Below are 72,089 nucleotides of genomic sequence, written 5' to 3'. Positions count from 1 at the left end.
TTCTGTGACACATTAATCAGCCCCAAATTAATTCAGGTCACTTGAGGCAGGGAAGGTGTGCTTTGCTTTGCCAAAAATAATGTACACTGGACAACCAGAGGGTGTGGTGATGAAACAGAGGGTGGCATGGGTGGGCCAGAGGGTGGCATGAGTAGTCAGAGAGTGGCAGTGGTGACAGAGAGTGGCAGTGATGAAGAAGAGTGTCCCAAACAGGTTGGACACGTAGAAACAACAAGTTCGCAAAACTTGCGACCCGACAGGTAAGTTCGCAAATTGCGAAATTGTAAAAACCCTCGCGAACTGGCAGAAACACGGGCGAACACAAAAAAAAAAAAAAATCCGCAAATTCGCGGGAATTCGCGGATTTTGCGGATTGCGAGTTTGCAAATCCGCAAATTCGCGGATTGCCAATCCGCAAAATCCGCTCATGCTTAGTCCGGAGGACCAGGGGAAGGCTACCCCTGTGCCTCTGGGCCGGGGGCCCCCGACTGGGATCCAGGGGCCCCGCCGGGCCCCGGGTGGGGTACTCCGGCCCAGGGCCCTGTCCCCCAGCCTGCCGCACTGTCATAGGCCCGGGACTGGGTTCCGTGGTGCCCGGGGAGCCTCCCCGTGCTTGGCTGGGTTCAGGAGCTCCGTCCTGGGCCCCTCAGTTGCCCCGGGGACGGTGGCCTCCCCACCCGGGGCTCCGTCCTGGGTCCTGCTGCGGGGCAGGGTGCCTGGGACGGGGTCCGGAGGGCCCCGCGTAGGCTTCCCCTGCGCCACCGTGCCTGGGAGCCCTGGCAGGGTCCAGGGGCCCCAGGTCAGGTGCTCGGGCCCAGGGCCCTGTCCCCCCGGCCTGTCGCACTGCCAAAGGTTTGGGACAGGGTTCCGTGGTGCCCAGGGAGCCTCCCCTTGCTCGGCTGGGTTTCAGGAGCCCCGTCCGGGGCCCCTGAGGGCTTCGGGGAGGGTGGCCTCCCCACGAGGGCTCCGTCCTGGGTCCTGCCGCGCAGCAGGGTGCCCGAGACGGGGTCCGGAGGGTCCAGGCGGCTTCCCTTTCGTGCCGGGCCATCTGGTCGCCCGGATCCCCTCGGCCATCTGGTCGCCCGCAATGCTTTCCTATGGGGCGACCAGATGGCCGGACTTCCCTGGAAGTCCCGATGAGGTACCATTTGCCTCCTGGATCCCAGCCAGGGCTCCAGGAGGTCGGGTACTTTCGTGCGTTGGGCCCCCTGAGCCTCGCGGTGCGCACTTGTTCCCAGAAAGAGGGGTAGCCTTCCTCCGGATTACTAGGGACAAGGTATTCTGGGACCCCTCTCGGATTAGCGGTCCTCAGCCGGCAGCTGGACGGGCCAGGATGTTGTCCCAGCCCCGGGTCTGTTCCTGGGCCTGCCGCGTGGCAGGAAGACCTGGATGGGGTCCGGGAGGGCCCGGGGAGGCTTCCCCTTTGCCTCCGGGCTCCCGGATGGGGTGCCCCCGTCCCCCGGCCTGCCGCACTGCCAAAGCCCGGGACGGGGTTCTGTTGTGCTCGGGGAGTCTCCCCTTGCTTGGCTGGGTCCAGGAGCTCCATCATGAGCACCGCAGCTCCACGCTTAAACTCATTTGAACCCCCGCCGCAGCAAAGGAGTTATAGGGAAGACACATGTTTTACTCCAGTTCACACGAAGTCCTGATAGCCTCCCAAAGTCCGATAGCATGCTCACCGCACCTTTAAGGGCAACCACCCACCTCTGCTGTTATGTGGCATTATGGGATTTGTAGTGTGAATTGACAATAAAACTTTATACATATATATAAAAGGACATTTTGGTGTGCAAGGGATGTTTTTTGGTGATTAACGTTAGTGTCATGTATCACGAATTACAATATTTGCATACATTTTAGTAACACTGATTAATATGTGTAATTTTTTTAAACACATTCATTTTGGTACATCATTGTTTTAAGTGCATTTCTATTTCTGGGTATAGTACCCAATTATTTCATATTTGTACCAGTTCCTTATGTGTTATATATATTAGTTATAGTTCGGACTAGTTTCCATAGGAAATCCGCCACATTCTATTTGGAATAACTTTGACGCCGGTCAAAGAAATTCTCCAAGAAGATGGTTTGCTCCACTCCGCTCCTTCCCTGAAAGTTTGGGGGTGATTCGTGACTTGGGGGCCGAGAAAAAAGGGGGGTCCCAAAACGTGTTTTCCCCATGCAATTTTCCATAGGGACCTTTAGACACGGCTACAGCCCGAACTGCTGAATGGAATTACACCAAATTTGGCAAAAAGGTAAAGTTTGGTTCGAAGATTGTGCTTTTTGTTAAATGGTGTAAATCCGTTCAGTAGTTCCTGAGAAAATCAAAAGTAAAATCAAAGATATATTTGCGAAGTTGTACCGTACGCGTTCTGTCCAAGGACTATACTGGTACGGGTACCATTACGAGCACGAGCTGCATGCTAATTGGCTGTAAACTGTCTGTCAACACTCCAAACCAGGAAGTGTTGGCAGAACCGAGGCACAAGTAAATTGAAAAACAAGTGCGCAAAAGGGGCAAAGGGGGCAGGGTAGAAGCAACCTGCCCCCCTAGGCCTGCTCAAATGTATGATTATTTTTTTAAATCGCGTGGTACGCGTAGGGTACGCGTACCCTGCCGATAAAAAAAAAATGTGCATATATATATATATTTTTTGCCCCCGGGGGGCCAAATCCTGGGGGCAATTGACTCTTTGTAAAGGGGGGCCCTGAGATGCCCACCAGCCCCGGGTACCGCCACCCCCCGGGGCTTATTTTAATAGGGTGGGGGGCTCTAAGGTCCCCCCCAGCCCCGGGTACCGCCACGCCCCGGGGCTTCCATGAAATGTATGCGGGGACTGCCACCACCCCGGGCTCCTTTTTAAAAAAAAAAATGTAAAACCTGTCTCAAGCCCCCCAACACGCCCCCGGGACCGCCACCTCCACGGGGCACTAATATTCAAAATACCCCGGGGACCACCACCCCCCGGGGCTTTTAACTGTTGGGAGGGGGGCCCCCCTCCTGGAGCCCTTGATGGCAAGGAAACCTGCTCTCTCTTTCAAAAATCAAAGCGGATTGCTTTTCTGCATGGGGAGCAGCATGTTAGCTGCTCCCCAAGCAGAAAATCAATGCCGGCTCCCGCAGAATGTGGGGAGCTGGCAGGGACCGTGGGGGGCTTAGGAACCCCCCACGGCCCACAACAAGGAGGGCCAGGCCCTGGGGGATGGGGTCCCCAGGGCCAGAAGTGGCCCCCCTCCTAAATTCTTTTTAAAAAATGGCGGGTAACAGGGGAAGGGGTCCCCGGGGCCAAAAGTGGCCCATGCCCTGGGGATGTGGTCCCCGGGCAGAGTATGGCCTTGGAGGGGCCACGCGGCCCCCTTCTGGATTATTTTTTTTTTTATTAAAAATAGGGGGCAGGCCCTGGGGGATGTGTTCCCAGGGCCAAAAAAAAGCCCCCCTTCTTAAAAGTAATTTTTTTTTAAAAATGGAATCAGGAGGAGGCCACGCCCTCTCCCTGCACCTCCCTGGAAACGCGCCCCCTCGCACGTTTGCAGAGGGGGAAATAATTTACCCTTGCATACTGGGGGTACCTGGGGGCAAACTAGCCCACCAGGAACCTCCAGTATGCCCCAGGGGGCTGTGTTGTAGAGAGGTGTAAAAAGGGGCTTGGCCTCAGAACACCTCTCTGCAACGCATCCCCATGGCGCATACTGGAGGTTCCTGGTGGGCTAGTTGGCCCCCAGGGACCCCCAGTATGCAGGGGGAATTAGTTCCCCCTCTGCAAACCAGCCAGGGTGCTGTGTTGCTGAGAGGTGTAAAAAGGGGCGTGGCCTCATTACACCTCTCTGCAACACAGCCCCCTGGTGCATACTGGAGGTTCCTGGTGGGCTAGTTGGCCCCCAGGGACCCCCAGTATGCAAGGGGAATTAGTTCCCCACTCTGCAAAACGCGCCAGGGGGTTGCGTTGCAGAGAGGTGTAATGAGGGCATGCCCCTTTTTACACCTCTCTGCAACGCAGCCCCCTGGTGCATACTGGAGGTTCCTGGTGGGCTAGTTGGCATCCAGGGACCTACAGTATGCAAGGGGACTTAATCCCCAACTTAGTATGCGCTATGGGTGCGTTTGCACAGTGGTGAAGTTAGGGGGCGGGGCTTGAGTTGATATGTGTGCAAACATGCCCTGTGGCGCGTTTTAAGTTGGGGAATTAATTCCTTTTCAATCCAGAGGTCCCCTAGGGGCCAACTAGTCCAATAGGTACCTCCAGTAAGCGCCACGGAGCTACGTTGCAGAGTGTTGTGAAAAGGGGGCGTGCCCTCTGAACACCTTTTGCAACGCAGCTCCCTGGCGTATACTGCAGGTACCTGCTAGTTGGCTCACAGGGGACCTCAGGATAGAATAGGAATTAATTGCCCAACCTAAAACGCGCCACAGGGCCTGTTTGCACACATGTTACCTCAGGCCCCGCCCCCTTCCTTCACTATTGAGCAAAATATTCCTCTAAAATCAGCCAAACTACGAATTCCGATTTACTCACCTGTTATCAGGAGAGACCTCAGTGCTGCATCTTTCAACTCACTACTGATCCTGAAAAGTAATTCTAACCATACTTACCGTAACTTGAATTTCCTTCCATAGGCTAACATTGACTGGTTTCACTTGGAAATTCTTCTAAGTGTGGAGTTTTGGAACTTTAAAAAATTCCTCTAAAATCAGCCGAACTACGAATTCCGATTTACTCACCTGTTATCAGGAGAGACCTCAGTGCTGCATCTTTCAGCTCACTATTGATCCTGAAAAGTAATTCTAATCGTAGTTACAGTAACTTGAATTTCCTTCCATAGGCTAACATTGACTGGTTTCACTTGGAAATTCTTCTGTGTGTGGAGTTTTGGAACTTTTAAAAATTCCTCTAAAATCAGCTGAACTACGAATTCCGATTTACTCACCTGTTATCAGGCGAGACCTCAGTGCTGCATCTTTCAGCTCACTACTGTTCCTGAAAACTAATTTTAACCGTACTTACCAGTAACTTGAATTTCCTTCCATAGGATATCATTGCCTGCTGTATAAAATATATATATCAATTAAAAAAATATAAAATAAAAATAAAAATATGACAATTCAATATTTTTAAAAACATTTTTTTCAATTTATATTAAAAATATGTAATGTAATTTAAAAAATAAAATATCTGAAAATAAATACTTTAAAACAATGTAGTAAATCAGTATAAAAAATGTAACTATTAATACATTAAAAAAATTATCATTTACAAAACCTTTGCAATTCACTGAAAAAACCATAGGTTTCAGCCATGTTCTAGTTAGGAATTAGCATTTAAAAAACCTTAGAAATTCACTACAAAACCATAGGTTTCAGCCACGTTATAGTTAGGAATTAGCATTTAAAAAACCTTCCAAATTCACTGAAAAAACCATATGTTTCAAACATGTTATAGTTAGCTGGCCCTTTCACTCATACAAAACCATTGAAATTCCCCCGTTATAGTTAGTTTAGTTAACTATAACTCGCGCGCCAGAAATGCACTGCTGATGACGTCACATATTACATCACTCATGACATGGTCAGTGACATCACTCATGACATCACTGATGACATCTCAAATGACATCACTGATGACATCACTGATGACATCATCCTTGTGAAAGAGTGGCAGACCTCCTCTCACCCTAATATAACCTTTAATACACACATTCAAAAATAGAAACTAACATTTAAAAAAAATGGAGATACAAATACCAGTTACAACAACCTATTCAGTAATTCCAACATTTACATACACATCCACTCATTCACCAACAGTTCTATATAGTCACTCATACATGTACTCACTCATCATATGTACTCATACACCTATACATCCTGTTACACACTGATACTCATCCATAGAGTTACTCACACACATACTTACACATGCAAATAAACGATCAAACATCCATTTAATTGCATATACAGGTATACACACACCACTACACTTAACTTCTACAGAAACGTAAACAAACTTACTCTCTTAAACAATGTTAATGTTATTGTTAACTGGATTTGTAGAGTGCATCTGCTACCCTGAGGTGTCCTGGCGCTATGGTGAGGTCCTACCCGTGGAATGTCAGGGTGAGAGTAGCAGGTTAGTTGTTAAAGAGCCACGTTTTAAGGACTTCCTGAAGGCCAACAAGTTGGTCATGCTTCTAAGATATAGGGGAAGCATGTTCCAGGCCTTTGCTGCATTGGTGATAAAGCTTCTGCCCCCCCCCCCCCCCCATTTTGCTTTACTTATGTGTGGCGTTGTTACTAGCTTGGCCTCAGATGAACGGAGTGTTCTTCTAGATATATACCAGTGGAATTGTTGCTTTAAAAGGTCAGAGCCAGCTCCTCGCAGGGCCATGAACACCAGGCAGAGTGCCTTAAATTGGGTGCGTTTTTTGACTGAAAGCCAGTGGATTTTTCTTATAGCTGGAGAAATAGATACATACTTGGGGATACCTGTAAGGAGTCTCGCCGCAGCATTCTGCACCATTTGCAATTTGTGCATGGAGCCTTCTTGCAACTTAAGGTATAGACTGTTGCAATAGTCCAGCCTGGACAAAACCAGGGCTGAAACTACTATTTGTTGTACAGTTTTCAGAAGTAGGTGGAATATTTTCCTACAGGTTCTGAGAATGAGTGAGGTGGTTGAGGTCACTGCATTGATCTGATCTTTAAAGCTTAAAGTGTCATCAATCCAGATTCCCAAATTCTTCACCTTTTTGGTGGGGGTGATAAAGGGCCTAGAGCAGAAGGCCAGCAGTTTGGGGTCCAGAAGGAGGGGTTGTTGCCAAACAGTACCACCTCCGTTTTACCGGAATTGAGTTTTAAGCAGTTCTGTGTCATCCACTCACTCACTGTATGCATACTGTTCTGCAGCCTCGAAGCAGTGTCACAATGTTTGTTGGGTTGAATATTTACCACTATTTGGGTATCGTCTGCGTATGACGTGAGATTAAACCCAAAAGTTTCAATGAGCGGGGCAAGTGAGGACACATTAATATAAAAAAGTGTGGGGCTAAGGGAGGATCCTTGGGGAACTCCGCAAGGTACGGTGAAAGCTTCCGCCTAAAATTTATCTAGTTTAACCATTTGAGTTCTGTTAGAAAGAAAGGATTTGAGGAGCGCTTGTGCCATATGTTTGACACCTATTTCTTCCAGGCGGTCCACCAACAAGGTGTGGTGGACCGGGTCAAACCCCGCCAAGAGATCCAGCATGATCAGGGCGGCACTTCCTCCCTGATCGATAATGGCCCTAATCTCTTCCGTGGATTTGATGAGTGCAGTTTCCGTACTGTGCCCTTCTCTAAACCCATATTGGGTGGGGTCTAGTGTCTCGGATTGAATGAGGAATTGGTTAAGCTGGGCATTCATGTTTTTTTCAATAATATTCGCTGGAAGGGGCAGTCTAGATATGGGACTGAAATTGTTTGGATCCCTGGCGTCTAAGTTAGGTTTTTTAAAAGGGGGATGATGGAAGCCTGTTTCCAGTCCTTTGGGAATTTTCCTTCCTTGTACATAGTATTGAAAATCGATGTGAGTTTACTTGCCACTGTCATAGCCACGAGTTTCACAGTTTCAATGAGGCAGGGATTGAAAGGAGAGCCTGACTTTGCCTGGATAAGGATTTTAAATGTTTCTTCATTTGTAAGGGGGTTAAAATAGTATAAAAGGTGTTGTTTTTAGGGTCTTTTGTATAATTAGTACCTGTGAGAGATGACTTACTATCCTGGCAAGTTTGAGAAAGCTGAGAAAATTGCATTAACTTTATCAAAAAAGAACTTAGCTATGTTGTTGCACAGGTCTTGACTAGTGGGGGTGGGTGCAGTAACAGGATGAGCTAATGATTTAACAATTTTGAACCGGGTTTTAGGCTGGTTTTTCGCCTCCTGGATTTTTGTTGTGAACTATTTTAGTTTAGAACTGTGAAGTAGCTGTTTGTATTGGGCCAGTCCCTGTTTATAGACCTTTTTCATTTCTTCACTGTAGTCCTTCCTCCAGCACCTTTCCTGTTGCTTGCATGCCAGCTTTTGGTCCTTAAGTTTGCGGGTGTACCAGGGAGCTGAGGAGCGCTGTCTGTGGATGCGTACCTTTTTCACGGGGGCTAATTTGTTTCCTGCTTTAGTTAACCAATTCGTATAGCAGTTGGCTGCCTGGTCAAGGTTTAAAGGAAGCGGAAAGTCGTTATCAGCAAGAAATTTGTTTAGATCTTCGGCCTCAATGTTTTTCCACGCCCTTGTTTTGAGGTATCTTTTGTGGGGTTTGTGGGTTGCAAGGCTTTAAGAAGTGAGTTCGAAAAGCACAGCTGAGTGATCGGACCAAGAGAAGGAGCGAAGGCCAGTAAAAGATATATGGGGATAGTTAGAGAAGATGCCGTCCAGGGCATGTCCTGCTTGGTGCGTGGGTCCAGTGACTACCTGTTTTAAATTCCCATATGACATAAGGTCTATTAAGCTGGCCGTATCTATGTCCAAGGTTGATTCTAGGTGGAAATTGAAGTCACCTAGAATGGTATAAGCAGAGGAAATTAATCCTATCTCTAGTATGGTACCGGCTTGTTCAATGAAGCGAGTCCTTTGCCCAGGGGGTCTGTAGACCAGACCACCTCTAAAAGAATTGTGGTGAGAGAGGTAAATAAAATAAAAAAGTCTAACACTTCGCATTCTTCATTTTTTATTGGCTGAAAAGATGTAGCGATGAAGTAATGGTGTATCACTGCAAGCCCTCCCCCTCGTTTGAGTGGTCTGTTAAGCAAAAAGCAGTGGTAGTTTGAAGATGTCGCTTTCACTACGTCTGGGCCTGAAGCATCGTCTGTCCTGGTCTCTGTAATGAAGGCAATCATAATCCCCTCATCTTCAAGAAAGGAGGCACATTCTATGCTGTGCTTAACCTGGGATCTTGCATTAATGAGGGCGCATTTCCACGCAGAGTTAGGGGAGATTTTGCCGCTCCTATTCCAGTTGTCCCTATACGCCGCCACGGGTTGATTGTAAATGTTAGGTAGAGAAACATTACAACCAGGGCAAAGCATGCAGGTTTGATGGGGTATTCCATTGAGCAGAAGTATATGGCAGTTTTGGGCCATCTTAGGCCCCTGTAGAGCTATGAGTTCATTGCTTGAGTAGGTCAGGGGGATTGGTCCTGACTGAAGAAAATTGGGCAGGGGGGCTGGCGCTGAGCGCGGAGCTAGTGTGGACGGGCACAGACGGACTTGCCTTTGGCGCGCCTGCTGCCCGCGTCCGCGACTGCATCTGAAATAAATACAGGTAGGGTCTCAAACGCTAGACCGCTGACCGGAAATTCCCCCAAGATGGCGGCGGTCCCGCGTTTTGCCTGCGGGCCAAATTAAAACTGTGGACTATCAGCTGATAGATCCACGAGGTGCAAATGTGCTCATATCTCCCCCAGAAGCTCTCCTGCCCCAGTAAAAACACCTAATTCGTATATTTTACCAAGTCAGAAAGATGCCCCAAATTGGATTGTCAAGCAGCAAATGCAGATATTAAAAACATACAATAGCAGCAGAGTTATCGTTCCCGGCTGTGCCTCAGGAGGTACTCCACCATGACAATCACTTATAGAAACACATACTTATTTATACAGGAACTCTTCCAATCTCTCACTCTCACATATACTCACTTATATACATCAATATTCACATATACCAGTTTAAAACATATGTAGTTACTCATAAAGATACTATTGATACAGTCATTCACTCACTAACACACCCATACACACACTCATCCACCCATACAGTCCTGCACACATGCTGTCTTCAAAACACGTACAAACAGTGAGTCAGTCATTCATGCATCTGTGCGCTAAGTAATACCCCCACCAAACCATACAGACATTCATTCTGATACTCAAAAATCCAACTAATAACCCATTTAGACACTCATGTAGCTACTCACCAACCCATGCAGCCACTTATACACAAAGTGAGACACTGATACAAATATTTACATATTTAAACATTACTCGCTAATACATGTATTCACTAAGATACACTTAATAAGTCAGTTATACAATCATTTTTACAAAAAAAACATCCATTTAGACACTTATTTACCCATTTATTCTTCCATCGACCCTTAGATTTACATATATAAAAAAAAATTATTTTTCAGAAAGACACACATTCACTGGAAGATGTCATCAGTGATGTCATTAGTGATGTCATTTGAGATGTCATCAGTGATGTCATGAATGATGTCACTGACCATGTAATGAGTGATGTAATATGTGACGTGATCAGCAGCGCAATGCGGGCGCGCGAGTTATAGTTAGCTGAACTAACTATAACGGGGGAATTTCAATGGTTTTGTATGAGTGAAATGTCCAGCTAACTATATCATGTGTGAAACATATGGTTTTTTCAGTGAAGATATATATATATATATATATATATATATATATATATATATATATGAACAGAAACAATCTTCAAAAACACCACACTTCTGTGGAACGAAGACACGGACCCAAGGGTTGCAATCAAGGAGATTTTATTTCAAACCTCTCCGGTCTATATATATATTGCTAAAGGGGGTTATGATAATCGCCTCACTATTCTGGAAGAGTATTACTATATATATTACTATATTCTCTTTGGTATCCACAGGTCTCCCTTCCCGCTGTCCGCATCCTTCCCTTCCCCCAGTTGACCATCCTAAAGTCTGCGTATTTCTTAAACCAGACTTGGGGCTGTCGAGAGGTGGACCCTTTTGTGCATTGGTTCCATCCTGAGGATACGGTTGGTCTGGGACACATCCTGTGCAGTAGCAATGGTCACTCACCTGGACAAGACTCTTGAGAACAGTAATCAAGATGGAAAAACACCAATATAAGTACAGAAAAGGCACCACATAGTTATCAGCAGAGAAGCTCCCCTTGTAGGCATTGATTAGCCAGAATGCAGGCAGAAACAGTGCAAGCTTCCGTCGCACGCGCAGGCACATAGAATAAATACCACATGGGCATCAGCAGTGCATGATTCAGTCAAACACACAGAACAGGTGAGCACACTCAGCCCTTCAGCAAAAAAAGTGGAGCCGGACAAATGGACTGGTGTTGGCCTCCCAGCACTACATTGAATCACTACAGTATCTAGAACTTTTCATCATGGTTTGTCAGACCAGCTACTCCCTGAAACCTATTTTTGGCCCTACTAGAAGTTAATTACTAAAAACTTCCTCAACCGTTATTGATGGCAGTGTTGAGACAGAGATCAATGTTTAACATCTCAGCCCCACAGATGTCACATCCAGGTCCTTTCTATATTAGAAGTGGTGGCACAGTGAAGTTACTATAGCACCTACTTCTTATGTGTCTTTTTTTGGTGGTGGCCTGAACTGACTAATCAATGACCTACAACCTAATTCAACCCATTCTTCACTAATTCCTGGGCTCGTAATAGTGTCTGAGGAGATTCGGAATTCTAAAATTGAACACAGAATTTGGAAAACATTCTGTATCACTGCCTTCCCTCCAGAAGCGTAAAATGCTGCAGGCTTCACCTGTCCGCTCATGACAATAACGACAGGGTTAAGACCAGGCTGAGAGGTGCACTGCACTACGTGATTCGACAGCCTCGGGCATTGCTCCAAGTCGCAGTTCTCCAATTAATCAGCTATAAAGAGCATAAAAGCGCATCCAATCAAAACCAATATGTTGGTTACGCGTTTCCAAGTGGTATAAATTAGCAAAGTAGGACCATTATGCTTGTGTGCCTTTAAAGATCTCACACTTCTTCAAAACATGTCCTCACAAACTTAACTGTGTTTACATCATTCGCGAGCACTCCGTCCCTCACTCCTTGAGGACCCTGGTCTCTGCCTTCTTTGATTTTTACGCCGTAAAGTCATAAAACTAGTAGTCACCACTGCTGAGGCCTTCTCCGGGATCACGTGTTAGATCAATCAAGAAAGAGAATGCATGTACAGCCCATCCTTGTTAAGCAACTACTCTGTGTTCGCAGTGTGATAAATAGCCGTGTAGCGAATGCCAATTCTTTGAAGTTATATTGGGTTCATCCCCTCGAACAACAAAGTAGGTTTATTTTCGTGATCCTGTGTGGATTGCAGTCTGTAAATATCCGGCCTGTCTCCCGATCCTAAAAGCTTCGATCAAATGCAAGTGTGTCCTTCACTGTACCCCTTCAAAAATGATGTTGGTGCAATACTTACTTGAATACCCGCATGGAGTACTTCCTGTTGGTTAGTCTTATGGAACAAGAATGCACAGGATTTTTAAACCATGCTTAAAGAGCAGGATCTTTTTGGATGAGCTTAATCGTTCAGGGCTTCCAGTGTTTGAAATCTGTACAATCAACCTACCCCAAGACTGACATCTTAGATATAACTGCAAGAACTCAATATCAAAGCCCCCGATCTCAGACATGGTGATTCCTTTGAGGAAAGACACTGTTAGACAATGCAAACCTCTTGTGCCATAGACTAACCCTGCAAAGTTCAGCATAACCGGACCACGTTTTATATCTTTAATTTCCCAGCAGATTTAAGACTCTTTTAAGGGATTGCAGACTTTGAACTTAATTCAATATTTGGCCATTCTTTTGAATTTACTAGCAGTGTTTTCATTTAAATTCCTCATATTGTTGTCGACTGCAGTGTGAACTAGATTTTACGATTAACCTTTCTAAAGGAGTACCGTCAAAGCTAACCATTTGTACAATAAAGGTGAGCTCAATGGAATGTCTTGAGGAAATGAACTCCAATTAGTTAACTAGTAGGAACAAAAAAGACCAAACTCCTCGACTGACTTTGCCAGCAATTCCATTCCCACCCTCTTGCCTTTGTCCTTATGTTTTCCCTGCATTTCCTTTGAGAGTAGCCCCAAGTGAAAAGGGAACCCCACATGCAAATCTAGCGCTCTCAAGGGACAATGATGGTGTAGCCTAAGGCAGGAAGATATTAAACTTCTAGTCCCACTCCTTATTGTAAGTGGAGTATGTCCTTTAACTCATTTACCAAAGTTCGGGGGTGGCATAGTTTGTATACTTTTGGGGTTGTTGCAATCAGGGGCTTCCCATGCCAATGAAGTCTGGTCATCTATTAATACTCGAGGGGCAGAGTGGTTTATTCGGTCTACCACACGTCCCCCCTTTATCAACTAAACCAAACAAAAAGGCATGGGACTCCAACCCAAATTATGGATCTGTACCTACCTGGTCATTAAAGACTGTTCCGCAGATCAGGAGCATTTCATCAGGACCTGCTTCCAACCTAATCTGCCCAGTAGGTCTGTGAGTGAAATTGTCTTACCTACTGTGTGATTCCCTAGCATGTGTAAACTTGCACCCAAAATATGAATGTCTTTCTTATTTCATCACATTGACAACCTGCAAATTAAAAACAGACAAACGCCAACATTTAAAAGACACGTTATAAATATACATAGTGAGCTGACTGGTTGGTGAGGCATGCATATCGCAATATTTTGGAATCACTCATTCTGGTTACCCCACTCTCAAGTCATTTGCACATGCCAGGTGAGTTAGTTCATTATGTTTGCGTGATCATCATACATCATGCATTTTCAAAATCATGCAAAAAAGCTCGAGTGCAGCCAATTCATATTCATACTAGAATAATCCCCATGTGACTAGAAAGTTCATTTCAATGTCTGGTAATCTCACCTAATCATGAAGTCAAAGGCCCCCTATGAATGGCGGGATCTACGACTATCCACTGTACATAAGGTGACAGCTAAACACAAACATCCTGGGGGAGTGGTATGCTTGCAGGTTTCAGTATATGAACTTGGGAAAGGTACCTTAATCAAGGTAAAATCTCTTTAATATACTCGATGCGTTGCAAACCAAGCAAAAGGATCCCAGATGTAATGTGAATTGAATCAAATAAAGATAATTATATAATTCTGTTTGTAACAATCTCATTATTTAGAAGAGCACCACATCCATAAATGCATGTAATAGCTATGGGCGGAGCGCCAACAAATACATCTGTTCCGCTCTGATGGTTATTCACTAGTTTACATAGAAGTTGAGGTTTACACTTTCTCCTTCAGGGACCATTGTGTTCTTTATCATTACACTACCCGGGTCCCAGGGTTACTGATTGCCCCTGGTTTCCCAATTGTTTAAGGTATTCATTTGTGTAGACAGGTGTTGACTGTATAACTGTAGCTCCACCTTTATCTGTGGGTTTTATAGTGATGGTGATATCTTTGGATAAAGTCTTAATTGCTCATTTCTCTGCATTGGACACATTTGGATTTGGGGTTTTTGCAGGTAGTTTGTTGAGGTCATTCAATACAGTCCGCTTAAATGTCATAACTTCATGTGGTATGGATGTGGCTGGATGTAAAATGTAGAGGTTTTTTTTAATCCCATATCAGTGTTATATTCTTCCTGTGTTTTACCCTTAAAGAAAACTTGTAATCTAATTTTTCAGATACAAAATCCATAATTTACAGTAAAGACTGGAGAAGTCTTATGGAGACATAGGTACAAACCCTAAACTTTTAATGATGACCTTCTTCCCATCTTCAGATAACTCTCTATCAGAAAGGTTTACAATCAAGTTGGTTTGTTTAAGTCCTTGGCCTTGCTCTAAAGGATCATCTTTGTTTCTTCCAGCAGCCACTCTTTGTGGGCTACTCATTCTCACTGCTCTCCTCTTTCTCTGTCCTGCACTCTGCCTAGAAAAAGTTGGGCGTAAGGTTCCAGAGGTCAGCGAGGGAAGTAGGTGGGAAGTGGCAACATTTGTTGATATTGATGGAACAGGTTATGTCCCATATGAAATCTGTAGAATTTTGAAGTACCTCCCTGCTCCACTCTTGTGAGCTTGAAGTACTGCCATATAATTGCCCTTTCTTCCTCTGAGTTACATTTCCATCTTGACTGGAACCTGGGGAATTATCTTTATAATCCTCCTTAAAATACGGATATACCTCTTCCAGAAATAATTTATTCATGACTTTTGTAATTTGTGATCTGTTGTGCTACAAATTCTTTACTTTGATTGATTTCCACATTAATCTCCACCAAACAGGTTTTAACGTGTCATCTGAATCATGCTCTTTAAGGCATTCTCCTATATTTGTATTGGAGTTGTGAGAGCATCTGATAATCTCTTGGCTGTATTGATGAACAAGCCTGTTCTGCATGCATTGCCACATTATCTGTGACCACTCTCTGCGGAACCCCAAATCTTCCAGAAAAGGTGCATTAGTAAGGAGAAGACAATTAGGGGCAATATTAGCACATAAGTATTTTGTCATGATGGCTCAGTGAAGAGACATCTTTACTTGGTTCTTTTTCATAGTAGGGAGTGATTCTCAATTTTCTTCAGGACTAAATGGCAGTAGACTCTAAACATTCCCTAAACGAGATAGGATTTTCAAGCTGTCAGCTACAATGTCATCAAAACTCAAACCCTGGAGTTCACTCATTGTTATCCCATATTCCAAGTCTGTGGCCAAGACTAAATTGAATGGGATTTTCACAAGTTCCTAGATGAATTCTCTTTACTTCACCAATATTCAAAACTTGATTCTAAACTGCTGCACTACAACATCTATACATTTTTGAGGGGCAGAGAGGGTAATTCGGTCCAGAAAGCATCCTCCCTTTATCAAGTCTCTTGACCAATGATTTAGGTAATCAATAACGATATTTGTCAACGTAATCTAGGTTGCATATGCAGTATTGTTTGCAAACATTGAAACAAACAGGACAGAAGACTAAGCATGAGCCCCTTCCTTACACATATTATTAGGGCAGCACTTAGATCATCACAAACATATTTTTGTATGAAAGCAGAAGATAACATGGAAATAGCTACGGTCCACAGATATACAACAAGGACATTTTAGACACACTTCTTTTGCTTCCCTCTCGCTTCTGTGTCATGAAGGAAATTTAAAAAACAATACACTTTCCCCACAAACAGTGATCACTACTCAATGTATCTGCATGGTTTCACGCACCCACCAGCCTTCTCAGCACTTTCTGGAAGAAGGGTGAGACCTGCTTTATTCAGCATAGACTCTGGGGAGGCGAAATCCATCCCATTCTGGTTGCTTGGATTTTTGAACATTTGAAATGCACTTGAATTAATTGTCAGTGTTCTGCTGCCATATTGGAAAGGACAAAACGCATAACATTTCAACAAACACAGACCTGCAAGAACCCGGCTCTGGTACTTCATGGATGTGTAGCAGAATATTTCCCATTTTCACAAGGCCAAGCGTTAAGGTTGAGAATCTATTTTAGCTCTGATGCTGACTTTTCCTTATTGGAAAGCTTGGGCTGGCCAGAAAATCCAGATATGCAGACAGAGAAGTTCTCTCTACCTCAACCAATGGCCTGGTCAGTAATTTTTTTGGATCCTACTACAAAATATACATGTGGGCTCTAGTTAAATCTTTCCAGAGGCCTTCCTGTGGAATTGTTGTCAACCAAAGTCCTATAATAACTTATTCTTCAGAGTTACGCAGTTCAGTGTTGTGAACCATTAATAGTTATAAGTCTGTTCATAGAAGAGGGCACACTTGATGAGGTGTACATTTCACAGATGAGCCATGCTTTCCTTGACAAGCACCATCACAAGGTCTCACTGAGATATATATTTTGGCATCATGAGAAATCAAACACAGCCATACCTGTCTCAGTATAGCTCAGCAAGAAAATCAAGCTGAAATGAGACTGCACACAGCAACACTGTAACTAACATTTGTCTCCAATTCATTTTGGTTGGTAGTAGTGAATGAACAAAAAAATCCTTTTTGTTAGTCCTCACTAACTGGAAAATGTCATGTTTGAGACCCTCCGATTTTTACACCCCAGCATTACAGATCAACACTAATCTTGTCATGAAGAAACTATAGTGGATGTGCTTTGAGCATACTGTTTTAAACTAACAAAAGCACCGAAATTCACTAGGTATAGTTATCTCAATGTCAGGGGGTTCCTACCTGCCAGGACTCTGCTACTGATGTTTGTCCCTCTTCGTTTCCGCCTCGGCGGACACAGGATGTTCGTGCACCTTCCACAGCCGCCTGGGCTTACCCCGAGGCGGGGCCTTCGGCAGTGACGTCGTACCCTGATGTCCAATCATCTTCCACGACGGCGCTGATAACGCGAGGTTTCGAACAGGAGGGCGCGAACGCTGGAGCCGCCCAGGAAGCATCGGACGTCTTCGCCGCTGGACGGAAGGAACCCGGAACCGAATTGCCCGAAGAGACGGAAGCAGGAGACGGGGAAAGACCGACCGCAGGAAAGCCAGGAGGCCAACGATACTACGCTTCGCCCAGCCACACTTCACCTGGAGAAGTGTGGCACCGCAAGGTACGAGCTCGTATACGGGGATTGTTTCACACAGAGGGAGGAGCAGCTTAAGGGGCGGCTGAGAGTGACTAAGGGACGGGGTTGGATACGGTGTCGCCTTGGTTTAGAAACACGACAGACGGTGGTGGTCCCTGGTGTTCCCTCACGCCCTTGCCCTACCCTTTCCACGTATCGGATAAACAAAACAGTCCAGTAATGTGGCGTTTTCTCTCTTTCTTTTCCCTTCTGCGCCACGCCACCTGGGAGTAAGAAGACGCCTTTCAGACGTACCATCCGGGACCCCGGGCCTAACGGAGGAATCTACTTTATGTTTGACCTACAGCTTTGTAAACGTGTGGACTTTGAATAAACCCTTCAGTGCCACTATACTTTCTTCTCTGGTTTCTTGCTATCCCAGCATTAGCAAACCTCACAAGTGGTGCCGTGACTCGGATCTTCCTTTGAACCGTCCTCTGATACAAGATGGAAGCTTTAATTCAACAAATGAAGGAAGCTCAGACAAAACTCGAATGGGCCATAGGTCAGACCGCTACTCAGGCTGACACAGACCGTACCACCTTTTCCAACGCCATGCAGGCTCAAGTTGATAATCTCGTGAAGTTGGCTGAGGGACAGAATCAACTTTTGGCAGTGTTAGGACAAGGCAGAACACACGCCCCCGGTCCCGTTCTTCCGTTACAAAAGTTCACTCCAGGTGACGATCCTTTGGCTTTCTTCCTGAATTTTGAAAGAGCTGCCAGAGCCAGTGCCTGGCCGGGGGATAGGTGGCCATTCTATCTTGCACCGTTACTGACCGGTGACGCCCAGTCCGCTTATCAAACAGTTAACAGAGACGGCACTGCAGGGTATGCTGTCGTAAAGAAATATATCTTGGATCGACTGGGTGTTGATGAAGAAACGCACAGACTCAAATTTCGACAGGAACGAGGTACCCCCGGGGATCGTCCTAAAACTCTGTTTTACAAACTAAAAGCAGCTGCCGACCTTTGGTTGAAACCACATGAAGGTAACATAGACGATGTGATGAATAAAATCTACCTCGAACAATTTTTAGAGGCCCTTCCTTATGGTACACAACGCTGGTTGAAACAACACGCAGGATTGACTCTCAAGCATGCCATTGAAATGGCCACCTCTTATGCCCGTGCTCAGGGTCGACCCCCGGTAAAAGAACCGGAAAAACCTTTGAAACCAGTACCAGTGAGAGTTGAGAAAAAGTTTGTAAAACCCCTGTTTGAACCTCAACGGCCACGCTTTCCTAAGCCGGAAGTACAACCTAATCAGGGACCTCAATGCTACGATTGTGGAGAGTGGGGACACATAGCGAGGTTTTGTAGAAAGAAGCCGAAAGAAAGGGAGGAAGAGCCCATGGACGTCAGTTATGCACCATATTCTCTTCTCTTTGCAGAAGAGACCGGACCGGTGTTTTACGTAAGTGTCACCATACATGGGAAAGTAGTAAGGGCCCTACTAGATTCTGGGTGTAAACACTCGGTGGTACGCCAAGAATTAGTTCCTCGTTCATGTTTAATGGCAGGGAAAACTGTACATATACGTTGTGTTCACGGGGACGTTAAGGAATATCCCCTAGCCACTGTTAGTTTGTGTACTGCGGCAGGAACTGTAACCGAGGTAGTGGTGGGAGTGATGCCTTCTTTGCCGGAACCTGTGATTATAGGCACTGACAATCTGGGGTTTTCTGTCTTGTTGAAGGATGCCTTGCAAACCGATCCCCGGAAAGCGCTCCTAGTTCCCGAACCCTGGGCTAGAGACACACATTTTAGAACGGCGCAGTTGAATGACGCTACGCTTTCTAATGCCTGGCAAATCGCCCGTTCCGCTCAAGACCCTTCACAGAGAACCTTTCCCACCTTTATTGAGGAAAACGGGTTGTTGTATAGGTTAGCCAAATCCGGTGACACGCCCCAACTCCTAGTGCCTGTTGACTTCAGAGACCAAATACTGTTTTTTGCACATGCACATTTATTGGCGGGCCACTCAGGGGCAGAAAAGACAGGACAGGCTATTTTAAAACACTTCTTTTGGCCAGGAGTATATGCACAGATACAACGTTACTGCCAGGAGTGTCAAATATGTCAGCGCAGGAATCCTTATGTTCCCCCACCGGTTCCATTGAACCCCCTACCCATCATCGGAAAACCATTCGATAGGGTAGGGATGGACCTTATTGGGCCATTACCGAAATCAACCAGGGGACATTTGTATGCCTTAGTCTTGGTTGACTATGCCACTCTGTATCCTGAGGCCTTCCCTCTCAGAGCAGCCACTTCTACAGCCATCGCTCAGAAGTTGGTAGAAGTCTTTTCCAGAATGGGTTTTCCTCGAGAAATCATTACTGACCAGGGAACCCCCTTTGTATCACGACTCATGGTCCAAGTTTGTAAGCAACTAGGAGTCAAGCATATCAAAACCTCCGTATATCATCCCCAGACTGATGGCCTAGTCGAGCGATATAACGGTAGTCTAAAACTTACCCTAAAGAAACTTCTGTCCGGGGATGGTAAGAACTGGGACCAGTTGTTGCCTTTAGCCCTTTTTGTCCTTCGAAGCCAAAAACAAGCTAGTCTGGGTACATCCCCGTTCGAGTTACTGTTTGGTCGTGCTCCCAGAACATTACTGGAGATTACGAAGGATAGTTGGGAAAAAGAGGGAGTTCAAGAAGCCGAGGCTCTCTTGGACTATACACGACAACTACAGTCGAGACTCCACAAACTGAGAACGCTGGCCCATGACCATCTAGCGGTAGCCCAAAAGAAACAAAAGACCTTTTACGATAGGGAAAAGAAGTGGAGGGAATTGGATGTAGGTGACTGGGCTTTAGTATTGTTGCCATCTTCCACTCACAAACTCAAGAAAGAGTGGCAAGGTCCTTTTGAGATTCTCAGGAAAATAGGGAAGACCACCTATGTGTTGCGTCTCAAAGGGAACAAGACCCAGATGTACCACATCAACCTCCTAAAAAAATGGTTGGGAAAACCTCCCCAGTCAGTACAAACTGTTGAAGCCATCCCTCACACAGTGCACAACACCCCTGTCAACCCCGAAATAACGGAGACTCAAAGAGAAGAGATTCTGGCCCTACTTCTCTGTTATAAGGATGTCTTTTCTGACCAACCCGGAAAGACCCACATAGCAGTGCACACGATTCTTACTCCCCAAGGGGCTGTAGTGAAACAAAAACCCTACAGAATTCCGGAAGCCCGTAGACAGGCCTTTCAGGATTAAATCAACCAGATGTTACGTTCTGGAATCATTGTACCCTCGAAAAGCAACTGGTGCTCTCCAGTGGTCCTAGTCCCAAAACCGGATGGAAGTATCCGTTTTTGCATTGACTTTCGAGCTGTAAATAGGGTTTCCAAGCAGGATGCTTATCCACTCCCCCGCGTGGATGAACTGTTGGAGCGTCTTGGTGAGGCCCAATATATTACGACTATTAACCTCACCAAGGGCTACTGGCAGATTCCCCTACACCCTGCAGATCAGGAGAAAACGGCCTTCTCCACCCCCTCAGGTCATTTTCACTTCACTGTTCTTCCTTTTGGCCTCCATGGAGCTCCGGCCACATTCCAAAGAGCAATGGACACTGTACTATCCTCACATCAGCAGTATTCTTCCGCTTATTTGGATGACATTGTGGTCTTTAGTAAAACGTGGGAAGAACATAAAGAACATCTTGAGAAAATACTCTCTAGTTTACACGATACTGGGTTCCACATCAATGCTAAAAAAACCCGAGTCGCCTTCAAAAAGGTTAAGTACTTGGGGTACGTGCTCGGAAACGGACTAATTGAACCTCAGACTGAGAAAGTTAAGGCTATTCAGGACCTTTCCTATCCCAAAACCAAGAGGGAGTTGAGGGCTTTCTTGGGTTTAGTGGGATACTACAGGCGCTTCATTCCGCAGTTCGCTGAATTGGCCGGACCTCTCACGGACTTATTGAGGAAGACGCAGTCGTCCCCAAGGCTACCAGCCCCTGGTCCTAAAGAGTCGACCGCCTTTCAGGCCTTACAGACTGTCCTTACGACTTCACCTGTACTGATTTCGCCTGACTATCGGAAGCCTTTCGTTCTTCAAACGGGTGCCTCTGGGGTGGGTATAGGGGCTGTCCTTTCACAGGAGGATTCTGATGGACTCGAGAGGCCGGTTCTTTTCATCAGCCGTAAACTCTTCCCCAGGGAGCAGGCTTACTCCACCATTGAAAAAGAGTGTTTGGCTGTCCGCTGGAGTGTGGAAAAGCTTCGGTACTATCTGGAGGGTCGTCCTTTTGTCTTGTATACGGACCATGCTCCTTTGACTTGGCTACAGCGTAACCGTGGCCACAATGACCGCATCCTTCGGTGGTTTCTTGCTCTCCAACCCTTTCAGATTGAGGTCCGTCATCGCAAGGGTCGTGATCAGGGCAACGCTGACTTCTTGTCCCGGTTTCCTCTTTCCCCCGATCGGGGAAATCCTGGGGGGAGGATGTGTCAGGGGGTTCCTACCTGCCACGACTCTGCTACTGATGTTTGTCCCTCTTCGTTTCCGCCTCGGCGGACACAGGATGTTCGTGCACCTTCCACAGCCGCCTGGGCTTACCCCGAGGCGGGGCCTTCGGCGGTGACGTCGTACCCTGATGTCCAATCATCTTCCACGACGGCGCTGATAACGCGAGGTTTCGAACAGGAGGGCGCGAACGCTGGAGCCGCCCAGGAAGCATCGGACGTCTTCGCCGCTGGACGGAAGGAACCCGGAACCGAATTGCCCGAAGAGACGGAAGCAGGAGACGGGGAAAGACCGACCGCAGGAAAGCCAGGAGGCCAACGATACTACGCTTCGCCCAGCCATACTTCACCTGGAGAAGTGTGGCACCGCAAGGTACGAGCTCGTATACGGGGATTGTTTCACACAGAGGGAGGAGCAGCTAAAGGGGCGGCTGAGAGTGACTAAGGGACGGGGTTGGATACGGTGTCGCCTTGGTTTAGAAACACGACAGACGGTGGTGGTCCCTGGTGTTCCCTCACGCCCTTACCCTACCCTTTCCACGTATCGGATAAACAAAACAGTCCAGTAATGTGGCGTTTTCTCTCTTTCTTTTCCCTTCTGCGCCACGCCACCTGGGAGTAAGAAGACGCCTTTCAGATGTACCATCCGGGACCCCGGGCCTAACGGAGGAATCTACTTTATGTTTGACCTACAGCTTTGTAAACGTGTGGACTTTGAATAAACCCTTCAGTGCCACTATACTTTCTTCTCTGGTTTCTTGCTATCCCAGCATTAGCAAACCTCACACTCAAGTAACTATAACTCGTGACCTAAAATAGCTATATCTTGTGCTCTCGCCATACGTAGTGTTGTTATCAATGATGTCATTTCAGACGTTATTAGGTATCTTAGGTATGTTATCAATGCATCAATTAAATATGTCATGAGTGGTGTACTAAGTAAGTGTACAAGCAGTGCCCGGCAAGGGAGTGAGTTACATTGACTTTAGGGAACGAGGTATAGTTACTGCAGATAACTATAACTGGTTAATTTCAGTGCTTTTGTTAGTTTGAAAAATTATGTTTGAACTGATAATAACATTGTTTTAACCTTTGATTTTTTTCAGTGAATTTCTTTAGGCCTCTGAGCACTTTACCACTACTAACCAGTGCTAATGTTCATGTACTATCTTCTCTAAATATGATATAATTGATATAACCAATTGACATATTCAGTTTACTTGTAAGCCCATTTTTAAATCCCTTTTAAAGTGCTATACCATATACCCAGGGTCTGTAACCAAAATATTACTAGTGGACGTGCAGCACTGATTGTGCCACCCATCTAAGTAACCTTTCAAACCTGTCTCAGGCTTTCCATTGCAGGGCCTGTGTGTGCAGTTTACCGCAACTTCAATTTGGCATTTAAAACTACTTGCTAAACCCAAAACTCCCCTTTTGTTACACATAAGTCACCCTTAAGGTAGGCCATAGGTAGCCCATGGGGGAGGGTGCTGTGTAAATAAAAAGTCGGACATGTACTGGTAAAATTTGCATGTCCCCGTACTGACAAACGCCCAATTCGTTTTTCATTACTGTGAGGCCTACTCCTCTCAGAGTCTAGCACTGGGAATTAGATACTACACTTTAAGCTGTAATTCCTGATTAAAAATGAGTAGTTGCATCAAGTTTCATATCTTTGGAATGGTAATGATAAATCCTCTTTACTGGTAAAGTTGGATTTAACATTACTATTTTAGAAATGCCACTTTTAGAAAGTGGACATTTCTCTGCTCTTACTGCTCTGTGTGCCTTGCAGCTTGTCTCCAATAAATGTATGGGTTGGGGGACAGCTACACTTTGTGCATTCCCTCTAGACAGCCATAAACACAGGAGAAGGGTGGGTGTAACAGAGAACTAATTTTCATTCATCTGCATTCTGATAGCTCTTCCTGGGCAGGAAAAGAGGGAGGAATTGACACTCCTGAATAGGCAGTGTTCTATTTCCCACACAAAGATCTGATTAGCCTCTACTGATAGTCTTGAGCCAGGGCTAGGAAGAAAGTCATCCCCACTTGAAAGGCACAACGGAGTATAAGTATTGGGGCTCTGACCCTACCAAGACGGTACACTACTGGCCCTGTGAGAACTCTGCCAGGAATAAATCCTTCTGTGCTACAAGGATTGCCATTGTGCTTGACTGCTAATCTGGAAGAATTGCTTTTCTGTTTTGCTGTGCTGCCCTGCTGCCTGCTGATCTCGGCTTTGCTGAGTACAAGGTCTGGATCCATCTCACTTGAACCCAGAGTGACTCCAAGGGCTTGCTGCCTTGCCCTCTGTTCTGAAGTGTCAGGGCCATCCTCTCTTTGACATTGAAATGACCAAGTGTGGGTGCACGTAAAATTCCTTTTTTTACACATAAAAATGCATTGTTACAAGATTCATCCCATTGAAAAGTAACACAATTTTTCATCAATAATCTAAGGGGTTCCACAACTTCCCATCCTCATCGCCAATGTAAAGATTATTCCAACGCTGAAATATTGGTTGAAGATCTTTAATGTAGCATAAGAAGTAACAGGACCTTCAGCAGCTTCCACTCATGTAGTTTCTTCACTGACCACAATGAATAACATTCCACATCACTTAGCAACCTACAACATTCTAACAAGAACAAATCCCCACACTATGGATTCAAGACCCTACCATTTGAGCTTTTATCAGCACTATGAGGCCATACGAAGGGCTTACACCTGATAATGAAGTTCCTTCAGGCCAAGGGCTCAGACTAATAGTCTACTTGGAAGACTTCCTGATCATGGGCAAGAGGTGCCTTCGGGTCCATTTGCGGACAACGGTCATGATGTTGCAAAGTCTTGAATTCATCATCAACCAGACAAGTCAGAACTCAACCTGATTCAAAGGATAACTTTCTTAGGGTTTGTCGCAGACTCAGCCCAAGCAACTCTGAAACCTCCAAACAACAAGATTATGGAGATCAGGAACAAACTCAAATGGCCTTAGTGACAATAAATATTTCTTTGAGACAATAGGTTTCTTTAGTAATCCTTTTGGCATCTTCAGAACAGGACATCTACCTGTGATCCCTCCATTTAAGGACTCTACAACTTCTAATTTTCACAGCTATAGGCTGTACCCATAAGCAATGGCCACCAATACTTTTCTTTTCAAAAACTACTGAACTGATTTACACCAAATCAAAAAAAATTAAAACATCACTCTTTCTGTATGTAGCATTCTACCAAATTTGGTGTAATTCCCTTCATCCGTTTGAGCAGGATCATCGCCATGGCCACCGATGCTCTTTTTCAGGATTGGAAGACTGAAAAAGGCAATAGATTTCCACCATTCACCACGAATAAGAGGGTCATGGCTCAGGTGAGAAGGAAGGAAGTATACATGACATTAATAACACTGATCTGGAGATCTCAAGTTTGGTTTCCAGTTCTGATTAAACTTTCCTGTGATTTACCAGTCCATCTTCTCCAGCATCAGAATACTCTTTTGGATTCAATGGATACTGCCATCATTTGTTGACAGAGGGGACCCTCTGGCTCATGGTTTGAAGGATTACCGGGAATGCTGAGAATTCCCAGAACTTTCTAGACAGGCTACAGACTTCATCAAATGGGCCTTGTCAGAGGGTACATTCAAGAGGTCTAAGTCAGCTTGATGACAATGGGCTCATTGGTGTTTACAACATAATATGGACCCTGTACAGTCCAACATTCTTCATATCCTGAATTTTCTATATGTGATGGCTGAAGAGGGATAAGCTTACAGGTTTTTGGATACTATTAGATTGGCAATTCAAGCAGGTCATCTGTTTTTTGACAGGTTGTCTGTAGGGCAGCACCATTTGATGCAGAAATGTTTGAGAGGGAAGAGGCTTTCCGTTTTTCCTGTATCTAGATTTTGAATGGGGATAGGAACAGAGTGCAAAATATATTTCTTTCTTAGCAACGAAATGTGTTTTATCAAGGACTGTACTGTCGGGTAAACCGGCCATTCTGCTTTGTCTAGTGTTGTGTAGAAGGGTGTCAGATTTTTGTGCCATAGACATTACATGCAGAATGTCTATAAGAGGGACCAAAACAAATACTGATGTGATTTCAGACCCTAAATTTAAAGATTGCCCAAAATTGTGTGTGGTGCAATGCATTCAGGCTTCAGAAGCCATGGTGGAGGAGGTTAGACCTCTGTGAGTCAATCTGTTATTGATTTTGTTCAGAAAGCCCTTTCTAGTGTTTTTTTTCTCCCTCTATTGCTAAGTGGGTGTGATGAGTTATGGAAGAAGGCCAGTATTGATGTGTCCAGATCTTATGCCCACTCCATGAAGGGGGCAATGGAACCTTAGGCTTTTACCTTGGTGACTTAGCTGGAAGACTTAACCAACTGATCCTTGGAATTCACTTTCAAACATTTTTAAACCAGTGCTGGATGTGACCTTGTTGACTGTGAGCAGGCTTTAAACTAGAATAAACCTTGTCTCTGGTCCTGACAAGGAATATAAATATTTATAGCTTAAACTCCTCAAATTCCTAACTTCTTATTTGTATGGTGAAGCCACTGTTCTCACGTTAGTTAACCTTAAACCCATTTTAGCTTAAGAAATATAATAGAAAAAATGTCATTTAGTATAGTTTGGCATCAAAATACTAAGGTCAAGATTATCGACCTACATTTATATTGTCTGCACAATATCAATATCTAACATATTGACAAGTTAATCATCAATTGGAGAGCATAGATTTACAGTTCTAGCTCCACTTCAATGTAACTTGACAGACGTTTTTAGTCAATAGAACCACAGGTGAACATAAAAATCACAATAGTTTGGGAGAACAAAATTCATATTTTTTTAACATCTCTATATTTTTCAAAATGAGTTGAGTTAGCCTAAGGCATTTTAGCGGGTGTCTGTGTTGTGCTACTCCCTGTTTTAACATCCAATAAGAAGTGAAGTATTATTGGCCCCTTGTTTTTCTGTGATTGTATTTTAGCAGTATATGTGTCAGGAGTCTATGCCTCTGAAGAGTTTGCAGAGTCCAGCATGTGATCTCTCCCCTTCGAACCACATCCCCAAGATAGACCTCTGGCTGAGTCACCTCACTACTTTCAACTGCACTCCTCTCATCGTAGACTCAGCCAAATCTCTAGGAGTCACCATGGACAGGCACCTGAATATGAAAAATCATATCCGCAATATATGTAAGGGTGCAAACTAATTGATGAGGACTCTCAGAAATATCAAACCTTTCCTTCCACATAATGATTTCAAGCAAGTGGTCCAAGCGCTTGTCCTACCAAGGCTAGACTACGGCAGCGCTACCCTCTGTGGCCTTCCCAAATACACGCTGGCTCTACTAAGGGCTCCACTGAATGCTGCTGCTAGACTGGTTACAGGCACCAAACGCAGTGAGCACATGTCGCCAGTCTTAAAATCTCTAAATTGGCTCACCTACAAAGCACGAATACTGTTAAAGATTGTTGTTATGACGCACAAAGCTATCCACTTCAATACTCCTAGGTACCTGGCACAAAAACTTGAACTATCTTGTGGTGTAAGAGTTTCAAGATGCACCACTACTTTCCTCTCGAAACCACTTATCCTTAACAAAAAGAGAACTTGTCACTGAGCCTTCTCTGGCTCAGCCCCAAAGGTATGGAACTCGCTACCTCCGGAATTACCCAGAATCTCCTCAACAACGGTGTTCAAACTGGAAGTCAAAAGATTCCTCATGAATAACTTCCTTCCATAAGTGGGATAGGCTCTCCTGCCCAATGACATTGTGCCTACTTTCTTGGTACCATCATTTACGACTACCCTTCCTTACGACATACTATGCACCTTTTACTATTGTTTAATATAACCACCTTGTTGCTTTTTTACGTGTAACCTTGATCATTCTTGTTTTTATCCCTACCTGTTGTTGTTTTTGCATTATTGTCCTTCCTTTCCTTCCTAATGTAAAGCGCTCTGATATCCTCTGGGATCTTGTTCGCGCTATATAAAACTTTATGAATAAAAATATATAAATAAACAAATAAAGTCAGAAGGAATATGAAGCCTGGAGTGTGTGCCTGAATTGGACAGCCTGAAAGTGTGTTTCGAGCAAGCATGCGTATCGCTGGATTCTATGCGTGTGTTGGAAGTATGTATCTCATTTAGTGTGTGTTTCAGGCATTGAAGATTGTTTGTATCAGTTATGTCTGTCAATCAAGTATATTAGTGTGAATGTACATCCCTCTGAGAATCAACAGAGTCAGGAATTCAGCATGTGTATGTGCCAAGCCTGTATATGGTAATAGGAGTGTGTGTTCGAAATGCGTTAGTTGTATGTGTGTGATTTAGGAGTGGAATCAGGAGTGTATGTTTGAGTGTACAGAGAGTTATGAGCGTGTGTGTATTTTGGGTATTGACTATTGTGAACTGTGTGCATATTTGTAGGAGTGCATACAGAGTCCAGAGGTTGTGTGTCCTATGAGTGTGTGTGAGTAATGTGTCTCTTACAAGAGTGTGTAGACTCACTTGTATGTAGGCAGGAGTTAGACATCTGTATTATGTGTACTGAGTGCTTTGGCTATGTGTCGGCAGTCTATAGCAGCCTTAGCACATATAGAGTCAGGAAAATGTGTGTTTTATGAGGGCGTGTTTCATAAATCAGGACTATGGGTATTTCAAGTATGTACAAATGATTGGATCACATGGATTATGTGTGCTTTGGGTATTTGTATCTCTGGCAGTGCAAGTATCAGTTCTGTGGGAGTCTGTGTACTGTGCGTGTGGTCATATGTTTCGCATATAGTGTGTCTGGATTGCATCTCCTGAAATGTGTGCATTAGGCAAGCGAGAGGCATAATGAGAAGCGCATAGTCAACCCCACTTTTTTAAAATGTTAAAGTATGTACAAGTGGTGTGTTTTTTTAAGGAATTTCAGGGAAAGTGTAAGGAATAAGTGCTCTAAGAGTACTTGAGACTGGGTTAAAAGACAGATGATCGGAAGAACAGAGCTTTTTGATCCTTTGCAAACTGAACAATTCAAACATGCATTCAACTGAACTCCGAAGACGTCGGAGAGAGTTAACTACCTAGGCTGTCATTCTATGTGACAGTTCACCCACCTATTAGGCATTATTGAGCAAGTGAAGTTTTAATGGTTAAAGTACACAATTCCCTATTGAGGCAACATCTAATACTTCTAAGAAGAATAAGTTATATCTGGACACTTTAAGCGCCTCGCCTAGTCTGTAGTCATTTTATCCACTGAATTTTCTTTTCTTAAATGAGGAAGTCATGCTTGTTCTGTAAATTTTTCTCAAAATCCTAATTACACCTATTTGTGATCAATGAATGTGCAACGATGAGTCTCCTCTTTTTCCCACCTTGTCTCTAATATGTTGTACATGAAACCACTGTATGAATTTCAAATTGCATTCCACACCTAATCTTCAGACGTTGCAGCTACCCGCTATGGTCAACTGCAAAAGATTTGCGAGTTTGTGCACTGGCTGCTTGTGATGTACTGCACTTACAGCCAGATTCATGAAGCAAAAATCGTCTGGCAAAGGGCCAGATTCTGCGAATCTCGCCCTTTGCGAGCGCTTTTTTTGCATTTGAGATTCATTATCCCAAATGCAAAAATCGCAAAATTTGAAATCGCTAAATTGCGAGGAATTGCATTTAAGGAATTATTATTATTATTATTATTATTGCATTTATTGAGCGCACAGCTACCCGGAGGTTTCCCGGCGCTTGCCTTGGGAACCCGTCCTGGCTTTTCCCTGTGAGATAGCCCCTACAGGGCATCCCCAAGGTGAAAGCCAGGCATCCCTCCGCAGGGGGGCCGTTGTGGAGATTAAGCAAGCTTAATGCCCAGAGTTGCAGAGTGAGAACCCATGATTAGAGCAGGCACCGAAGAGAGAATTATCGAGTCCATGGACATTTTGAGCTCAAGACCCTGCCGCGTCGGGAATTGAACCCTGGTCCCGGGTCTGACCTCAGCTTCCGGGTCTGCCTGCTCTACACCGTGAGCCACACTTCTCCACTCTCTATTTGAGATTCCTTAAATGCAATTCATGAACCATTTTAGAAATTCCGAAATCGTAATTTTTGGCCGCTATTTACCGCGAAGTCTGACTTCGTGGTAAATAGCGAAAACTTTGAAAAATGCACTTTAGTGCATTTTTCTAAGTTTGATGTTACACACACATGTCCTTTGGACATGTGTGTGCGCAACACCAGTGTAAATCATCATTTCAGGGGTGCTACAGGGTGTCCTTTGGACACCATGGCACCCTTGAAATCGCATCCTTATTTGCGATTCCCTAATTGCTAATCGCAAATAAGGATTGACTTTGGCCCATAGGAATGAATGGGGAGTCAATCCTTATTTGTGATTAGCAATTAGCGAATCGCAAATAAGGAAGCATTAGAAATCGCAATGAATTTTGCGATTTCTACATGCATCCCGTTTTGCGAGTCTTTAATAGCGATTCCTTAATAATCGCTTGTAAGGACTCGCAAAAGAGGAGCATGATGAATCTGGGGGTTAGTCACTGCAATGGGCAGGTCATATTTCATCTGTCCTCGGGATCAAACCTCAAACCAAACATGGTCTAATTCAAATTCCAAAATGTTATTGGCCTCCACCGTCATTGTGTGCCAATAATGATGTTCTGTAACTGTCAACAAAGAGGCGTTTTAACATGTCAAAACTTCTTGTTTCATCCTAGACACTTTTACACAAGTTAGTAAACATTGTATAAAACTATCACTAAAAAAAGACTTCTATCATAAAATAGGCGACTAATGACACATTGTATGTCAATGTTTTTATCATATATACAGGTAGGAGTTTGGAAGCGGGTGGTTTATGAGCAATTCATCTGGTTACACATTAAAAATACAAATAATGCTACATATGTTCTTGGCTGAATTATGTAAGAATGAAAAGCCACCATTTCACCATGCCTCTCTTCCCCCCAGTTATTAATTACAGGGTAGTGTCTCTCAGAGCTCACCTCACATACATTCAGACTGAGATGAGAAAGACTGGGCCGCAGAATAATTAATAATTCCGTGAAGTTATCAAGGCATTATGCCTTTTCAACTCAAGAATAATCAGTATTTTCGTAAATGTAACTACAAGATTCTGCAGCCAATCCGGGGTAAGTTGACATAGCCTGCCAGAGGAGGGTCTGCCTCCTTATGAAGAAGGGAACATATGATTTTTCTGTAGGAACTGATGTTGTTGGTTTAGGATAGACCAATCCAATCGCAGTTAACATTTCTAGTATGATTTTATACCTATAACCATTGGCCTTGTATCCTTGATGAGCCTTTTTGTTGGTTCTGTATATGCTTTGCATTCCTTTCAGTATTAACAGGGCCTGCATATTTAAACTTTGAAGTCGCCATTGACAGTGGTACTTTAATCTTGGGTCGGCTCTCGCTGAACAAGTACTGTGCTCTGACGTGCTCTGCTAACATCTCACAGGAGGAACGCAACAATTCTTTTTAATGCGATGCCAAAGGTATGTCTTTCTATTTATTTTAATTTTGAGATGTTGAGTTGTGGGAAGTCCGCCATGACACTGGAATAGGTCTTGGAAGCATCGGCGACCACATCTCAGAGGAAGGAAACAACAGCAGGTGCACAAAGGCGCCGTTGTTGCTGCAGAATTCCTGCCCACATTCGGCGGTTATCAGATATGGAGATCCTTCTCGCGTTGCAGGAAATAGCTGGGACTGATCATATATTTCAGCAAGGGATCATTCATACGAAAAACCGGATGCAACCGAATTAAGGGCTTTGTGAGCGCGAGCCGTTGCAGCTGATCTGAGGCTGACATCTTACCTCTCGCGCAGGTGACTCAAAGAAATCCGGATACCTGCGCCGTGTGTCAGACTGCGCGCAGCTGACGGCCCTCTGCAGAAATGAAGCGAATAACTCATACCGGTTCTTATAATCCATTTGATATGCCAGCAACTCGAAACTCTTATGGTTTCTTTAATCCTGTGTTACGAGTCGGAACAAAAAACACATAGCATGACATTTTTAACGGCATAGGTTAGTAATTCCACACACTAAACTTCTACCTCGGGAGGTGGCTGACTGTGAGTTTCCATTTGCACGGGTTTGGAGTGGAGGGCCACGTCAGATCAGACGAGCTCACCTGCTGTGCGAGGCACATGGGTGGAGGAAGAAGGCGAAGCAGGAAAAAGAGAAAGGTTTGAACAACGCAAACAAAACAAAAAGAATGGCAGCATCATGCTGTGAAGAGAATAAGATGAGAGGGGAGAGGTCGTAAGGGAAGACATAGACGAGGGCGTAGGAGACATACCATTTTCCTAGGTGGATATGGGTAGGTTTGGGTAGTGCTGAGACAGGGGTCTGACTTTGGTCTGAAAACAGATGCATGAGCCGAATCATCAAAAGATGTAAATCAGGCTACAAATGTCATGGCAAATATTATAAAGACTCTTTAACGTAAAAAAGTATTTTTCAACATTTGCCATCGTCTCAATTTTGTACATAGGTTATATAACTGAATTCAGTGACCTTTATTAAAAGTCATTTATTTAAACGATGGAACAACCAGGAATAGGAATACCCCATGTCCCCAAGAATTCACAGAATTCAGCAGCTAGTTCTACCATTTGGGATGCACAACCTTCTCAGCTGCTTTACAATATTACATAACTTGGTTTCCCATTATGTGTTTATCAATGTGGAAAGAAATTCACTGAATCAAGAAATAACAACTGAATAAACCACATAAGCTATTTGCCTTCAGCAATCCGACAAAGTCCGAGACCAAATGGCTTACTTGTTGAGTAGTAGAAGGCCAATGCCCCTAAAATGGTACCATATTTATTAGTTATGTTCCAAGAAGCCAAATAAGCTGTCTGCCTATGAAACGGCATGAGGGAGGCGGTGATCACAGTTATTCTAAAGAATGGTAGACCCTCTGATAGGTGTGATTAGATCTCTCTCCTGAATGCAGAGGTAAAAATAATGGCAAAAATAAATACCAGTGGCTTATTATTGGTGATTGAGACCCTAGTGCATAGGGTTCAAAGAGGCTGTGTGCCTTACAAGTCAACCAGACACACTATTCAGAGAATTTCAACATCTTGTCCATGGTGACTAAACACGAAAAGGGCTATTGCAGTACTCCAGACTGATCGGGAGAAGGCCTTTGATTTATTAAAGCGAAATTACCTATTTTTCCTATTGGAACAATTGCAGCTGAGTTCGGTCTTAATAATAATTACTCAATTTCTCTACATGCCTCTTGCAAGGGAACTGGTAAATGGGGTGTAATAACAACTCTTTCCCATTTCACAAGGTACTCAACAGGGGGGTGTCTTTTTGCTGCGTCTTTTTGGAAATATAAAAAGCTTCAAAGGGAGTGAAGGTCTTGGAGAAACGATCTCACTTTATACAGATGTTCTCCTGCTATACTTGCAAAATCTTATAATATCTGGACCAAATGCCTTGGAGATTCTGAATCAATTTGGGTTATAGACTGGCCTTTGTGCCATGCAGAAGAAATCTAACATTTGCTAGATTGGGGGTGGGGCCTCTGAGGAGGGTTGGATACATCGACCTTCCCTAACATGAGTTATGAAGCAATCAAGTACATAGGCATTTATATCTCCAGGACCTATGAGTGGGTGTGGACAAAATCATACCTCCAGTTTCTAAAAATGAAATGAAACACCCAACTGTGGATGCCTCTCCCGAGCTCTCTCATGGGCAGAGTGACCTTGGTCAAAATGAACGTTCCAATCACAGTACTCTGTGTGTTGTATAATCTTCCATACACGCTCCACAAACCATCTTAGAGCAATTCACACCAATACCAGTCATCATGGCAAAGTTTTCAAATCTGCCTATGATGGTGGATTGGGCATGGCTGATTTCATTTCATACTATTGGGGGGCTCACCTCCTGGTGATAAATCATTGGTTATTTGAGACCAAACTTTATCCTACACCTGCCTGAAAACGATGGGCACTAGGAGATGCTGATCCTTTGCGTTTTTTATACCGGAGAAGGTTTCTTTTGATATTCCTCCTCCTCTAACAAACACTGTTGCTGCACTTTGGAAGGGCACCAACCTCAGGATGGCATGGTACAAAGAAGACTGACAGAACAGACCCTCTGGTGGATGGTTTTGCTTATATGTGATGTCCAGCTAGAGGGGTACACAGGGTGGAACACTGGGATAATATACATTGGGTAATATACTGTCCAATACAGTCATGAAATCATTCAGTGACTTATGAGAGGAGTTCAGTCTATTACAGTCCCATTTATACCACTGCATCCAACTCCAAAGTTTGGCCTGCTGGAAGACAAACTCACGATTATCTCTAAATAGCTCATCAAAAAAGAATCTATATATACAGAGATCTAGTTATTCCCCAACCAGATATATTAGTACTTTAGAACTTAGAGGGGGGTGGGAAAATGATTTGGGTCACAGCGAAGACAATGAATGCCAAAATAAATTGCATCACCCCACAGCTTTGACATACACAATTTACATTGCAAACACAAGGAGATGATGGACAGAGCCCTGAAACTTTTCAGACACTCACCCCCAGTAACAGATCTGGGTTAAATCCATCATCATTATTTAGCTCACTTTGCAATCTCAGTTCAGACCCAGCCATATGCAAATCAGTCTTGACCCTGTGCCTCATGGGAACAGCCCAGCCCGAACTGCCAAGCCAGGTCTTCCCTGGACCGGAAACAAGCATGCTGGGACCGGTTCAGGGTAACACCCCTCATCAGCCAGGCTAGCTTGAATCCAGTGGCAAAGTGAGCAATGGACCCAGGTCTGGGTATACACTGCCAACTTAGGGCGAACAAAGCAAACACAATGAGATGATAGGAGCGTTGAAACTTTTCAGACAATCACCCCCAGTCACAGATCTCAGTTTTTTTTCTCAGAGTTTTATATAGCGCAAACTTGACCCGAATCGAGTATCAGAGCTCTTTACATAGCACTAGTTGCATTACATAAGGACACATTCATTTTTGTTAGGCACGGGGAGATTAAGTGATTTGCCCAGAACCACAGGATGTTCAGCGTCATTGCCAAGACTCAAACCCAGTTCCCCAGATTCGAGGTTGACCGCCCTAGCCGTTAGGCCAACTCCTCTCCGGTTGAATCCATCATTGTTCTTTAGCTCACTGTGCCACCCCAGTTCATGATAGAACATAGGCAAACTTGACAGACTTCTATTCTGATGACAAAAGTGGCGTGTACGTTTCCTGTAAGGTTGTGATTGTGGTTGCTTATGTGATGATGGATACTCCATGGTGTAATTTAAAAGGAGGCCTTGGGCCCCCATATTCTTGTGCCCTGATGTAAAGTTGAAAATGGCAATAAAGTTTCACTATTAAAAAAGAATACCCCATGCCCTAACAAAGTTGCCACGAGTTACCCAGTGTCAATTTGTCATGTTGTTGATTTATATAGCGAATATTATTATTAAAAGTTTAGCAAGATTATTTTATATTAACCATTTATAAGTGAGTATTTATACTGTGCAGATTCTGTACTGAATGTACTCTAAAACGGGATGGTAAAGGAAAATATTAAATAGTGAAGTAAAGCGATGTTCTGTGGATCAAACAATTTGGTCAAGGTGGTCAAGTTGGGAAGATGTGAGATTTGAGCTTATATTTCTTGATCGTACATTGTGCAGTTGAGAAACTGCAAGATTACATCCTTTTCACTCTCGTTTAGAAACAGAGGTCAATGCTTTCTCTTCCATTATTCAATTATAACCCTCCTTAAATCAAACTGACACTATACTAACCTTAAAGTTGTTTTTTACTGTATGGAATATTGCACACATGCCTGTGTGAAATCATGTTGCACTTTACAGGCATCGCTATGATGAGCTGTAGCCTAAGGCACACACTCTGTGAGGCCTTAAACCCCTCTTTTTTGCTAATTATTTTAGGTACAATCGCTGAGATGCTGAGCTTTTCATAAAGTCGTTCTTTTTCTCAATTCAGCCAAGCACCTAAGACAGCAGTAAAATCAACAACATTTGCCTTCTCTTACTAGTCTGATTCACCTGGCAAGATTCTAGGAGGGGCTAAGTAACTCTATGACTGCAGTTAAATAATTTACAAAACAAAGAGGCTATTGAGCCCCCAAAGTGTTTGCTCCTCAGGTTACAGTGTTTCAACAGGACATGTGATGTGCATTATGTCATAAGAAAGACATGTTCTGGCTGCCAATTTTTTATCTTTACTTTTCACTTCAAAATCTAGGGCTAACAGTTTACACTGTGTCCCCCCACTCCAAAATTTGAGCCTGGCAGCCTGCTCTCAACTACCAATGGTCACCACAAAAGGTTATGCGCAGCACAGTTGGAACCCAGAGCTGTTTGAGCATAGAGCTGGTCACAGGTCAAGCCCTGCGCCCAACTCTTCTATTACCAGTCCAAGGCAATGCATTCCAGGAATTGTGAAGCATGCAGTTGGGAGCATTGCCTGGAAACAGCTGGGTGTTGGGCGACCGTGCAGGTTTGTGTGCAGAGTCTCTTAGATGTGATATATGATTAAAAAATCCAAACAAATCCCTAAATCAAATCTGCACTCCTAATTCAATGTTTATGGCCAGGGCCTCGCTTGGGACCGCAAATCCTATTTTCAGATCTGTAAACCATAAAAGAAATCTTTTAAAAAGCAGGCCTGGCTCTAGACCAGGGCCTGCAGCCACCCCTTCTGCACACTGACAAAGGCTATCTCACTGGCTATCTCAATACTTCAATGTCTGAGCTTTGTAGTGAATTTTAAAAGATGGAAGTCCTGGAAAAACAGTTTATGTAGTTATTAGTGGATATTTCTTCCTGCCATCTGAGACTCATTCACCTACAGTTCTTCACATTCAGTGGGGTACCAGGTTTGGCACCTAAATCTCCCACACTTCTCTTGAAGGAGCTTATCCAGTTTGTGTGTCTCTTGTGCTTTTGCTAAACGTCATTTTTATGGGTCCCCCTGTCAGATCAGTTCCACCAGAATGCACAGGAGCAGATTGACGCTGGTTCCCAACTCCCCTATTCAATTTCCCAGCCAAACCACGGTCAACTGCAATCTGGCGAAGAAACTAAAAGGGGGAAAGGGGTAGGGGACAAAGAAGAGACAGCTACGCCTTTCTTCTGGTTCCTCTCAGCAGATGTGTTATTCTTCTGAGTTGTGTTGTTGAACTGCAAATGTAGAAAACCTATAATATCACATTTATTCTTTAGAGAAACATTATCTATTCTTAATGTAATTTAATTACAGTTTCTATTTCTCTACAAGCACTTACCCAATTTGCTGTAGCTAATGCCTCTCTTCTATTCTGTTACTGATAAGCAGATTGCTTGTTATTGAAAACTTTTCTTCTGTTAATAATAATTCTTTCCAGAATTTCAGGTAAAAAATTACGGGGATTGATACAGTGATGGTGCTGCCAGTAAAAATTACACTGACAGGTAAGTATTGTTATTAACTTGCACCTTCACCCTATACCAATGGTGTATGTATGTATGTTTTTACTATCTCATGTGAACTCAAGCCCTATCGTAAATTATCCTGACAGGAATGTCTCAGGCTAAATACACTGGGAGACAATAGCAAAACAACAGAACTCAAACCGCTTCCTAATAACACCTCAGAAAGGGACAATAGTATTATGCTGGAAATTGTGTTCTACGCAGGTTGGTATATATGCCACTTCAGGTTTCCCGCAGACGCGTTACCTGATCAACGCAAACAAGAAAGGAAAACTTCAGCCACACATGCACACAAAAATGACACTAAACAAAGAGGCATAGCGTCTCTAAATATGCACACACCGGTGAACACCCTAAATATCCATTCCAAAATATAGACTGCCCAAAATATCGAATCAAAAATATAGACAGCCCAAAATATCGAATTACCAATATATAGACAGCCCAGAATATTGAATTTAGGGTATGAAATATTGAATTCCATAATATCTAATTTATAATATTGATTTCCATAATAGCAAATTCTTTAGTGTTATTTATGGAAGTATATGTATTAAAATGATGTATTAATTTTGTCATGTATGTTTAATTTTTTTAAAGTAAAGCTTTCCCTACTGTTTACCCTCTCGCTATTCAACAAATTCTCTACTTCTTTTTACATTACATTTATTATTTCTACATTTTAAGATTTTTTACAATATTTTTAGTATGTTTTATTTAATTGTTTTTAATATTTAATCAATGTTATATTATTTTTAATATATTTAAAAAATGTGATATTTTAGTTAATTATATTTATACCAATCTATATTTTGGATTCGATATTTTAGTATTTACCTGTTTGTAGATAGGGATTCTATATTTTGTCCTTCGATATTTTGGTGTCGATATTTTGGGCATTCTATATTATGTCCCTCGATATTAAGTCACTGAACCTTACACGCCCTGGAGCCTCCGATAAATATGTTTTCTCTCAGACGCGTTTCAGAGAACGCTTGCATGAAAGAACCTCTAGGGACTAACGCGCACTAAAGAGACACTGCTTCTTAGGTTATGCTCACAACGAAAAGTAAAAAAATAATTTGATTTGATTTAATGACTGATCAACAAAGACATATTAAAAATTGAATGGTCTGTTTCCAATATCATTACCGAACAAAAAACCGGGAGGCACACACCCTGCTTGTCTCTGGATTTTTTTGTTCGGTGTGGCCCCCTTCTCATTGCACTTGCACAGACGACTTTTTATTTTCACGTCCCTTGGTAGGGTCGGCCTTAGCGTGTCCATACCGCCGGGGTTTATTCACTATAGGTCCTGACGAATACCAGGTAAATTACACCAACATTGGCAGAAACATGTTGACCATCACGTAATGATATTGGAAACAGACCATTCAATTTAGTTGGCAGTGTTTACCAACTCACTTTTTTAATATGTCTTTGTTGATCAGTCATTAAATCAATTTTTGATACAATCAAGGCATTTTTAAACTCACCACAACACTCTTTTCACGTAATCTATCACTTAGCCCTCACAACTTCACATTACCCACTACGCAGTAAAATCTGGCATTGAAGCACACTGGGGTGACATTCGGTCACACCCAGTGGGGCCCGATGATGAAGCATGAAGGGCTTTCTAAACAAACCTAATTGGTGTTGTTTCTCTCTTGTGCTCCATCACTTGTGTATTTTCCAACCAAGTTACACTCTTTTGTTGTTATTTTTCTAGTTATAGTGGGGACTAAGAGTGTTGCTCCTTCCCTACCTCTCCTTTTGTTGATTCACAACGAAAAGTAAGTCACAACAATAAGCTTATACAGAATGCTTTTCTAAACATCGTATGAGTTTTTAGGCATGTCGCAAAACTACAAACGATGTACAGAATTCGACAAGTGCTACCCTGACTAACTGAGCACGCTGAATATACAAGACTTCCAATACCTCCAAGTTCTTCAGGTGAAGTGCAAAGATTCCAATTCCTCAGCTGCTAAAGTTCTAACGCTGACTTCCTTCACCTAGAAACACTAGAGTGCTAAACTATGTTTCCCCTTGTCCTCCTGGTGGCCATTTTAGGGTTTCACCACGTACTGCATTTAAGTCTGGCTACACAATTTCTAACCCTGTGTAAGGCCTGATGGGTGATTACATTGACTGACACACTACAATTAGTGACTGATGACTGGGTTCTGACACCCCCTCAAGGATTCACGTTTTCCTACCTATGCCATGTTCTTTCCTATGCTGACCACCTAATGCTCAATCAAAAGTAAGGGACTCTGGGGTAGATGATCAGCATTTATGCCTGGAATGGAAGGGCAATCTTCAAGCCTTATGCTGCCTTGGTCATAAAGGCACATGCCATTCACGGTTGCTGGCCTTAATGTTGTGATAATCTGATTATGTGCAGGAGAGGTCATTCCACATAAATTCTCTGGAGCTTTTGTTGGGCAGATAAGCCATCAGATGGTGGTTCTCAAACAAAGTAGGCTATTGTATCTGTCTTCAAATTGAGAAAGTGTTGGTTGCGTGTAACATGCCTAGGAAGCAAATGCTTAAAACACCTGGTCAATATTGCTTGCAATTTTTGCATTCATGTCTTTACAGGCAGATCATTCACCAAGCAGAGACTCTCATAGCCTGCAGAACTCTGTAGTCAAGTAGTCCAATTTTCCTGACCCCTTCTCCACAGAGAGGACATGCTATCATAAAAGCAGTGTTTACTGGTCAGCTATATTACCCTTCTTTAACTGGTGAAAGCATGCCAGTAATCAGGGCACCACTGAACTGCAGTTTGTCTGAAAATATTCATCTTGAGATATCTCCTGTAACTAGTTCCACCTCCCTTTGGGGTGTTAATTCAGTTACTGGTTTGCTGAAATTGCCATAAATGAGATACCAGCCCTTTAAGAGATTTTCTCTTAAGTGAACAGTGCTCTCGTGGATCATTAGCAAAAGAAGAGTGTGTCCCTTGGATGTCACAGCTAGGCCAGTCTCTGGAGATGGTGAGGTTCTTTTTCTTCTCTAGATACAGTAAGGTTTCTCTTCAATCTTGGACTCAACTTTTCAGATAACCTGGCAACTGCATGGTATCAGGTCTTCATCATTTCCTTGTTACAAACTGAAGATGTAAGGCCTAACACCATTAATCCGGCTTTCGATTTCTTTTTGCTCAATATTACCGGACATAGCAGTAACTTCTCTGGCATGGTGGGTGTCTGTGGTTCTACATTTGATCAGGTATGTTTGGTGCCTGATTCATTTATAGAGCTTTGGCCCTAAAATCCTTTTGTTGAGAAGTAGCTTCTAGTTCTTATCTCTCCCATAATTAGGACATACTGCTCTTGACCACTTAGTACCTCTGTTGCAAAAGTTAACTTTTATTATAAATGCAAATGTCTTCACTTTATGTAGAAGATCATGTTGTTATCACAGACACATAAGCTATTCATCACTCTCAGTGGTCGTTACTTTCTTGTTTGCAGCGGACACTCCCTAAATAGTGACTACTAGGTGAATGATTGTTCCATTCTTCAGTTGACTGACTTTTTATTCCCAGTTATACAGCTTCCTTTATTCAAGCACTAAGATTATGTCATCATGTGTTCTGTGATGTCATGTTTTTCTTGATATTTGTTATCTGCTCCTGTTTGACGCACTATCTAGCTAGAAGAAAAGTGACATTACCCACTCCTTGGCACAAACAATCATGGTAGCACCAGAATTCATTCCTGATACTTGATAGTTTCGATAAGGCTCAGGAAGGCTTAGGTACTACTTCATTGCTGACATTTAAGATATCATTAACAGCAGTCGTATGAGGACACTGGTGTCAAAGATGAAAGTTGAAAACACTTCATGGAATTGGATTTTCAGAAACAGGCACTATTTACCCGCTGCTTAACAAAAGCTGTTGAGTCACGGACAGAGTGGCACCAGAATGCATTCCTGCTGCATGCCAGGTTTAAAAAAAAGATCAGTAAGGCATTTAAATTACACTTCCTACTAAAGGAGGGTGTGCATTGTTCCATGCTAGGGTGAGCAACAGGTCATGATCATGCCACAGAGATAGAAAAACATTTAGGTCTAGGTTGTTGGCTTGCATTGATTTACTTTAAAATAAATACCTCAGCAGGATGTAGATTTCCATGTGGATCTTACAAAATAGAAAACTTGAATTTTTAGCATAAAATCTGAATTTTAATAAAGGTATGGAGGCTAATGTTATGCAAACTTCTTGTATTGCTCTTTCACAACAGCATCAAACAGGAATGTGGAACACACTTCTTAATAAAACATCAAAAAAAGCAGCCATCTTCCTTCCTTGACCAGCTGTGAGCAGATTTTCAAACCCAACTGTCTGTAAATTAAACAAATACAAGCGCAACACACATTGTCTTTCACCTTCTCCTAAATTGTCCCATACTGTATTTTGCTCATATTTTGCCCACCAGGCTGTGGAAAATCTAAATTTATAGCAAGCATGGAGGCTAACCTTTTACAAGAACTTTAAAACCTTGCAATCAACAGCTCACATCACTGTCAACTGGATTTAAATAAACATTCTTACACATTTACTTACTTGACCAATCAGCAGAACATAAAATGTCTTGTAAGCCACCATCCAACATAAAAGATTTAACTACTCGTGCACCTAAATAAATAGACATCACACAAACTAATATCCACCCACGAATCTCTCATAACCACTTCAGTCATCTGGCCAACGTAGGCAAAGGGACTAGTCTATGGGAATGTTTAAAATAAATCAGTAATTGAAACCCACAAGCCACTCGCAAACAATTGTCAGATTCTCATGCTTTTTCACACAACCAACCAACGACAACAACCGAATCGGTAAATAAGAAACGAGAAAAACGAGAAAATAGATGTAGGTAAAATCTGAAATACCGAATTTCATGAAATTCGGTATTTAAGAGTCGGTAATTACCACTGACTGAAAGCAGGTGGTAATCAACAAAAGTGTATATAAACAATCCCAAAATGCAACAGTGTGATCACCATGGTGATGCAAGGCGGCTATGTCTACAGGCAGCAGGAGTGAGGATCTGGAGACGGGAGGAGCGCATTTACAGACAGTGCATCACACTCTTCCAACAGACTGAGGCTGAGATACGTGATAGGTACAGGCTACACCCGATACCATCCTGGACTTGATAAGATACCTGCACCCAACACCAAGGACGCACGCCATACTACCACATGGGCAGGTGCTCTGTAGCCTACATCTACTCGCATATGGCAGTTACCAGGGGGTGATAGGCGGGGTGTCTCAGAGTTGCCTGTCCCGTTTCTTCAGAAAGTTCCTGGATGCCATGATGCAGAGAATGCATCACTACATTAGCTTCCCAAACACACAGGCGGAACTGCTGAAAACCAAGACAGACGTTTACCAGATGGCACAGTTCCTGCATGTCATAGGCTGTATTGATGGAACACACATTCCAATCTGCCCACCAGTAGCCAATGAGTATATCTACAGGAACAGAAAGTCCACCTACTCCATAAATGTGCAGGTAATCTGCGATGCTGCCAACATAATCACTGACATCGTGGCCAAATTTCCGGGGAGCACCGACGACTCATACATCTTCCAGAACAGTGAGATTTACACATGCCTGGCTGTGGGAGTATTTGGAGAAGGATACCTGCTAGGTAAATCACTGTGACACACCCTGATAGATACTGCAGATGAATGTGTTTAGGTATATGTAACTAATGGCACTCTCTTTCTCACCTAGCCGACAGTGCATATGCCGTGCAGGTCATTTATCCTCACTCCCTACCTAAACCCATCAACCCCGAGTGAGAGACGATACAATGTGGCACACAAATCAACACGGAACGTTGTAGAGCGCACCTTTGGACTATTGAAAAGAAGGTTCTGCTGCCTCCACAAAAGCAGAAGCGCACGTCAGTACACACCCATCATCTGCTGCAAAATCATTGCAACTTGTGCAATGCTGCACAACCTTACCATAAAGAAAGGTACAGAAGTGGAATTAACTGATTTTGAGGACAATGATGATGAATTTGCACAGCCAGAGCCCAATGCAGCAGGAGTGCCACCAGCAACAGATGGGAGACAGAGATCACACGCAACTATTTTTAAGTAAGTAAGGAGACACAGCCAGTTGTTAAATGTAATGACATATTTTTAATTTCTGGCCACTATGCCACAACACAAACGGCCAAACCTGTGTACAGAAATTGTACATTAGCTCAGTGTTCCTGCAGCCCTGCGTTGCAAAAATAAAAATACATTTCTGCCACACTATCGCATTGTTTTCTGCCTGCTTATCGCTGAAGTGTCTCACATGCCTTGTTGTTTACCGCGATTCCTGTCATGATAGGGGTTTCACTGACTACATCTCCCATAATGCATTGCTGGTCTGAACTAAAACATGGTACTGGAGTGGGATTCACATAGCCCAATTGAGGTTTTCAGATAGGGGAAGGGGGGTGCACAATGCTGTGCATGCTACTTACCTTGTTTGGAAACAGCTCTGGCAGAGCTGTCTACATCCCCAATTCCACAGACACTCTCTGGCTCTATCGTGGACTCCACGAGCTGCTCAAATTCTGTCAGGGCAGGTGCCCTATTTCTTCCTCCTCCTGTCAGGCTGGCTTGTTTATTAAGATCAGCCATATTCCTCTTGGTGATGATCCTGATATCATACCACTGCTTTTTGAGCACATAAATCCAGATTTTTAGTTTTTCAGATTCTGCAACTTGCAGAGACTGCTTTTCAAACAGCTTAGTGGGCTGCTTCACTACCTCCCCCACAAGGACCTGAAGTTCCTTCTGACTGAATTTGAGTTTCCCCTTCCTTTCCCCACCTTCTCTTTTTGTGTCCTGGCTGGCCATTGTGCAGGATTAGCAGAAAAAGTTCAGGCAGTAGCTCTGTTGCTCTCCTCTGCACTCCCAGCCTCTACAGAAGGTTCTGATTGTGTGTACCTGCCTGGGTGTGGCCACTTCTCCTGGTTGGGATGGGTGTTGGTTGCACAGGATTGGCTGATTCCTCAATTTTTTTTTGAATTTCCGAATCGGTATTTACCGATTCGGTAATATTGACTGATTCTGTATTTACCGATTCGGAAAAAACGATCGGTATTGTGGATTCGGTAAATGTTTACAGATTTTTACTGAATCGGTAATATTTACAGAATTATTACGTACAAGGGAAATACTGATTTCTAAATACCGATTCAGTAAAATTCAGTAATTAGGAATCAGTATTTCAAACCTACCTACATATGGCCCCTGCTACTGAATCAAAAAATCAGATGATCATTTGAACAACACCTTTGTAGTTGTAGAGGATTCCTCACAAGAGACTCAAGAATACGTGTATTTTGCTGTCCCCTATCTGGATGAATTCACACTTCAGCCTTCTCCAACCAACAATGTTCCCTCAGCACTAACTTTCCTACTTTCTTATTAGGGTCTCAGGCAACTGTTTTCCTTAGAAATCAAATGTTTCCCTTTAGCTTACGTATTCGCATGCTCTAAATGGTTGTGGGCAATATTGAAAAAATACAAACTGAAGAAACTGGTTCGGATGACTCTTGTTGGTCAATCCGATTTCTACAACTTTCTTAACTTGAATCATATTCATCAGGTTCTTTAAACCAACTTGGAGAAGTTCCTTCTTGGTAAAAATTTTGAGTAGGAGTTTCTTTTTCCCCATTTTCATTTTATTCTTTTATTGTATACTCCAAGTCCATCATCTTTATTTTTTCATATGTCCGTTATTTAATCACGCATCCTTATAAACTTCTCCCTTCCACCTCCCTTGCTTCCACATTTAGTTTATTTAACATTTCCTTTCTACCTTCTCTGTGCTTACCACTCCCCTGCCCATATCTACCCCTCAATGCCAGTAAGGCACTTGTCTGCCCACTGCTCCTGCTATATTACGTGCCCATCAACATTCTAATTCCATTTTCCTCAACCTATTTTCTCTTTCTTATACTTACCCTGCCTTCATTTCCCCATCAGCATCGGTAGCAGTTGTCAGGCACCCACTTCAACATAGCGTTGTTGGACTTTGGTAATAAAGGTGCTGGTTGTTGCATGACCTATTTGTAGCCACAGAAGTTATTTTAATGTATGTAATCCTCTGAACTACAGTACCCAGCAGACTGTGTTATCTGGCGATGGGTTGCGCCTCATCATGATGGAAATTGTAATTCCAGATGTGACAGACTCTCTCTATATAATGCCTGAAGATTTTAAAAGAAGAAGCTGTCAGAAGAGTTCTACACATTCTTGAAAAAACAGCACCGTGGTTTAAAGGAGCATTGTGTCCATTGCATATTTGCTGGTAAATTGTTTTCCTTTAATTTTTTTATTGAGTTTCTGCAGCATTCTAAAGATGTCCTGTTTCTTCTGCAAAGTGAAGGATTCCCACTGCTACTGAGAAAGTGTCCATTGGTTTAAAGAGTTTAATCTGACTTTTATGAAATTCCCCACTTGATTAGTGAGTCTTAGTTAGGGTTAGCAAGGGAAGTTAGGCTCTGCAAAAAGTATGATATTTATTGTTGGACATTAGCCTCGGCAATGGTTTGCACTATTTCTTAAGAGGACATATCTTGTTCCGTTATTGTGTAAGTGTATTTTCTGGATGTGTGGAGTAGTCCCTGGATGTGACAGAAGCAGGCCTGAGCGACTTAGTGTTCCCCAGTACACCTGAGGGAACACACATCTTTCGATTTTCTTTGTGTAATGCTGTAGAACACAATTTGGTCAGACAATTTAATTATGCTTTCTTTGTATGTTTTACAGATATTGCTATTCTACTACTAAAGATTGCCTTAAAGCAGATGATATTCGAGTCTCCCCCTCTTCTCTAGAGAGTGACTATGCATATCCTGACAAGGCTCGACAGGAATCTTCTGCTTTTCTCTTTACATCTTCTTGTTTTACCTTTTTTGTGTCCTAGTAGATATAGAAAAAATACCACTGAGCCCCTAGTATTTTTATAAATTATTTTCCCCTTTTAAAAAAAAACATATTTAGTCTTATATTTAATAAATTTTTAGCACTTGTAAGAAATGTTTATGTTTTTGCATATACCAGCCCAGGCTTCCAATCATAGTCCAGTATATTTTCCCAGAAAAATCAATGCATTATGTATTTAGTAATTTTGACCATTTCCTAAAATGGAGTTTCATTAGCGTTGCTTCATCATACTGATGTTCTCCATTTTGGGCTGTGTCAAAATGAGGTACTAGCCTGTAATGATGTTTCTTTCTTGCCACTTTAACACTGATCCTTGCACTTTTCACCCTTTCCTCATCATCTGACAAAATCTTGCAGCCCTATGCAAACTTTTCTGTTACTTTGTGTTAGAATTCCCAGGATCACTGGTTGGCTGAGGTAGGTACCGTAGGCCAAACAGGGACTCGCGAGCCCCAACATTAGGGAAAAGACAGGTCGCCTCTAGAGATAGCCCCCGCTCCACCCCCTTGGTTGCTTGGCACAAGCAGGCAGGCTTATCTTCAAGGTCAATGTGTAAAGTATTTGCAATTACGCTCACATCAATCCAAGGACGACACAACAAATATACTCCACATGAGTTTCATAGAAAAACAAGTATATGTTTATAAAAAGATATAAGATGCGACCACACAAAACTAAACCAACATATGCGTCGGGCTAATACTCTGCCTGGCCTATTATTATTGAGCTAAACTAAACAATCCTACGTAATCCTAATGTAATATGCAGTTCGTTATGCAAGGATCAGGTACTTCACAACATAGGATATGTGAGTAAACTTGCAAATACACATTTGATTCCTACAGCATTCATTTACAAAAACAATGTTAGAAAAACCCACCGCTGCCACCAAAATTTTAGAATTCCCAGAATCCCTTGTTGGCTGAAGTAGGTACCGTAGGCCAAACAGGGACCCGAGAGCCCCAACGTTAGGGAAAAGACAGGTCATCTCTAGAGATATCCCCTGCTTCACCCCCTTGGTAAAAAACACAGTTGATGGACAGAATGTAGAACAATGTCATACATTCACCCCAGTACAATGATCTGGGCCTAAATCTATCGTTTTTTTGCACTCCACACAACCCTGGGTTAGACACTGGCTATATGCAAATCAGCTCTGACCCTGTGCCTCATGGGAACAGTCCAGTCCGAACTACCAAGCCATGTCTTTCCCAGACCGGAATCAAGCATCCAAGGACCGGTTTCTGGCTATCAGCCTGGATAGCTTGACTCCAGTGGTGTGGAGAGCCTGGGACTCACGTCTGAGTATACCCAGCACACTCGGGGTGAAAATTGCAAAAAACACAGTTGATGGACAGAATGTAGAACAATGTCATACATTCACCCCAGTACAAGGATCTGGGCCTAAATCTATCGTTTTTTTGCACTCCACACCACCCTGGGTTAGACACTGGCTATATGCAAATCAGCTCTGACCCTGTGCCTCATGGGAACAGTCCAGTCCGAACTACCAAGCCATGTCTTTCCCAGACCGGAATCAAGCATCCAAGGACCGGTTTCTGGATATCAGCCTTCATCAGCCTTCATCAGCCTGGATAGCTTGACTCCAGTGGTGTGGAGAGCCTGGGACTCACGTCTGAGTATACCCAGCACACTCGGGGTGAAAATTGCAAAAAACACAGTTGATGGACAGAATGTAGAACAATGTCATACATTCACCCCAGTACAAGGATCTGGGCCTAAATCCATCATTTTTTTGCACTCCACACCACCCTGGGTTAGACACTGGCTATATGCAAATCAGCTCTGACCCTGTGCCTCATGGGAACAGTCCAGTCTGAACTACCAAGCCATGTCTTTCCCAGACTGGAATCAAGCATCCAAGGACCGGTTTCTGGCTATCAGTGTGGCAGGGTATGCTCAGACGTGAGTCCCTTGCTCACTTTGCCACTGGATTCAACAAGCCGGGCTGAAGACGGCTGAAATGCCAGAAACCGGTCCTCGGAAACTTGTTTCCGGTCCAGGGAAGGCATGGCTTGGCAGTTCGGGCTGGACTGTTCCCATGAGGCACAGGGTCAGACTGATTGCATATAGCCATGTCTGAACTAGGGTGGCAGAGTGGGCTAAAGAACGGTGATGGATCAAGCCCAGATCTTTTGACTGGGTGTGAGTGTTTGATTGGTTCAGATGCTCCGTCCATCACCACCCCCTTTTGTACCGCTTTTCACCCCCTTGGTAGCTTGCCAGGAGCAGCCAGGCGTATCTTTAAGGCCAATGTGTAAAGTATTTGCAATTACGCTCACATCAATCCAAAGATGACACCACAAATAGACTCCAAACAAGTTTCATAGAAAAACAAGTATATGTTTATAAAAAGATATACGATGCAACCACACAATACTAAACCAACATATGCATCGGGGTAATACTCCCCCTGGCCTATTATTATTGAGCTAAAATAAACGATCCTACGTAATCCTAATGTCGTAATATGCAGTTCGTTATGCAATGATCCGGTACTTCACTACATAAGAACAATGTAGAAATTAATACGGCTATCTGGTGATTTGTACCGTCACTGTAATACAATGCGTAAAGCAAAAACGTGTTAAACTGCTATTCCCCCGTAATGCAATGCGTATGGTCCCCTTTCAGGTACTCTGTTAGGAAAAAGGAAAGCAACATGTAATTTAGTTATCAGGCAGTTCGTTATGCACAACTAATGCAATGCGGAACACATATATCCGGCAGTTCGGTATGCAACACTAATGCAATTTGTAATATGACAATCCAGCAGATCGTGATGCAGGACTAAGACAAGGCGTAAGACATGTATCAGGCAGTTCATTATGCAAACCTAATGCAATGCGTAACACACCTATCAGGCAGTTTGTTAGCCAAACTAATGCAATGGGCAATACGAAAAAACAGGCAGTCGGTTGTGCAGGAATTAAGCAATGCATTATACAATCATCAGATACTCTGGTATGCAGAAATAAGGCAATACGTAAGTGTTGGACTTGGCCCTTTTTGCAGGGTCATCCCTAAATTTTTGCCTTCCTCCTGTATTTTGTCTGACCTGTTTTTGTTGGTTTTATGACTCTGGGCACTTTACCACTGCTGATCAGTGCTAAAGTGCATATGCTCTCCCTATAGTAAATTGATGTATGGATAAGTGATTCCATGATTGACTGGTTTGGTTTACTTTTCAGATCTTAGACAGTGCACTGATTGTGTCTGGGGCTTGTAAACTAAATGCTGCTGGTGGGCTTGCAGCACTGGTTGTGCCACCCACAGAAGCAGACTATAAAAGTGTGTCTGCCATCGCAGAGCCTGTGGGGAGTCTGGTACTGCCATGTTGACTGGGCAAGTGCACCCACTTGTCAGTCCCTAAACCTTCCCTTTTCTGCATATTAGTCACCCCTACTGTAGGCCCAAGGGTAGGGTGCATTGTAGGTAAAAGGTACGACATGCCCTGGTGTGTGTGGCATGTCCTAATAGTGAATTACAGCCATTTTTGTTTTTCACTATTGCGAGGCTACCTGTTCCCCGTAGGCCAGGATGGGCAGTTTGATTATTACGAAATAAACCAAACAGTAAATAGAGGGTCTAAGGGTAAGTTTTAAGACCACACATGGATATATTCCCCTAAGTTTGATTATTACACCTTATAATCCTAACTGACTCAGGGAACTAGGTAGAAATACGAGTTTAGTATGCCTGAACCCAGAATGATATAATACATATTTTAGTGAAACTGGTTTTTAACATTCTGGGCCCGATGTAGGTCATCAAATACCGGTCGGTAACGGCCGAATTCAGCCGTTACCGACCGGTATTTGGTGATTGATATGTAGGGGGCTATATTTTACAGAATCGGTAAATTTACCGATTAGGTAAATTTACCGATTCTGTAAAATACTGAATCAGTAATTTTACCAATTCGGAAAATTCCTAATGTAGGTAGCACTGTTTACAGTGCTACAGGCCTTCAGAATTCGGTATTTTACCACCCAATACAATTGGGTGGTAAAATACCGAATTCAGGTGTACATGCACATCTGTGCATGTACACCTGTGCCATGTGACACACAGACATGCCCTTAGGGCATGTATGTGTGCCACATGGCACACAAGCCCGTACTTGGGGTGCTAGAGGGTTTCAAAGTGACACCCCCTGCACCCTTGCTGGATTCAGTATTTACAGATTCGGTAAATACCGATTCGGTATTGCCCATTGATTCCTATGGGATTCAAGACCCATAGGAATCAATGGGCAATACCGATTCGATATTTACCGAATCGGTAAATACCAAATCCTACCAAGTTCAAGAATTTATATAGCGCACTACTCACCCAGAGGGTCTCAAGGCGCTTGATTCAGTAATTCTAAAATTCGAAATACCTACAACTGCCCCCTTCCTATTTACCTACTCTTAAATACCGAATCGGTATGATTCGGTATTTAAGAGTAGGTAAATAGGAATTACCTACATCGGGCCCTCTGTGTTTGAAAATACCACTTTTAGTGAGCAGGTATTTTCTTGCCTAACTATCCAAGCCTGCCTCTGCCAGGTTGTGTATTCCTTGAGTGGAGTTTGAGTGACAGGGGCTAAGGGATTCCAGGAGATCTGGTGAGTCAGCACAGGGCTGAATAGAGAGATCTGCATGTAGATGGGAGGGAGGAGTTGCACCTGGGACCTGAATAGGGCTTTGCCTTCCCTCCACAATGTTGGCTCCACCTCCTGTGGTATGTCTGATGTCCCTGGCCTACACTATGAAAGAAAAGAAAGAGTCTTGTCAACAAAGTGCTCCAGGACTGACCAGAACTGTTTTGGACTAGGCAAAGGCCTCTCTGCCTTCAGAGAACAAAGGGAAAATGAGTAAAAAAGAGGAGACCCAAACCCCAGAACTTTAGATCACTTTTAGAATACACAACCTGGCAGAGTCAGGCTTGGATAGTTAGGCAAGAAAATACCTGCTCACTAAAAGTGATATTTTCAAACACAGAATGTTAAAACCAGCTTCACTAAAAGATGTATTATATCATTCTGGACGCGCTTACCTGGTGAGGCGCTAGCTATGCTGTTGTCAGAGCTCCCTGTATGCTTATTTGTACACTTTGTTTTTAACTCCTGTCAGAATCGCGAATTTTCACACTTCGTTTTAATTTGTGATCAGAGCTCCACATTGCCTTTTAAACTTACGTTTACTGTTCATTGTCACTGCTCAGTCTTGGGATTTTACATTAGGAAACTCCCTCTCCCAACTCACCCTCGTGTTTTACTCCTCCTCTGCTGCTCCTTGGTGCATGTCCTAGCGGTCATTGGCCCCGGTCCACCACAGCTTGTGCCGTTTGAGTGGAGGGCTCTTCTGATCAATAGCCGGGTCCCCCTGGGGAGTGACGCACTTCTGGGGACAGAGAAGGTGGACCTTCCCCCTGGCAACACTACTTCTGGGGAATGCCGGCTCTGATGCGCAGCAGACACGCGCAGCGGGCGCGCCTAAGGCGCGTCAAAGGCAAGCCCGTCTGCGCCCGTCCACGCCCAGCCGGGTCCAGGGGCCACACCACCTGGCCCCCCATTGTATACTCCCATGAAGAACTGCTTTCCATTAAGTATAGAGCCCAATTGCTGTCCGACAGAGTGATAGCAAAACTCGATCGTAAGGGACTGTTGGCAATTCCAAGGAAGGCAAATTCGCCCCTTTACCGGCATATTCTCCAATGCAGGTGAAACATCAAGGGTGCAGGGTTACACTGCTTAACACCCGCTCTTTACAGAGGCACTGCCTTGAGGTCTTCTCGCTTCTGCAAGAAGACAGCCTGGACCTCCTCTGTGTCACAGAATCATGGCTTAATGAGTCTTCCATGCCAGATTTGGTGGCGGCGCTGCCCCCTAATTTTAATGCCATCCATGCTAATCGATCGAATAATATGAGGTGGGGGGCGTAGCTTTCCTTTTCAATACTGCTCTGGAAACTGAAACCCTATGCTCCGAATGTATTGAAGGCGCAGAGGTATTGGGAGTTAAGTTTTGCTCCCCCGGAGATTGCGCGTTATTCCTCCTAGTTTACCACCCACCGAATACCTCAATTAGGTTTTTGGTAACTTTTTTTAAATTAGTCCATGATTTTCATACGCGTTACGAAGGACTAGTGGTGCTCAGGGACTTTAACTTCCACTGGGAAGTAATCCCGAAGGACGGCCAGACAAAGCACTTAGAAGAGGTTTTAACCTCTTTGGGGCTCAGCCAAATGGTGTGTGGGCCTACACATGAGAAAGGCCACATATTAGATTTGGTCTGGTCATCCCGCCCACTGACTGGTCCCATAGTCATTTCCCAGTGCTCCTGGTTAGACCATTATTTAATTGAGGGCCAATTTCCACTTCTCACAAGAAGGTCAAATGCCAAGCCTGAATGGAAAACACTGCATAGTTGGAGGCAGGTTAAAGCGACCGACCTGACATCTATCTTACTGCATCCAGACAACCAGTCACCCATGAAGGATGACCTGGAGATTGAAAGCACCACCCTGCTGTCTAAACTTAGGGATGCTTTCGAGGTGGTGGCACCGGCCCATAAAATCAAACTGGTGGACAAGGGTAAAGCGTCACCCTGGTTTAATAATGTTCTCAGGGAACAAAAGCAAGCCCTTCGGAAATGTGAGAGAGAATGGTGCAAATCTCATGAACCCAGCGCCCTCTCCGCCTATGTACTGAAGTTCGCCGCATACAAAAAAGCCATCCGATTAAGGAAGGCCGAATTCTATGAGGCTACAATCGGGGATGCCGCTAACCCGCAGAAAGAAGTGTTCAGGGTCCTAAACGATTTGAGGATGGCTAGGGTGCAAAAACCGACCTTCAGTCTAAAGGATTGCCAAGATTTTCAAACTTTTTTTCTGGGAAGTACTTGATGGCAGAAATCAGTCACACCCCGAACCTTCTCTGTTCAATCGAGCCTCCTCACTCTCCCCCGAGGCTGACAACGAACTTCCTGATTAATTTACCCTTCCTTACGAAGGAGCTTCTGTCCATCTTGGTGGGACGCGTGAAATCAGGCTCTCCAGCCGATCCATGCCCTCCTAAAATTTTCAAGCAAGCATGGCTGGGTATGGAGGATAAAGTACTTGCCCTTTTGAACTGCTCCTTGGAAACTGGGCTGGTTCCCTCTAACTTTAAGGAAGCTCGAGTGACTCTGCTTCTAAAGAAACCAGGCGCAAATCCAAAAAACTTAAAGAACCAAGGCCAATTTCTCTGCTGTCTTTTTTGGAAAAAATCCTAGAACAGCATGTTCTACATTCCCTTAAATGCCACCTAGAGTCTAATCGTCTCCTCAAGTCTAATCAGGCTGGGTTCAGAGCTCATCACAGCACGGAATTGGTCATGCTGTCCGTGCTGGATGACCTGAGACTCAGGGCTGATAGGACTGATAGGAGAACTCCATGTGCCCTGGTATTACTGGAGCTATCCGCGGTGTTTGATACTGTTAAACATGGCCAATTATTATTGCGGATTAGGGATCTAGGGATCCAGGGCACAGCTTTAGCCTGGCTGACCTCCTTCCTTATGGACCGCTCCCAGTGGGTCCAATTAGCGGATCTGGTATCCAATTCTGCTACTCTGGCATGTGGAGTGCCCCAGGGCTCTGCTTTATCGCCTCTGCTCTTTAACATCTATCTGCAGCCCCTGATAGCAGCACTGAATCAGATGGGCTGTAGGGTTTATAATTATACCGACGATATTCAAATCTTGATCCAGATTGACCACTCACCTATGGCTCACCTGAGAAAGCAAGATATTCTCAAGTTTACCATCAACTGGATCTCGACTAATTCATTAAAAATAAACCCTGTTAAAACCGAAGTCTTAGTGGTCACCACAGCTTCAAACCCTTGGAGTGATCTGTTTTGGCCATCTGAATTGGGGCCCTTTCTGGAACCCACTGTGGCAGTAAAAAGTCTTGGTATAAAAATTGATGCCTTGCTTTCTATGACACAGCAGGTGTCGGCTGTGGTCGGAGCCTGTGTCAGTTTGCTGCGCCAGCTTCGGAAATTGTCTTCACTGTTGTCATTTTCCACTCTTAGACTGGCGGTCTCTGCTCTGATTCTGTCACGTCTCGTTTATGGCAACTCCCTATACTATGGTTTACCAAAAAACCTTCTGGCTAGGTTCCAGGTTGTAATGAACAACGCGGGCAAATTAATTAAAAAAAAAAAAAAGGCGAACTCATGTCACGTCCCTATTACAGGACCTACATTGGCTTCCGATCACTCAGAGAACTAAATTCAAAAGCCTCTGTATTGCGCATAAGGCCATTCACGGCTCAGCCCCTAGCTATATTAAGGACTGGCTGATTAATTATACAACAAGTAGGACTCTTCGGTCAGCTGATGCCTGCAACTTGATCTGCCCCCGGTTTAACCTTGTGTCCATGGGTGGCAGAGCTTTTTCTACCACTTTCGCTTAGGCATGGAACAGCCTCCCAGGTAAACTACGGAAGGAAACTAATCTCCTTCCCTTCAGGAAGAAATTGAAGACTGTGCTTTTCCTGGAGGCGCGGGGGCCCCTTTGAGCAGGCTTTCTGTGCTTCCCTCACTGGTTATTGGACATCCTCGGATAGCGCTTAGATACATCTGGGTGATAATGCGCTTTATAAATTTATAGTAACATAACATTATAGTAACATTTTGGGAAACAAGAAGAACCTTTGCTGAGGAGAAGAACCAGAGAGAAACGGAAGGAGGACACTATCCCTAAGCTGAGTGCTGTTTAGGAGATTGGCATGCAATGGTTGCCTGACTGCCAAGGAAAGGAGAAAGGAACTTTGTGCTACTTTCATCAACTTGTAAAGGATCTCCAAGGGCTTGAAGATAGAGCTTGCCTCCTGCTGAAGTCTCAGGGATAACAGACTTCACCAACCAGCTTCCCTGAGTTCTTTTGAAGTGCCTGCTGTTGTGTTGGGGCTTCTGAGGGACTGCGTGTCACAAGGAGCTGGAAGCGCGACTCACGAAGGAGAAGCATGTCACCGCTGCAGCCGCTGTCATCGCATCACGGAAGAAGGATGCCGTCGCTGCCCCTTCGCATCGCAGAAGCGCCTCGCATCGATGGAGAAGAGTGTTGCCGTCACATCAGATGCCGTCGCATCATCGGAGAAGCGTGTCGCAGCCGCTTTCGTTGCATCACTGAAGAAGGGTGTCGCCGCTGCCGCTGTCGCATCGCATCGCTGAAGCGCCTCGCAGGAGAAGAGTGTCGCCGTCGCATCACCGGAGAAGCCTGTCGCAGGGCCTGTCGTGCCTCAGAAGAATCGTTGAGGCGCCGCACGGCCGTCAGGCGTTCACGGATCGTTGTCTCATCACAAATATGTTTCATTGCATCGAATCTTCATCGCATCACGGCATTGCGGGTCGCATCGCCACGAAGCGCAGTAAGAAACCACCACATCTCTTCCCCATTCAGAGAAGAACCGATGCATCACCATCCCCTACGCAGCAGTAGGGAGCTGAGGCATCACAGTTCCTGTGTCTAAAGAACCGACACATCACCTTTCCTGCAACACTTTCGTTGTATAGCGTTACGCATCCAAAGGTACATTGACATAAAGTGTTGCATTTACCCTCTATGGAGAACTAAGCTATTTCTACCATTTTTAAAGTACAGTATTGTAGATTTTTGTGGCTTGTGGTTTGTTTTTATGTGTTAAGTCTATATAAAAATACTTATTTTTCATAAACAACCTGTGTGGTGTCCATTTGTAGTGTTGTCACTGTATTACTGTATGTATTTACAAATGCTTTACACTCTTCCTCTGAGATAAGCCTGCCTGCTCGTGCCAAGCTACCAAGGGGGTGAGCAGGGCTTATTTTAGGAGTGTAGCCCCTTACCCTGACTAGACGCAATGGTCCCCATTTGTTCAAAAGTACCTACCCCTGCCAACTAGACACCCCCAAAACTAACAGTAAGTTACTCTGGCACCGTTAACGGTGCCTCTGGCGGTCTCTCCACCACTCGTGCTGGCTTGCATTTAGTTTCCGGCCACAGTTTCCCCCCACATGGGTAAGATAGACCACAGTAAATGCAGCTTTGCACACAGGCCCCGTGCTGCCACTCCCTTGGCTCACGGGTCTCAATCCGAGGCGAAGCAGAGGCTCGCGCTGCAAGACGGAGAGAGAATCCAATAGTGTCTCCCTACCAGCCCGCACCCCGCCCTAGGAGTCGACACACGTTACCTGGGGTGTGGGAACCCACTCTCCTCTCCTCATCCACCGACTTGGGCCTCCGATGCAATTTCTCTGAATTTCCTGGCAATGGGAAGATCCCAGGCTGCACACTGCACCCACACTCCGAGTCAGTGAGACTCACGGAAACTCCGGGTACACGATAACCATACAACTCCTCACAAGGGTCTCAGGCTGCGCACAGCACACACATGAAGCGTCGCTGAGTCACACTTGATCTTCTGGTGCCCACAATCACAGGGAACCACTTGCGCATGTCTCAGTCGGTAGAAGGTACATGCACACAGCATCGTTGAAACACACTTTTTCTTCTGGTGCCCCTGATCACAGGGCACCTCCAGTGAGGGTCTCTTCTGATGTACATGATCACAGGCCAATCCACATGAAAGTCTTAGGCTACCCCCAAGCACACGCACACTGTGTCGCAAAGACTTACTTGGCTCCCCGGTACACACGTTCACAGGACCATCCTCTCAAAGGACTCAGGCTAGACAGAGCACACACACACCGCATCTTTGAGTCTCGTTTGGAACTCCAGGTGCCCAAGATCACAGGGCAAGACTTGCGAAGGTCTCAGGCTAGACAGAGCACATGCATCCACAGCGTATCTGAGAGTCTTCTATTGAAACTTTTGTGTTCCCGTGGTTCCAAACAGGGAGTCAGCTCACCTTGGGCCCTTGGGGATAGTTACTTCAGGACACAGCACACAGCAAAGTCCCTACAGCATTTCCTTAGTGAAACAGCAAACTGCAGGCCAGCCCCAGAGCACACAGCAAGAGCAGTCTTATCCAACAGTCTCTTCAGTTGCTTCTTCCTTGGAAAAGTTCCTCTTGATCCACGAAGTAGCTCCAGTCTTGTTCACACTTGATCAAGGAATTCACCCCTCAATGGCTTTGAAGTCTTTGTATTACAGGGGGCACTGACCCCTGCTCAAACCAGTTCTGGGTGCCTCCCTACCAATGACACCTTCTTAACTCAGCAGGAGATGGGACAATTGCTTTATAGCACCAGCCCAGGCTTCTTCACCTCTAGGCCTACTTATTCCCCTACACACTGCAGATGCAGGTCAGCCTGTGCTGTCTCGCCTCCTCCCCTGGTTCAAGACATTACCCAGATCCTATCACTTTCAAACCCAGCCAGTCAATCCACAACCAGGTAGAAACACACAGAAATGTTTAAAGCACAAAAACCCAGCCACTTCTGACGGAGTAGCTTACAAACACATAATGCAAAAAAAATCTTTATAAAAAGATATGTAATTGAAGGGTGAGTTCAAGCATACTAAACTTCACCTTTCCATCTTAAGCTTTTGGGAAGATAGGCTGGCAAACACATTGCACATCCTTTCCATTCTATTCTAATGGGCAAGATGGCCTTTCTGCAGTGAAAAAGAAATGGAGATTATTTCACTGCCAGGACATGGTACACACCTTGGTACATGCACCCACCTTTCACATGCACTGCACCCTGTCCAGGGGGCACCCTAGACCTACCATAGGGTTGCCTGATGTGTATTGAAAGGGAATGGCAGGGTCTGGTAAGTACGTGCACTTACCAGAGCAACATGGCAGTTTAGGAAACTGCATGCAAGCCCTGCAATGGCAGGCCTGAGTTCCCTTCTCAAGGCTACTTGAGTGGGTGCAATGGCAGGCCTGAGTTCCCTTCTCAAGGCTACTTGAGTGGGTGGCAAAATAAGTGCTGCAGAGCAGCAACTTCTGAGCTGCCACACAATGACATTGTCAGAGTCCAGTAGCCAAAGTGGCACCCGTCCCCACATTCTAACTAAGGTCCCAACATATAGCTGCCAAACATCTGCATTCTGAATGACTTGCAGCTGCCTATATGTAGTTTTCAATGTGCCCAAGTAAAGAATGGAATTATAATGAGCCTATAAATGATCATTGGGTGTACCATCATCCATTGGGCTGAAGCAGGAAGGAGGCAAAGTATTTTTCTTAGCCACCTCAGGATGCTCAAACACGAGGAGGCTGCCTTTGTGATCTCCTGGTCCACTGTAAGCTTGACATCTGACCAGAAGCCCAAGTTCTTAACCACTCGGGCAGAGTGGCCCCAAAATCACCAGGCGAACAGTGTGGGCCCCAAAGATGCGGTTGACCAGTAGGATGTCGAACTTATTACCTTTTAACTTTAGGGAATTACTGTTCATCCAAGTCACCAAAGTAGTAAGGAAGGAGTTAAGAGACACAGAGCTACAATCTTCATTGAGACATAAGGATACGATGATTTGGATATCACCTGCATAGGAAATCTGTGGAAGAATGCAACCTTCCACTATGTCTGCCAAAACCACACGTAGATGTTAAACAAGGAGGAGACCTAGGCAGAGCCCTGAGGTGCCCCATAAAGTATTGTGTGAGAGCTGGAGTTATATGATTTAACAAAGATTTGGAAGGAGCAGTCCAGAAAAAAAGAACGCAACCAGGCCATAGCCAGGCCTTACATACCCAAATACTTCATTCTTTGTAGAAGCACCTGATGAGAGACCGTATCAAAAGAAAGCCGCACTTAGATCCAAACAAAATAAGAGCCACAGAGCAATCCCAATAATGACATTGTTGGGAACTTACTTTCATCCCACTTATCAAAGAACAATCGATCCTCCCATAATGGCGCTCCCATACTGTCAAAAGACATCTTCCTAACACTTTAAACTGGTCACACACAACTTGGGTTATACACATAGGGCAAGGAAAAAAGGTCAAACCAATTTGAATGTATATGCTCCTCTGGCACGCACACTCAAAGAAAGTCAGAAATGTTGCAGCCATTAACAAAGCAAGCTCGCACAACGGCTCAACCATGCAGCTTCCAGGAGCTTACGACACAACAAGAGTTGCTCGCACTCATGTAAAAAAATTGCATCACAATAAAGTTAGCCATCGGCCACCTTGTAATGCTAAACTAAAAGCAACTTAAATTTCAATTATAAAATCCCTCAGTAATCTAGAAACCCCAGTGTCCGCTTAAATGGCTGAAAGAGTGTCTAGTTTTACAGCAAGATTATTAACAAGCGTTAAACCAAAAATTGTTTTAAAAGTAAATGTTTATGCTTCTCTCACTCACTTTCCTGCATCGCTTGTACTTTCACATGAGTAACATACTAAATAAATAATAGATTTAAACACTCTTTATACACATGGCACTTATCTGTGTGAGAACAGCAGCAACAACAGAAGAAACATGGCTGCTCATTCTGAAGGTTTTAATAAGAATTAGAACATTGAAATGTTGAGAGCTCCATTGCAGACAATGGAGTGCTCCCTGCTTCTACGGGCCGGTAAAGGCCCGCAGAGCAACATTCCAATGTTCTACAAAGGCTTCCCGAAGCTCGAGGGGATTTATATCCCCTTGAGCTTCGAGAACCCTTTGTTTAATTTGTTGGAACATTCTACCCTCTAGTGGCAGAATGTTCTAATAGCCTTTTATCCCGCCGTAGCGGGCTATACCGGCTATTAAAGTCCCGGTGTCTCGTTAAAGTCCCTCGCCTTCGGCTCGGGCCTTTAACGATTCAGCGGGCCTTTAATAGCCGGTATAACCCGCTACCGCGGGCTATAAGGCTATAGTAGAATGTTAGTGGCTTACACGTTCCTTATATTAGCTCTCAGTTTAGAATATTGCGACTCCTTTCCTGACCATAACTGCTGTTATAGGACCACTCACGGAGCATCCCAATGCTTTCTGCTGCCAGACTGTTCTTTCGGAGTGCAGCGGGAGAATGAGCCATAAAAAAATGTCTCTGCTGCCATTATCTTGAAAGCAGTGTCGTCTTTAGAATTTTTCGTGGCCCCACAACCTTGAATTGTATTGCCTAGTTGCTGCTAACTCAAGCTGGCATTAAGGAAGCAGTATGGGAAAACTTATGAAGTTGAGATTGAGTGATAGAAAGATCACAATACTGGGAGTTCTTGGAAGGTGGTGGCCCTGAGCAGTTGCCCATGCATTTAAACATCTGCATCAAAGGGATCCCAAGATGCACATTAGCCTGCCTTTCAGTATTTACACCTTCCCTTGTGACCCATTTCTGGGGAGCAGACCCACTAAAAGCCCTGCCATCTCTGAACAGGTACATAAATGTGAAATACGGCTCACACACCTGTTTTAGGAATTGGAGAGAAATGTAAAGGGAACGAGAGAGAAACACAGTACTGGCTCTCACTCTCAAAATACATGGATTTGTCACAGGTAAGAGCCGCCAGAGAACAACTGCAATGTTTGAGGAAATGCAAGGTCACTGAACCAGTGGTTTCAACAGCAGGTGTTGTTATTAGGACCGCTCAAAAAGACCGAGATATCAGAAGAGGACCCTAGGCCCCCTCACAAACTACACAGGTCAGACGCTGAAGAGGTAAGTGAGGGATTGCTACTCAACTGTATGAAGCACAACAAAGCTCAATGTACAGAAAGGAGGACACAAGGGACACCACCACAACCCTTCCTTGCGAAAGCCAGCACAGTGCTGACCGGGGCCGGGCGCAAAGGTGGATGCATACAAAATGTCAGTCAGCTTGGGCGTGCCAGCCTGCATTGAGCCCGGGGGGTTATGCGGGTGTCGTGGAAGGGCCGTGTGCGGTGGTGATGTGGGGCTGCACCCGCCCGGAGCAGGGAAAGCAGGCCATGAATAGTGGGCGCCCCACCTTTCGGTTGTACTCACGGGGCTCCCACACCTTGTGTTCCACCTCCTCCCCCCCCCTCCCTGCAGGTGGAGCGGTTTAGATTCCCCAAAAGGGGTACTCCCCATGCACGGCGGTGACTGCAGCTTACCAGGCCGTGTGGACCAGTTGAAATTGCGGGTTGCTGGGCAGATCGCTCGGGTCCTGGGCCTTTTCCTTGTGGGGGCAGCATGCCCTCATTATCGGCACTGACGATCCTCCCCACCCAGATACCGGGCGGACCTCCGGTGGGGTCAGTAGTGGCAGATACCCTCCTCATCCAAGGGGGGGGGGTGTTGCACTGGGCTGCAGCTCCGGTCACAAGGCTTTTCACGCCGTTGGTTGGTAATGCTGTGGGTGGCTGCGGGATTCTTGGTAGCAATTTCTCAGGCAAGGCCCCATAGGGTCGTCGTGAGAAATTGGGACGAAGGCAGCTTAGGGGTGGTGGGGCTCATGCTACACGGCATCTCGCCGCGCAGCCTTTTCCCACAAACCGAGGAGTCTGTTTAGCTCCTCTCGCTATCATCAGGCACGGTCCCTCCCTGCATCGGCACCCGCAGGCTGGAGAGGCGACGCTGCAAGGGGCACCATACGGAGCAGTGAGCACAAGCATTTACCCCGAGAGGAAAGATCTCCCTAGATGGGAATCAGCTCTTTGTTTACCGCTCTCAGGGCCTTTATTTCAGAGACTCTTCAGCATGTCTGGGCGCCAAAAAGGCAGGATCTGCTTCCAACCATTATGGCAATATGTCCTAAGCCCTTTTGTTGTGCATTGAATCTAAGGGTGGATTGTAGTGATTAAACCCAACCCTTGCCCCCGTGAATAAGCGCCGCCCTTGCCCACGCGAACCGGGTTGGTTTCATCACCCGCGGGACAGCTCATCATTGTGTAGCCTTTGACCTGGGGACGCCAACAAATAAGGCATTTTGCTAAGAAGCGGCATGTCTGCGGGCGCCATGCAGGGTTTCCTCCCTCTCGGAACCCGGACATCCCTGCCCTCACCGCATCCCTGCCTACCTCCTAGGAGATTCTGAACAGGAGAAGCAGCTTCCAACTCCCTGGCCAGCAAACCTCGTCTGAGGTCTCTAGGACCTTATATGGTCTGCTAGAGGTTGGTACAAGTTTACGTTGATTGTTGGTTGTATCTGGTGTTTTTCTGGTGTTCCTATTGGATTAGGTTTAGTGTCCTCATTGGTTGGGTATTTGAGGGTTCTGATTGGTTTCTGGGTCTGTGATTTAATGAATGCAGGATTGGGGCTAAGGCTAGGGTTAGGATTTCTATTGAAAGTAGGTACTAGGGCTTCCTATGTTATTGGTTGTTGGGAGTAGGGTGGGACTAGGGCTAGGGTTAGACCTTTAATTGGAAGTAGCGATTAGGGCTTCTGGTGTGATTGGTTGCCGGACTAGTTGTGGGACTAAGAGTAGGGTTATGCTTTCTAATGGAAGTAGGGACTAGGGCTTACTGTACCATTGGTTGCTTGGACTTGGGTTGGGACTACTGGTAGGGCTAGGGCCTTTATTGACATTGAGATCAGGGTTTTTGAACTGATTGGGTGCTTGGACTAGGGCTAAGATTGGCTGTAAGGTCCTGGTCTCCTATTGGGTCTAGATTTTAGGGCAAGTGTTGTGATTGGATAGTGTTAGGGCTAGGGTTCCTATTGGCTGAAGGGGTCACCTGATTACAAGGGCTTTAAAAGGCCAGGGTTAGGGCGTCTCAGCCCGGGCGGAGAGGCTAAGGGTGGAGAGGACAAGGGCAGCTGCCTATTTGAGCCTGTTTTAGACTGGCCAGGGCCAGAAATGCTGCCCATATTCCCATTTAACAATACTCAGCCCACACCATCCACATCCACAAATTTAAGGTACTTATGGATCTATATATTTATCACTTTCTTCTAATTTAGTATTTCCAATTCACTACCCTATTTCTCAGCCTATGCATCTATCAATATATCCTCTACATCCGCTCTCATTTATCCCAAACCCCATACCACTACTATGATCCCCAAAATAACCCTTTCTTGACTCTCTCCTAATCTACTCCTCCTTGTATCATCTGACACCTATTTCTACTACACCTATCCCCCAAAACAAACCTTTCTAAACTCCTCCCTCTGACTTCCCTCTCCAAAACTCCTTTTTACTCATCCAAAAGCCTAATCCTACTGCTAAGACCTAAAAACAAAACAAACAAAAAAATCCATCATCCTTTTACCACTAATCCTTTATGGGTTCCGGAGTGGCGTGCTTCAACACCCCATGCAACAAGTAAAAAGTGCTATGTGAATGCAAACCTTGCTTCCCCCTTTATCCCTCTGCTATCCTACTCACTCCAAATAACTGACTAATATCCACTACTGAGATTACTTTCATATTTCACCATACTAATTCACCACTAATCCTTTATGGGCTTCAAGAGTAGAGTGATTCAATACTCATCAGGTGTAACACTCCCTATATAAATACAAACCTTTTTCCCTCCTCTATCCTTCTGCTATCATTCCAAATCCAAATAACTGACTAACATATCCACCACTTAAAATGTACTTGCATGTTTCACTACACTAATTCAACACTAATCCTCTATGGGTCCCGGAGTAGCGTGCTACTTGCCGAAAAAGCGCTTTGATGCCTCGTCAGGGGTAGTAAGCGCTATATAAATGCAACTACAATACAATTCAATACAATACAGATCAGATGCTGAAGAGGTACGTGAGGGATTGCTTCCGTATTGTATCAAGCACAACATAGCTGAAAATACAGAAAGGAGGACAAGAGGGGAACTTAATGTGAGAGAAGCAAGAGGAAAGAAATATGAGAGACTAATAACAGGTTTGAACTGATACAAAGCGGAGAGCCACAACAACTCAAAACACATTGACAGGTGAATGTTCCAAATCATAAATGACTTTGAATGCTGTCTCTTCCCATCATGCCCCAGAAGCAAATTACACCTCTGGTTAGTTCTCATTAGTTCTGGGAGAAACAGTGTGTGTATCGGCAAGTCAGTCAGTTCGCAGTATAGTGTTCCAAATCCCTTTATTTTCCATTGTCTTGTTCTCCAGCCTCCATTAGCCCTATGCATGATCGGTGCTGAGCCTGATTACTGAGTGTAACTTCCCCCTCCCCAAAAAATGTCTCTCCCTCTGAAACACGTGTTTGCACCCGGTTTCAAAGTGAGGCGCTTACTGAACTTCACCACCCATCACAACTCATGAACAGAATCTGCAGATTCCCATGATCTTTCAGATATATCGTAACCCCTACGAGCCACCAGATACTGCAATTAACCTCAAACCTACAATTTCCTCCACCTTCTAACCTGGAGATGCATCTATGGAAACTGGAGGAAGGGTACTTCTATATGTGAGACAGTGGCCTTAACTTGAGCTATCTGGAATAGAGGCTGAGGGGCATATTTATGAGAAACTCACTCAGCGCAGTGGCACATTGCTGCACTGTGTGACAGGGAAAGGGCAGGAATGAGTTGTATTTAAAAGGATAGGGTGCAATCTTGCCTTTGTCCCTGCACTGGTGCAGTTTTGGCTGCCTAGCGCCAATGCAGGCCCCTTGCACCATAGTGCAAGAGTGCCCATGTTGCATGCAGGATGGTTTTGTGCATAAATGGGCGCCTTCCTGCACATAAATAATCCAGAGTGTCATATTTCCCGTACTCTGCATGCTGCAAAATGTGGGAATGTGTCAAAATCCATGGGAGTTGCTTGGGAACACCCACGCAACATGAAATGCCTTTCCAGGGCAGAGCAATGCAATGCAGTGATTCGCTCTGTGTCGCGTTACTCCAGATTTATGGAGCCATTCAGGGCCACAAAAGGTAGTCTTGCTGGCTTCATAATTCGCATGTTGGACTTACGTTGTGCTTCCACCAAAATGTGTGGTGCAAGATCAATGCAACTCCTCTTGTACATATGCCCCTGAATGTGTAGGGGGAAGTTAAAGTCGAACTTCATAAGGGTACACCATCTCTGTTATGGAATTGTTGGATACTTAATAGGCAGAACAACCCTATCTTCCTTCTGGTATACTAGTGCTTTCCTTTGGTATTGATGTCCAAAGCCTTGATATTGTATTTTGGGTTTGCAAAATATGTTAATCAGCAGCTCTTTGTATAGTATAAGGTTGTCACACAAGGATTGTCACTGAGACAACTGTGGAATTGTTGATGTTATTGATCTTTTGTGGCCACATCTGCATATGGAATCCATAAGAACAAAAGCCGGAAGATCTTCCTATCGAAAAATCTAGACTTAATGTATAAAAACTCTGCCAGTCCCATCCACAACTTTTGATGATCCATCAAGAAACATTGCAGATAGTACTCTATAGTTTGTTTCGGCCTCTCAGATTGTCCATTTGTTTGAGACTGAAATCTGGTACACTTGAAGTGTCTGATAACCATTCTTTCATCAGCTTTTTCCAAAAGAGCTCTGTAAATTGAGTTGCACTGGCCATGATGATAGATTCTAGGGGACCATATAAACAGAAAATGTGAATGATGAAGATGTCTGCTAGTTCTTTTCCAGGTGTAAGTTTCTTAAGTGGAATAAAGTGTCCCACGTTAGTGAAGTAGTCCATGACTACCAACAATGTTGTGTAACTAACCATTTGCTGGGGGTAATTCTTCGATAAAGTAACAGTAAATTTAAGTCTATAAAAATAATGTTTTCAGGGTTGTGTTGCACTTGGGAAGGGGCAACAATGCTCATGGTGCAAGCATATGTTATGACTTGGCTTCAGCACATACAACAAACTTCTGAAAATACTCCTTTATCAATATTTTGAGACAGGGCACCTATAATATTGACTGATCAAATCCATACAACTTCCACAGTCCTGGGTGTCCAGCTGAAGTGGAATCATGAGATAATTTAATACAATTTGTTTGAGTCATCTTGAGAAAAAGAAACAAGGCCTCTACTGCATATAGCAAACCCATCTGTAAAGATCCTCTACCAGGTTTTCTGATAATCCATTTCTCAGACTCAATATACTGTTTTTCCTGACTGGTTCTAAGAAACTAGAGGAATCTGGGATGGATCTAAAAAGGACACAAGGAACAGTGCTAGGTACTTCAGAGTCATCAGTTTATTTAAAATGTGCTTGAGGTTTACATCTCTTATTGAGCCTATATATGTTGACATAGTGGAACCTTAAGAAGAAGAAAGTTCATCATGCATGCAGAGTATTGGCACATTTTATAGATGTAAGCCACAATAGATTCTTATGGTCTGTCCACACTGTTATCGTATTATGTGCACCTTATAGATGTATCCAGTGAGTGAGTGCTTGTTGGATTGCCAATAATTCCCTACAATAGATTGTATCATTTATTTAAGTTTGTCAAAGAGTCTGGTAATAAGAAGCTTCAGGATGCAAGTCCTCAGTCTCAGAATCTCATTGTGACAATGCTACTCTGATTGCAAAGCCATGAAGCTTCTGTTTCCACAACAAAGGAGCACATCTGGATGGCTCAGACATAAAAGCAGTCTTTAGTTTTACTAACCATGCTATCGTTCTTCACCCAAACAGAAAGACCATCCTTTCTTTGTCTATTAAAATACTGGCTGGATGATGTTGGTGAAGTCTTGTATGAACGGTAAAAAAAAGTTGGCAAGCCAGATGAACATTTGTATTTCTTGACTGATTGAGGGATTGGCCTTTAAATAAATGCTGTCACCTAGGAGACGTCCATACTGATTCCCTGCCCACATACCTCAAAACCCAAGAACGTGATGCCAAAGACTTGAGTAACATCTTTTTCAGCTTTTGCATATAAGGAATGTTTCCTTAGCCAGGTTAGAATGTCTCTAACATGAGTGCAGTGCTGTTCTAAAGTGCCATGATATATATATCAGAATCTCACCCAGGTAGCCCACAATATAAACACCCAAAATATCTTGGAAGATGGCCATTAAAAATAATTGGTAGAAATGGGGGTCTCTAGTTGGCAATGGATTCCAACTTTGCCCAAGTATGAACCCTTACTTCTAGTGAGGGAGTTATGCCCTTAGATAACCCCTGCTCACCCACTTGGTAGCTTGGCACAAGCAGGCAGGCTTATCTCAGTGGCAATGAGTAAAGCATTAGTTCACACATACAGCAATACAGTGAAAACACTACAAATGGACACCACACCACTTTAGAAAAATAGTATATCTTTATCTAAACCAAACAAGACTATAACAACAAAAAATATTTTTCCACAATATGACTTTCAAAATGTAAAAACAGTTTTGTCCATGGCAAATCATGGATGCGTCACTTTCAAAGTAAAGTACCTGGGATGCGTCAAAAATCACAAGCAAAGACAGCTGCAGGGAAGGTGATGCATCAGTTTCTTACACGCAGAGGTGATGCGTTGGTTCCTTGCTCCCATGGAGGTGATGCATCGGTTCCTTACTGCCACGCAGGGGAGGTGGTGCATCGGTTCCTTACTGGGGAGGAGGTGATACGTCGGTTTCTTACTGTCTGGGGAGGAGATGCATCAGTTTCTTACTGCGCCCCAGCATTGTGGTAAATTTGGGGCCCAGGTCTAATGTGTTGTACACCGGAGGTGAGGCGTCGCTTTGCGAGGCTTCGCATGATCCAGCGTTGGTGCTGGGGCCTGTGCAGAGAGGCTTCGCTGGGCATTGCTTCGTCTGGCGTCGGTTCTGAGGAGTGCGCAGCTGTGTGGCAGGACTTTGCAAGGCTTCATGTTGCTTCGCTCCGGTTCTTACAGAGTTCAGCTGCAAAACCCACTTCTGAGGCCCTTTGAGTGGAGGGAGGCACCTCTGGCAAGGGTAGGACTCACATATGGCAGAGTTCAGCAGCACAAGCCGATTTTTAGGAAGTCTTTTGTGTCCCTGAGACTTCTTAACAGGAGACAAGCACACACAAGCCCTAGGAGAAACTTCACAAGCAGGGTACACAGCAAAGTCCAGTCCTTTGTCCTCTCCTTAGCAGAAGCACCCACTGCAGGCCAACCCAGCAAAGCATCCACACAGCAATTGGACAGTACTCCTCCTTCAGCTTCTCCAGCTCTTCTCCTTGGCAGAGGTTCCTTTTAAGTACAGAAGTATTCTAAAGTTATGAGGTCTGGCCCCCAATATTTATACCACATTTTCCTTTGTTCTCGTGTGTTAAAAAGTCTCTCAGCTCAGTCCAAACCAGTTCTGTCCTTTTGTCACGATTCAAGCCCGTTAGAGGGACTACATATCCCAGAATGCTTGCCGCAGTCCTTTCTCTCTGTCCACTTGTTCTGTCCGTTTTCTATTTAGTCTTCCTCAGCGCTTGCCGCGGTGCTTGTCACCTGAGTTTTCTCGTACTTCGTTTGAACTGAGCCTTCTGTGAATTAGTGGCTCGAATTATCAGGAGTTGGCCACAGGAGAATTTACAGCCGATCGTTCAGCGTGAGCCGTTGTGAGAGCAGCGCTGGGGAGCCGCGCTGACACCGGGAGCCGCGCTGGAGCCGATGAGAGAGCAGCGCTGGGGAGCCGCGCTGGAGCCGATGAGATAAGCAACGCCGGGGAGCCGCGCTGACTCCGGGAGCCGCTGAAGAGCCGTGTGGTGAGCTGGGGGAAACACGTTGTGCCCTGGATTAGGATTACGGTATCCGGAGTCTGCAGCTCTAAACTCTTTTGATATCCTCTCGTTACCGTCATTCTTCAGTGAGTATTCTAGCGGGTTGCTAGTAAAGAAGAGTGTTTTGGAAACTCTTCTGGTTAATTTTGCAAGACTTGATTATTCTCATAAGTTGTTTTTTGGCAATGGTACCTTGCTGAACATTTTTGGATTACTGAAGAGCTGTTGTGTGGCTCGGATACAGAACTCTGTGACATATTGTTTTTCGAGTCTGGCATTTGGAACATTCTAAAGGAACCTTGATCTTATTATTTGGGAAACCAGCCTGTGGCATTGCAGAAGATTACTTGAGAAGCCTTTAGCTTCTTTCTGGATATAAGGGTCTTGGGCAGATCCTTTCTTCTTTTCTTTTACTTTATTTTTTCCTATTTTTGCCTTCTTTTTCCTAAGCGTGAGTGGAAGCCTTATTGAGTAAGTGTCAGTCCTCCTATAAAATACAAAGAAAGGTAGAGTGTGGTAGGGCAAAGGGTAACTGTCTTGCTCTTGTATCCCTGTGCAGGTATCTATCTACAACCTCTACGTTTGGCGTTTCTCCTGCTGTCAAGTCCTGTAGATGGTTTCTGGCTGCCACTTCTTTATATTTTATTTATCCACTTTTCCCCTTCCCTGGGTAGGGTCCTATATGCGAGTGTTGGTCTTACGCTCGCCTGTGGTACCGTGTCTAGGGAAGAAGGAAGTTAGCTTCGGCCTCGCTCCTGCTGTACCGGATATCAAGGTTAGTCAGTCTGGCTGAACATGACAGAGTGACAAGCCCACGTTCTACTACAGCCTGAGCGATGGAGACTGAGACTATTCTATCATCTATGTTAGAAGCCCTTAACGCTTTACGGGTGGAGGTAGATGCAGTCAGAGGGTAAAACCATGAAATGAGAAAGGAGATGGGTATTCTACGTCAGGAGGTAGCGAGAATGGCACGAACTAGTCCTGCTGGTTCAAGAGGAGCCCATTACATTAGAGAAGCTACCTTACCACCTCCGATGCACACTCAGAACCCCATTGTACAGGGAGGAGGGCAAGGCCCTTCTACCATTCAAGTAGTGCAACAAATTCAATTGCCTCTGGCGCCTCCAGAAAGGTTTTTGGGGGACCCTAAGAAATTTGGTACCTTCCTGGGTCAGTGTAGATTACATTTTTTGTGTAAACCTACTGTATTCCCTGATGACCACTCCAAAACAGCCTTTATGTTGTCATATTTGGGGGGTAACGCAGCTAGTTGGTCGTTCCCGCTCATTGAAAGGAAGGATCCTGTATTGGATGACTTTGAGGGATTTTGTGAGGAGATGCGTAAACTGTTTGACCGTAAGGCACATATGTTGACCTTAGACAGGGAATTGATTACTTTGAAACAAGGATCCCAAGACTTGTTGTCTTACATTACCAATTTTAACCGTCTTGTTGTTGAAACTGATTGGCCAACTACAAAGAGGGTCTCCTTGTTCTATCAAGGATTGCGAGGAGAATTGAAGGATGTATTGGCACAAGTGGTTACCTTGCCTACCACCTGTGAAGAATTAATTGACCTCACTGTTCAGCTGGATCACCGACTACAAGAACGCAGAGGTGACAAACATCGGTATGATTTCCGATTTCCAACGGTAAAACCTAAAGCTGCTGCAGAAGGCGCTACAACCTCCGATACCCCTGAACCAATGCAAATCGGAGGGGTAAGAGGACCCTTATCCCCGGAAGAGCGCACCCGCAGACGCAACCAAAAACTCTGCATGTATTGTGGGAAATCCGGACACTTCATTAGAGAATGTAGAGCAAAGACCAAAGGTACACGTTCTCATTCTGTGGTGGAGCATCCCCTCAACACGGCGGGAAACGAGAATGCTCAAGTGAGTTCCAGACCCCTTGCTTGAGCCCAGACACAGAACAAGAGGACTACCATGCCGTAGCCAATACAATGCAGCCGGCTGTACCCCACATGAATGTATGCGTTACAATACAATGGCCAGGTGGTCAACCTGTGATGGTACACGCAATGTTGGATAGTGGAGCAACGGGAAACTTTATCGATCTGCAATATGCCAAAAGACTTGGAATTCCTTGTATCCAAAAAGAGACCCCCGAAGCGGTGAAAGCTGTGGATGGGTCTGATCTAACTTCTGGGCTGGTGTGTTACCATACAAGTCAGTTGGTGATGCGAGTGGGACAAAATCATCATGAATATATTGCTTTTGATTTAATAGATGCCCCGCAGTTCAAACTAATATTGGGAATGCCCTGGTTAACTTTGCATGATCCTGTAGTTAAATGGGCTGCTCGTACTATCCCCTTGAGTTCCGCGTACTGCACGGACCATTGTTCCCTCCCTTGTATTCATGAGACAATACACGTGGAAACCCCAGCAAGCACTCTAGCAGGAGCAGGAATACATCTCGAAGTGAATGCCATCTCCTCTCTTCCTGAGGTGTATAGCCAGTATGGAGACGTCTTCGATGAGAAAGAAGCTAGCAAACTACCCCCTCATCGGGATTATGATTGTGTGATCGAGTTAGAACCTGGGGCCAACATTCCATGTAGCAGAATATACGCTCTCACAGAGGCAGAAAATGTTTACCTTCAGGAGTATCTAAAGAAGCTCTTAGCCTCAGGTTTCATACGTCCCGCCACGTCTCCAGCCTCATCTTTATCCCGAAAAAAGAAGGGGGTTTGCGAACTTGTATCGACTACCGAGCCATCAATAGGGTAACCAGAAAGAACAGGTACCCCCTTCCATTAATACCAGTGCTATTGGATGCGACAATATTTACTAAACTTGATCTGCGGGGGGCATACCATTTGGTGCGGGTTCGTCGCGGAGACGAATGGAAGACTGCTTTCCGCACTAAATATGGGCTCTACGAATATCAGGTGATGCCCTTTGGTTTGTGCAATGCCCCGGCGGCGTTTCAATTTTTCATGGATGAGGTACTAAGGGGTTTATTGGATGTGTCATGCATAGTTTATATCGACGACATCCTCATCTACTCTGCCACGCAGGAGGATCACGTTAAGCATGTAATGGAAGTATTGGAACGACTACAAAGGCACGAATGATATGCCAAATTGGAGAAATGTCTATTCCATACCACTGAAGTGGAGTTCATTGGATACATCATCGGTCCTAAGGGATTACGAATGGATCACAAGAAGATTCAAGCCATAACACAATG

The sequence above is a fragment of the Lissotriton vulgaris genome, chromosome 5, assembly GCF_964263255.1.
Source record: "Lissotriton vulgaris chromosome 5, aLisVul1.2, whole genome shotgun sequence".
Lineage (NCBI taxonomy): Eukaryota > Metazoa > Chordata > Amphibia > Caudata > Salamandridae > Lissotriton > Lissotriton vulgaris.
The sequence above is the reverse complement of the archived record's forward strand: the minus strand, read 5'-3'. Positions refer to the sequence as shown.